Source organism: Acomys russatus, chromosome 3 (genome assembly GCF_903995435.1).
Source record: "Acomys russatus chromosome 3, mAcoRus1.1, whole genome shotgun sequence".
NCBI lineage: Eukaryota > Metazoa > Chordata > Mammalia > Rodentia > Muridae > Acomys > Acomys russatus.
Window position 1 is genome coordinate 24,392,545 of NC_067139.1, and position 66,318 is coordinate 24,458,862.

General features: G+C 44.9%; 1 protein-coding gene across 1 annotated transcript; it reads right to left on the bottom strand.

Moving 5' to 3' along the window:
- Positions 1–760: 760 nt before the first annotated feature.
- Positions 761–40,512, bottom strand: Elovl2 (ELOVL fatty acid elongase 2). Its single transcript, XM_051170353.1, has 8 exons — positions 40,427–40,512; positions 15,427–15,490; positions 11,360–11,547; positions 8,830–8,907; positions 6,612–6,783; positions 3,704–3,828; positions 3,138–3,272; positions 761–1,422 (listed from the first exon to the last, which is right to left on the bottom strand). Exons 1-8 carry the CDS (start codon positions 40,427–40,429, stop codon positions 1,297–1,299), a joined length of 891 nt encoding a protein of 296 aa, XP_051026310.1. The 5' UTR covers positions 40,430–40,512; the 3' UTR covers positions 761–1,296.
- Positions 40,513–66,318: the final 25,806 nt, after the last annotated feature.

Sequence of the window (66,318 nt, forward strand, 5' to 3'; positions counted from 1 at the left end):
TTTGCTAAAGTGGAGGGAAAACAGAATCAAAGTTAGTTTTATGTAAATTTTGGAAAATGTGCATTTTCATGTTTAATGGTGGTAGTCCAGCACCTCTGCGCCAGCTTCTCAGTGCAGAGCAGTTCTGAGCAGGCAGAGTGGGTACTGCTTGGGCCAGATGCATTGTCATTATGGCTTATTCCCACCCATGGGGCCTTTCCAAACACCTTCCTTTTCTCATTTCTGACATTTAAATTTAAGTTATGAAGATTGACAGCAACTACTTGGGACAGGATTCACAAGCAGGCTCCGAGGCAGCAGCTGACAGGTGAGGTTTGCTTTGCCCCGGGGGCTCTGTTGGCTATGATCTGTAAGTAGTCCAGCTGCATTTCTGTGCCAAGGAGAACTGCAACTGGACTCCAGCCTTTGCTCAGAAGAGGCATGGCAGGTATATGTAGCCACTGGCCTTTGAGATAGGCAGAGTGATGCGACAAATCCAGGCTGACAAGAGAGGTAGACAGGAATGCTTGAGTAAGGAAGTCAATTGAAACAGAGATAGCTCCTGTCCAAAGCCCCTGAGTTATTACAATTTGGCAAAAAATACGTTTTTTCCTGGTTGAGACGGGGTCTTGTGCCTGTGGACCCCAGGCTGCCTCAACATCCAAATGCTGGGGTCACAGATGTGTGCTGCCACACCCAACTCAAGAAGCTTGTTCCTTCATGGATCGACTAATCTTCGAACTATACCTTGAAGGTGAATGAACTGTTACTGTGCCCTTAACTTAAGTATCAGAGGTGGTTAAAAAATGTAGCCGACGAGCGAGGGAGGGTTCTGCTAGATTCTGTCTGGTTAAGGATCCCATTTAAGTGCTTCCTGGGGCTGACACCTTAAGGAACAGTGGGCTGAGCAACTTCTGCACTGACAGTTATTGCTTGACATAGACTAGAACAGACCCTGACATTCACAATATAATTAACATTTTTACACATTTAATCTAAAGAAAATTAACTCTGAAGACCTGCCAGGAAAAACAAAGCCCTTGTCTCCTGGTTTTCTGCGTGAATAAGGCATTACGAAGAGCTCAGGAGAGAGGGGCGGGTGCACCTGTTCTGAGGTTTGTGGAGGTCGGCATTGCTTCAGTTAGCAGAGTGACCTAATAGCAATATATTATAATACATTCTGGGTACAAATGATTTACAAACTCAAATGGAATTAGTTTATGCTAAAACATACAACTTTCAATTCAGTCTTTGCTTTAAAACAAGCTCATCTGTTAGGCTGCCGCAGTGTTTACGCGGTTTCCCCGTCACTTCATTTTACTGCGCCTTCTTGTTCGTCACGCCATTAGCCGCAATAAAGTGGGCTTTGGGGAAACCATTCTTCACTTCTTTCCCTGCGGGTTGCTCTCGTATCTCTCTCTTCACTGGCTTTTTTCGGTATGTCTGTCATAGTATAGATAGGAGGAAAAGCAGGGGAGACGTTTTAATAAGGCCTCATCTCTAACCTCTGACACAGCATGCAGTTAAAGCACTACATAATTTTCCTTGGTACTGGACCTTCCACTAGGAATTGATGTTTGAGCCAGGTGTGGTAGCGTACACCTTTAATCCCAGCACTCACGGAGGCAGAGGCAGGTGGATATCTTCTGGGTTTAAGGCCAGCCTGATCTACAGAGCAAGCTACTAAGAGAAACCCTGTTTCGAAAAACAAAACAAGTGTTTGTTTTTAAGCTTCTGGCTACAAAGTTCAAGTAAATCTAGGCTAATACACAAGAGTCAGCTAAGGCTATTTCACTTTTCTGTTACATTGTAATTTGCTTAGCAATCAAAGCAGCTTACATTAGTTGTTCACTGGAAAAATATAACTTCTTTTTAAAATCAAGATAAAAGGAGCTGCTGTTTTATTTATTTTGAGATTGCAATTTGGCTACATTTCCTGGTTCTGGCTTTGCACGGTCTCTTTAGTTCAACGACAGCAAGCAGGGTCTACTGTGTGCCTATCATGTTGCCTCTGTCATTCTGATGAAACACCTGACCTGTCTTCTCATTTACTTTTTTGAGACGAGGTCTCGTGCAGCCAGGCTGGTCTCCAGCTTGCTGTGTAACCCAGGATCACTCCAAACTCTTGCTCTTCCTGCCTCTACCTCTGCAGCACTGCGATAACAGCATTTTTACATTTTAAAAAGCAATGATGGTGTTAACAAGGGTCAAGACTGGAGTGATGTAAAGTCAACTAAGACTCAGTCTGACCAGTGTGTGGAGACAGTTTTTGTGACCACTGCCCACCACCACCGCGGGCCTAGTGGGTCCCTGCTGTTCCTTTCATGCTCTGGTGTGCAGGGGTGGGTCGGTTTGGTTCCACTGATGGTTCTTTCTTTAGACATCCTCAAAGGAAACTTATTTGTTACAAGATGCAAAGGCCAGCCAGTCCAGTTCAGAGGCACAAAGTCTGAAAAGCTCCCCAGGGTCCAGTCCCCACAGCTGTCCTTGACATAAAACCACCATGGAGCAAAAACTAAAACATAAGAGCAATTGTCCGGAGAAGGAAATATAGTCAATATCGAGTTTCAAAAGCACTGTTTGAATATAAGTTCTGCTTTTTGTTGGAAGCAGCCTTTCCATTTCTTTGGCCCAGCAATTTAAAATCCACAACCACCTGAGACCTTGGCTAGCACAGCCTGCACAGGCTCTTATACAACAGCCACTCGAAGGACTCTCTCATTTAAATTGTTAATTGAAAAGAAAATGTCACTTGACAAAGACAGAGCAAGCATGCCCTTTCCTTGCTGGTTTGCCTTAAAGGAATTTCCCCAAATAAACACTGCCTCCAAACCTCGGAGCAGCAGACAGAGGCTTCCTGAATTCCTGATTCCACACCTTTGTTCCCAAGCCTTCCTCCCTTCAAGCCTCCTGGCTCTGTGCCACTACACCTGCTGAGCCTTCAGATGTCAGGTTTGGTGGCCTGCTGCAAATGCACGTGTAGACAGGACACAACGCAGCCTTTGAGAACAAGTTCTCACTCAGCAAAGGCCAACTGGACTGTGAGCAGGAGCCTGTGGGAAAGGGTTAGGAGGCACTTCCTCCTCTCCAGGGCATTATCTTAACACTCCATGGCTGGGGCCGCTTTGTTACATTACCCCTAAGCAAATCTTGCATACCTGAATGTAGAAGTTTAAGAACAGGATGACCAGGGTCATCATATAGGAAGACTGGAAGATGAGACAGCCAAAGGGGAAGCCGCAGGGCTTCACTACGGCACTCAGCGTGTGCGTGATGGTGAGCACGAACTGCACCTGGAAGGCAGAGAGGGCTGCAGGTGAGAACAGGCCTTGTGGCGGGTGGGCGCTAGTGGTCTACGCACGGCTACCGTCACCTGTTATATTCTTTCTGCAGAAACAAATCAAGAAAAATGCCTCAACAGCCCACTACCCTGCCCAGAAAACTCATTTGAAATTATGTAAGTATATAAATATGCCTATTTTCCCATGGAAAAGTGGCAGTTCATTTTTTTGATAAAAAATTATCTAAGTTGTACGTTAGTTTAGAAGGTGGTCATATATATTTCAAACAAGAAAATTTCCATTAGAAGCTAACTGAATGCACAAAAGATACTATAGTGGCCGAAGCATGATTCCTCAAGGCCATGATAGAAATAGGCAGCCTCGTCAGAGAGAGACCTGAGCTGCCTGGGAGCCACATGGAGAGCGAAGGAAGGACAACATACCAGCTGAGCCTGTGTGAGGTACTTCTTCCACCAGAGGTACTTGTGCATGGACGGGAACACAGAGAGCCCGTAGTAGGAGTACATGAGAATGTGGATAAAGCTGTTCAGGGTTGGTCCAAAGAAGCCTGCGGCAGGGGAGAACATGAGTTAGTACTCCCAGAAAGGGAGGTGCTCACCCTTCCTCCTCATGTGATGTGCTCTGTATCCTGCCTGCAAAGTGCTAACAGGTCCAGACAGTCGTGCAACGGCATTCACACGAAGAGATCCCCAAGTGCTGCTATCCCTCCAGGCTTCAGTAAGCCCTCCCAGACAGAGGTGTGAACCGGCAGAGGTGTTCAGTAACCCCCACCCCCAGACAGAGGTGTGAACCTGCAGAGGTGTTCAGTAACCCCTACCCCCAGACAGAGGTGTGAACTGGCAGAGGTGTTCAGTAACCCCCACCCCCAGACAGAGGTGTGAACCGGCAGAGGTATTCGGTAACCCACCCTAGACAGGTGTGAACTGGCAGAGGTGTTCAGCCAACCAAACCAGCTGCTCCATATCTGCAAAGGGCTTACTGTTTCTACAGTGGTTACCAGCTAATCAGTGAGGCAGAAAAAGGTGAGCTCAAGCCTGGTTGCAGAATTGTGGCGACAGAGCCCATGTGGCTGGAGGAGTGGCCAATTATGTGCTTTTGTAAGCTATTTTCTCATGTTGAGACCACCCCAAAGCTGGGGCCCCCAAATGCTGTAGGAACTAAAGAGCACTGCTGACTGCTACTTAGGCAGTTTAAATTCTTTAGCCCCAATTTCTCACCCTGCGTTAGTAACCTAGATAACTGGAGAGCAGAAAGGAACATCGGATGCACAGAGTGAGTTCTCAGCAAATACTAGGCAGAATGCGCTATGACGCGTGCTTGGATGGCTACTAAGACAAACCCCTTGGGAGCACCCAGCAATGCAAGAGGAGGGATATTTATTTGCCCAGCTGGGTTCTCCTTTCTACTTGAAGTTTTTGTAATTATCTTGGAGATACTGTATACAGTATACAGCCACAGAAGGGCCTCTGTGCAGTGCACTGTGAATTTTAAATCCTCCTCAGCTGTGGCTACATTCTTTGTGGCGTTCCTTTGACGTTCATTAATCTTTCTTAGCACTTAAACTTCCACAGTAACTCTGCCACCTAAGTGTAAAGGCCATCTGTTTTCTGTGCAGGTTCATTCCTTGCACTGGAGTTTTCACTTGTACCTTGACATGCAGGGATAACATGCAGCTTAATGCCTCCTTAGTGATCTTTCAACTTAATGACAGGGTCAAAATTATGTGCATTCAGTAGGAACAATCATTTGAGCCTTAACTGTTGACCACCTTAGTAATAGTGGTCTACTCTTCTCTCTGGATGCCTGGGGATGGAAATGATGGAAATCACCCCATGCTTGTACCAGGAGATGAGCCCACTGATATGTAGCCGGGACTGTAGCTATGATGGTGCTCAGTGGGCTAAGCACATTACATGCAGTTTTCACTTGGGGTGCTTTCAATTCACAGTGGGTGTATTAGATTTAACTCTTTGGTAAGTCAAGGGGTATCTGTACCCCACAAATTCTTGGAAGTTTCTATCATTGATACAAGACCCCAAGTCCTAAGGAAAAATACAAGCATGTGCTATCATACCCATTTAAAAAATGTTAAAGCCATCACTCATAATTTGATTTTTTTGTGTGTGGTACTGGGGATGGAGTGAGTGTCCTTGTACACCCTAAGCAAATGCTCTCTTGGTGAGCCCTCTAAAATAATTTTTTCTTAAGTTTTGTCCTATCTAATTTTTCATAGAATAATTTCAAATTCATGAGGACATGATGATTGAAATGAAATGTATTGTTTTCTTTAGTTTGGTCATAAGAGAGCACCCCACCCCACTCTCTGTCAGCTGTAAAGCAGTGTAGGGAGACGCCATCAGCTGCCTACAGTGAAGTAATGTCAAACTAAAACAAGAGACCACAGCATGCCATGCAAGGCCAGGGTCAGCACCACCTCACGAAGTTTTTGCTTCATGCAAAATGTGTGATACTAATGAGCACACTAGTTTATTATAAAACGTGTGTGTGTGTATGTGAGGGGGGGCAGGCATGAACATGTGTTTTGAGAGAGGGGCTGCCATGTTCCTCTTAGGCCACTCTGTCAAGTGCTAGGCCTGTAAGTGTGCATCACCACATCTTAAAACCCATTTTTTATCGTAGCTCTCATTTTTTTTTTCCCAAGACAGGGTTTCTCTGTGTAGCCTTGGCTATTCTGGACTTGCTTTGTAGACCAGGCTGGCCTTGAACTTACAGAGATCCACCTGCCTCTGCCTCCCAAGTGCTGGGATTACAAGGGTGCGCCACCGCACCTGGCTCATCTTATTTTAAAGTTGAAAGCTAGTGCTTTGGTGGGTCACACAGATATGTCTTAATTTTTCAGAATGTGAAGTCAAGACTCCATAAGAGCTGAAATGTCCAATGTGTATCACAGTGAGGCGGTGGCTAGCTGTGGCAGGTGCTGCCTGAGGGGCGGGGCTGCCTTCCGTGTGCCTCTCTGCCTGAGGGGCAGGGCTGCCTTCCATGTGCTTCTCTGCCTGAGGGGCGGGGCTGCCTTCCATGTGCCTCTCTGCCTGAGGGGCGGGGCTGCCTTCCATGTGCCTCTCTGCCCGTGACAATTGGTAGATGGCAAACAAGCATTATTTTTTTTAAACTTAAGGTCCTGCTCTGATCTTGCCAACATAAGAATCCAGAGACCAAACAGCTACTGGCAAATGTGCTTCCTGCGGTGACAAGAACACGGCTTTTGGGATTGCTCTCTCTCCTAATCAGCACAGGCTGGTGGCCTACACGGTGCACTGCTGTTCTTGAGAGACTCATTCCATGGACCCAAGAGTTACCAAAATGACTTACTTTGCCCACAAGGTATCCAGTTCAAAACACACCACCAGATGTTAAACATGGAGGCGTGGTGATAGACGTGAAGGAAGGTGATCTGGCTCGTCTTCTTTCGAAGGACAAAGAAGATCGTGTCCAGGAACTCCACTAGTTTGGAGAAGTAGTACCACCATAAGACCTTGGCTACCTACAGCAGGTGCACAGAGGGGGAAAAGGTGACAGGGTGCCGCAGCAGCCCTGCCCGCCGCGCCCGGCACCCGGCCTCCCACCTGTCTTCCTTCAGGGCTTGGAGATGCTGTCTTTCCCTCCCGTTTATTCCTACTCCATCCCATCCACCTGTCTCTACCAAAGAATGGGGTCTTTCCCAAACAGCCATTACTTGTCCATGATTCCCCACCAAAGGACAGAATCCTCCACTACCCTCCACCAGCAGCCTGCAAGGCTTCCATGAGCCCTAAAAGTGGTCTCGTCAGCCTGTGCTGCCCTGAATCTCCCACCCTGCTGTGTCTAACACTCTTCTTGCCTCGAGTCTGGCACATTTTAGTCCCCCTTCACTAACCCTCCTCTTAGCAGCCACCTTCTCCCAAGAATGTTACCCAGCTGCCTCCTCTCTTTCTCTCAGAACCATTTACAGACCCAGGTTGCCTTAACTACCTGAAAGCACAGCGATGCTGTGAATCCACCAGCATGTTTCACATTGCCAGAGCTGCATGCTCTCTTGCTCAGGTAATGAACGTTTTTACAAAGGGATGCACTGCGTCTCTGGGAGATGCAAAGTGATGTTCTGATGCTACTGTGACTTACACATTCTGATCCTATGGGGAATTTTCCCTCCTTGGATATTTGGAAACTCACATATAAAGACAAGATGTTTAATTCTTTGCTGTATATTTTTCCTGCAATGATGTGGTGCTGTATCAGCTTTAAAAGGTGAGAGTGAGCAGTCTCTTTCTTTTCACCCTGTTAAAACCTGCACTCGGTATGGTTCAGCTCACCCCAGGCAGTGGTCTTTCTGATGCTTGCGCTGTCTTTGATAGCCAGTGAGAGGGGGTCTTGGAGAGACAGTTCTTGGAGCCATGCATGACCCCAATACTCATGCATATTCTTTGCTGGGTCACAGGATGTCCTAGAGTCATCTTAAATACACTTCCTGACACCAACCTGGAAGTGGCCATGCCCCTAAGAATCCACACCCCTTCTGGTAGACAGCCAACTCTGTAAAGTCAAGCTCAGTACCTTGGGCCGTCACAGACTGAAGAAGCCTTCCTGCAGATAAAGCTATGAAATATGGCCTCTTCCAGAGGTTAGTTATATTTCCAGTTTGCACCTGTAATTACTGGGTTTAGTTTTCACTACTTGAAAAATAGAAATCTTTTTTCAAGAAATAGCTACCAATGATGTTAGTTTATTATGTACTTTATCTTCAGTGTCCCACAGCTGGCTGAAAGCAGCAATGCATTTTTATTAATAAGCAATAGCAACAAGGAATTCTGAACTCTTGTTAAGATGTTGCAGTGATGGCACATACCTTTAATCCCAGCACTTGGGAGGCAGAGGCAGGTGGATCGCTGTGAGTTCTAGGCCAGCCTGGTCTACAAAATAAGTCCAGGACAGCCAAGGCTACACAGAGAAACCCTGTCTTGAAAAACTAAAAGAGAAAAAAAAAAAAAAGATGTTGCCCACTGTGGCTATCACCTTCCTGTGAGTGCGGGTACATTTGCCTCTAACATTTGGGGGAGGAAAATTGCCTTGTTTCCTTTTAATACTTGTGTTTACAATTTAGGAAAAAAGATGATTCCAAAATTAAGGACAGCACAAGGCCACTGAGGGCAGTGTGGCTCCATCTTATCCCCTCTTGCCTGCTATTTCCACAAAGGAGGCAGGCGGTTTAACTAGCCTCTGGTTTCTCCTGCCACCATTTCTCTTTTTAAAAGGAAAGTAAATACACTTTCTCACAAAAGGTGGTGGGTGAGTGGCTGGTTTTCACTTAAATGTTCCTGAGGCAGGTGGTGATGGTTCCCAGGGTGTTTGGGATCTATTTCGGCAGCTCTCTGCATCTGGGAGAGGCATCAGTTACAGGGATGTGCGTGGTTCAGTCAGCCCATCTCCTGGTCGTTTCTCTAAGTCTTTCCATCAGAGCCAAGTCTCTTGGCATAATCCCAGCTTCCTACCGAGGAGGGGGGGGGGAGGGGCAAGACTGCTCTTTTTCAATGGAAATGGTTGTCAGGCTCACCCGGATATCACCTTCCCCGGCACTGTCGAGATTCTGACACTGCAAGTTGTAGCCTCCTTCCCAGCTGGAGAGGATGAGCTGCCAAAACATCAAGAAGGGGAAAGAAATCAATACAAGACTGTGACAATACTGAATAACAACACGGTCCCGGTCCCCCCCCCCCACCCCCGCCCCGCAGATTAGAGCAGAAGCATCCCAGAATCCCACCCAGTTTTGCCCTCAAGCATTAACAAGGGGCTAACTCCTGCTGGGCAGAGCCTAGGGACTGCTTCCTTCCTTAATGTGTTTCACTTCTGACCATTCAGATCATCCAAAAGTAAGAAGCTCTATCACTTTAGTAAGATTTAGCTGCCTGTCTCTATAACGCTGAGTACAAACAAGTGTGAGGAAACTACACTAAAATACCTTCAGTTTCAGTGACTTTGTAAAATGTACATTATAATTTTACAAATATTAAAAGGGACCAGAAACTTGTAAAAACTTTCTAAACAGTATCACAGCAATACTTGATAATCAAATAATTTCCATGATTGGCCCTCCCCTCCCTGTTATTCTCTGATAAAAAGATGTTCTTTTTAAAAGCCCGTTGTCCAGTCATCTGAGTCCCGTTCTCGCAGATAGTGAGCACCCGTGATGAGTGCTCAGGGTTGCACGGCTAAGGAGTGGTACAAACGTGACACAACTCAGTTTCTAACTCATTCTTTCCTGTTCTCTATATGACATGAAAAACACATCTATTAAATTCACTGAAAAGTCTACAAAAGCAGCTCTCCCCCCTGCAATAATTTTAAATTCTAGAACATACGGTTTTCCCCGGAAGAGGCCTAGAGTTTTTTTCTGCTGTTAACGATACTGATGACCAAGTAAGTGACGTTTGGAACCCTGGTCTCTTCACAGTTCTGACACAACCACCTCCAGATGTTCTGAGGACAAATGAGTCCAGTGAAAGCACAAACACCTGGGATTTCCTAGTATGCTCCGTCACATCAGGTCCCCAGCAGCCTTCCCTATCCCCAGATGCCCACCTGTGGCAGGCTGGAGCCCTGGGATACCGTAAAGGATAAGCCCGTGTTTGTGTGTGTGTGTGTGTGTGTGTATGCATTTCAGATTAAGAAAGCTAGGTTGCATACAAATATTTGAAACCCATGAAGGATAAGGCTGGCAGACGTATTTTCTGTACTAAATGCAGCTGTGGGGTGACCCTTTAGTGTGAACAGGGGATATTCTGTTTGCCTTCCACATGTCCTGTTTTAGCCACATTTTTCAGGCTATCACCAATCCTGTTCTTATCTAACCAGTACAGAATTAAGCAGCAGGCCGCAGGAAGCTGCCTCCTGGGCTATTCATAATCCTCCATCTGGGTTGGGTACCAGAGCCATCTAATCTAACCTTTGTACTGAAGGAAATTAAATGATTAGCCTTAAGCTGACATGGACTCAGTAACTAGAGTCCACTGGCTCCAGCGCTTCCCTCCCAGCTTAGTCCAAGCTACTTGCAGATGCAGCCTGCAATGCTGTGTGCTCAATCCCTGACGGGACTCTGCTTCCAGGCTTGCTCCTGACCATGGGGGGAGGGGGTCTCTTTCCTTTCAGCCAAGTAAAGAAACTAGACTGGCCGGGCATGCTGACACACCCTTTATCCCAAGCATTTGGGAGGCAAGGGGTAGATGAATCTCTGAGTTCAATCTGGTTCACACAGTGAGGTCCAGGACAGCTAGAGCTACATAGAAAAAAAGCCTATGTTTACATGGCTTTCCTCACCCAAAATTCTACCCACCAGTGCTTCATTTTGGCCACTTATGGCAACAGCCAATGGCCATTATTAAAATGGTAATACATGAAATAATGTCACAGTGAGAGGCCTTCATTTTAATATAAGAATATACTGTCTTTTAAGTTTCATGGACAGTAGAAAAGTCCTATTTGCATCATTACTAGCCATCTACAGCCTTTATGGATGGATTTAGACTAATTTTTCTAAAAATGATAGTTTCTTTTCTCATTTTTTCTAAAACACGTTGAATACTTTTAAATTTCTCTTTGTATTATAACAAAAACTCCTGGTTGTATTAGGCAAAGCGGCCATTACTTCTACCTGTGGTTTGGCACTCTACAGGATGGTAGGCAGCTAAAGAACCAAGCCCTGGTAGTGTGAGCTCAGGCTTGCCAGCACATTCCAGACACTGGGCAGGGTTCTCCAAGGGGATGTCTGCACCTCTGTACATGGCCTGCATGTGGAGTTTGACTTTTAAAATAGAGTGACCCTTCTAAACCTTAGGATCATACAGCAATGAAGACAAGAATAAGGCATGGCCTTCCAAGCCCCTTCCAGCTAAACCAGGATTCTGGTTTTAACTTGGCTAAGGGACACAGGAACAGACTTCTGACACTTTGAACAGGCAGAGCATCAATGCATGAACCACTTTCTCAGGTTCTTACAGAGTGGTGCCATGCCAACTGCAACCTGGCACAGTCGGACCAGTTCTCAAACTCAGAGAGTTAGGCGAGCGAGAGTGCAGCCGCACGCTTACCTCCACCAGCATGTATGCAGAGAGCAGCGTGATGCCGAGGTTATACAAGGTGAGGATTCCCCTGAGCGAGAGAGCAGGCCTGTTCTTCATGTATTTGTTACCCAGCCATATCGACAGCAGATACACGATGGTAAGAAGGAAGGTCGGGAGGTAAGAGTCCAACAGGAACCACCCTCGAACTCGAGAATCTGGAAAGAAATGCTCGTGGTGAGGAGCCGAGGAGCGAGGCTCCCACACAGTTAGCAATGCTGACGACATACAGGTGCCCTCCTCCAAAGGGGACTGTCCAAGGTCCCCAGTGAACACCATGATCTCCCGTCCTTACTGGGCGCTTGATATTTGAGATGCACTCAAAAAACCAGCCCAAGTCTCTTCTCCCTGAACAAATTCAGACACCTAGTTTCCTAGACCTCAGCAAACTCAGCCTTGGAATTTTTCTGATTAAGTTGGGAACTTTTCTTTGTAGTAACCAAGTCACTAGTATCATTAAGTAAACAGGTGTTATTTTGATACAAGCCCTGTGCTGCTGTACAGTCTTGATAACCAAAAGGCTAGGGAAGAGCTAAGGGGTAGGTAGTACACAGAGCATGGATACACTGGACAAAAGGATGATTCAACTTCCAGAAAGGACATGGAGTTCAACATGCCACTCAAAACAGTATGTAGTTTAAACATGCAAATGGTCACTTCTGAAATTTTTCATTAAATTTTTGAGGGACTATAGTAGACTGTGGGTAACAAAAAACCAAAACTTCAGATAAGAGTACCTTACACATATACACACAGTGGGACAATGCGATGCTGAGTTAAGCCAGGCTGCAGAGTTAAGATTTCACTGGGCCTTATGAGAGGATTCAGCCGCTACCCAGCTTCAGAAGCATGGAGACCATGGGCGCCTGCACTCAAGCGTACACATTCATATACTCAAAAGTAATAAAAATAAATGCAAACGCTTCCCACGGGCAGGGAGTAGTGTGTACATCTTTAATCCCAGCACCTGGGAGGCAGGGGCAGGGAGGGCTCTGAATTCCAGACCAGCCTGGTCTACACAGTGAGATCCTGTCTCAAAATCAGGAACAGCAACAGGAAACCTGATATTTAAGGGCTGGACACATGCTCAGAGGTTAAGGGCTCTTGCAAAGTAGCCTGGTTCAGGGTCCGGCACCCACATGGCTACTCATAACCATTGGTGACTCCAGGTCCAGAGCATCTGATGCCTCTTCTGACCCTTGCAGGCTCCTATACATGTACAGTGCACATAAGCTCACACACATCTTTACATTCAAAGAGCTTTCGTGGATACTGAATGACAGAGGCGGAAGGAAGCTACTGAGTATTTCGCTTGCGTTACCTGCATTTATCCGTGCTAACAACACAGCTTACCTTCCCATTAAGATCAGCGGAAGGGGGCACACACTGACATTGCATCAGAATCCATAACACCCAGAATTTGCCTAGGATCACTGCAGTAAACTGGAGGGAGTTTACAGAGGGGGGCATTCCAGGACAAGAAGCATGTGGCACTGGTGGCCTCAGGAGAAAGCGGCCCAGCTCCGGAGCAGCTGGCTGAGAACAGCCTGACACAAAGCTGCAGACAGAATTGTTCTGGGACAACAAGTGTCAATCCAGGGTGAGAGCCAGGGTTAGCCAAGAGCCTTTCCTCCAGACAGTGAAGACGGGGTAGCTACACAAAGCCCATGAGCAAGCTATATACCACACCAGGTAACCCCTGGAAGTGACCTGCAGGCACAAATGACGTTTCTTCCTCAGTTTCCTGGCCTGGAGCCACAAATTTTGTATGCTGTTTGTAACCTACACAGAGAGCATACAAAACTGGTTCCACCTTTTCCTGACCTTGCTGTTTCCCCCCACAGCCTCAGTCTGCCTCCCTGGTGTGCCCCACACTGTCTACTCTGACCGTTTAATACACTTATAGCCATACTAATGAGGTAAAAGCCTTTGTGAGCACTGCCTAAAGCCTTGATATGTATTGGCAGATTTCTCAAAAGCAATCCTTCTAGATAAACAATATGGCCACCCCTGGGGTTCCTTTGAGAACTTGAGCCACACAGGGCAGGTCATAGCGGTCAGCTTCCCTACCTGTGTCACAGTGCTGCCACTGAACTGTGTCCCTCCAAGACATGCTCAAGTTCACAACCCCTGCTGCTATGCACATGGCCCCCCTTGGGAACAGTCCGTGCAGTTGCAATAATGTTAAGATGGCATCACACTGGGTTAGGGTGGGTGGGCCCTGCCACCCCTGCCCCAGTTAGCGGTGTCATTACAAGATAGGGACAAGAGAAGTAAGGAACACTATTTGAAGTCAGAGAAGCACTGCCAGCAACCCAAGACTGGGGGGAGAGCAGCACCAGACATCGAGGGGACAAAGTGAGCTTGACTTCAGAACTGCCAAAATGTGTTTCCATCTTCTTCAAAGCCACCCAGCCCTAGGGAATGCATGCTGTGGCCTGGTGTCTTGGCTGCATCCTGACTGGGCTAGGCTTCCTTCTGCAAACACTGCCTGTGCTCTATGAAGAAGAACCGAAGAGCTGGTCCCCTCTCTTGCCTCGCCTGTAACTTACAGCCTCAGGGGTAGGAGGAGACTCCTGTAAACTGCACCAGCTGGCAGCTGACCTTTCTATCTGTTTGCCATGCTGCTATCCCTGCACGCCTCAGTAGACCTCCTGCAACCAAAACAGGAGAGCAAATGTTTGTTCTCTTGTTTCTTTGGGAACTGAGTAGTGTTACTCTCCGTGTCTGGCATATCCCACAGTGTACCGATATGGCTGGCATGCACAAGATCAGAAAAGGCTAGGGATGCCACTGAAGTCACTAGGTGTGGCCATCACCTTCAGGAGGGACTAGGAGTCTTGGTGTGACTGTAGTAACTCAATTGAGTGATCAAACTGTAGATTGTGTAATCCCCTGCTATGACGCAGAGCAAACCACTGCAATCCTTTCCTCAGCTGACCCTGTTTACAGCAATCTTATGACAGCAAAGTTCAGTGTGAACCTAGTTCAGAGAGATCAATGCTCAACTCTCTGCTGAGAGAATCAAACAGAAAGCCATGGTTCCGGGAATCCACAGCTCCTGTGGCATCCTTTACAAGCGAGAGGCGACACCCTGCACTCCAGGCTGATTCCTCCCCCACCTCACCAGAGCCACAAGCAGGGGAAGCAGAGGTCCCAGACAGACAAGCTGGCCCTCAACAGATCCCCAGGGAAAACAAGGAAGAACCCTCTAAACTGCACAGTTTCTATTAAACAACTAAGCCACCACTCACTTAGAACAGGCTTCAGAGTCTCATTGGAAACTGGAGAAAGGTCAAAATAATCTCCACGTTTGTGCAAAGCTGTGAGGAGGAGGAAAACCTTGGGCTTCCCTCCTGTCTACACTGTCTTGAGGAACCAAGGATTTCCCACAGGCTTGTCAAACAACCAGGTGCAAGGGAAGCAAGACACCTGTCTAGACTTCATCTAGTCAGAAATATCAGCTCCTCTGTTCCCACCAAGACAATGGATACAGGCAAACAGAGTCAAGGTTCTCAAGAGATAAGCGGCCACCGGAAAGCCTGTGAGAGAGAGAAAGGAGACTAGAGTGATGAGATGCAGCAGAGAGGAAGCCATAAAAGAAAGGCAGCCACAGCTGGTGTCTGCAATAGAAGGAACTGACCAGATGGGAAAGAGGAAGACGTAGCAGGGAGAAATTGCAGGCATAGGGAAGCAGCAAATAAAACAAATATGCATATGTGAAGACTCAAAAGCTGTCTGAGGAGCTGAACCCATGTGAGGAAGGAAGGCAGGCTGTGACTAGAGGCTGATGGGTGAGAGAGCAGAGACCATCGGGTGTCATAGCTGAAGCCTACATTTCATCTGCTCCTCATCCCAGGAGACAGAGTGGGGCAGAAGAAACGGGGCTTCTGCTATCCTGGGAAGGACACACCTAGTATAGGGCAGTTTATGGTCCATAGGATAGATGCTGCACTGTTCTCAGAGCCCCAGCGACAACCATCCTTTCCTATAGGCAAATGGCATCCTCCCTGTGTGTTTCCAAGCAGCTCACTCACCTCGTGGTCCAAACATGTTGTCCAAGAAAGCATTGACTTCATCATCAAGTGCCTTCAGGTGCTCCTGAAAGAGAGACAAAATTAAGCGGTCTTTTTTTTTTTTTTTTTTTTTTAACTCTGAAGCCATCATCACCAACCTGCAGCTACAGAATCTATGAGGACCTCAGCGACAAGGAATGGGGCTGCAGACTTGAGAGTGGCCAGGAAGCGCAGCCATGCTGTAACCAGTTTGCAAAGACTGTGGTGGAAACAACCCCTCTTGTGTTTCCTCAGGTAAGAAGAGTCCCAAAATAGACTGTGGACTCAGACTCAGGGGGTCACTCACCTCAATTCCATTTCCCTCTAAAATGCTTAGAAGCAAAGCATTACATAAGCAGTTTCATGGCTGTAATGAGAGCTGCTGTAGGGTGTGTGTATGTTTGTGTGTGTGTGCGCGCGTGCGCACGTGTATGCATCAGAGCTGTTTTTTCTATAACCGTTATGTTTTCATATCAGTACTAATTAACATTAAAAGACATTTCCTGGGTGGTTTTTTTGGGTTTTTTTTTTTTTTTTTGGTTTTTTTTTTTTTTTTTTTTTTTTTGATTAATTCTTGTCATACAAACTCAGGTCAGAGCGCGACTATTGTTGCTAAGCACCTTAAGGTGAACACGTTGGATGACACCATCGTGACCTACTCTTGCTCTTGCTTGTCTTCTCAGAATGGATGCTCATATCTCCTGCCCCTACTAGAAAGGTCTGGGAACACTGCCCCGGCCTCAAGCAATGGGAGATGAAGACAGAGCCGGGTTCTGGGAAGGAATTTCAGATGACTTAGGTGACAGCTGGGCACGTCAGCCTCAAGACTGTCTCTCACAGAATGAGCTCCAGATTCAAAGTCGTGTGTAGTCATGGTCCCCAAGCACTCCATGCTCCATCACTCAGACAAACCAGCCTCAGAGAGGAGGACAGATACTCTGGCATCTGAGAAGCGGACCCGTACATTTGTAAGTGGGTCCAGCTGTTGAGACCTAGTCTTATTCAGTCTTTGATCCTGAAATCTCAAGGGAAAAACAAACAAACAAACAAACAAAAAAACCGGGTCTTCAGGACCTTGAGGAAGCTTGGGAGGGAGGCAGTGGAGCAGACAGGACCTAGTACAGCCAGCCAATGAGTTAGAAACTTCGTCTTTCTTCTTTCGTCACATCTCTGTAAAAAAGGCATTTTGGCTAAATCAAGCCTGAACCTTGTAAACAACTCTTTCATCTTTGGCCTCCATGTGGAGCATCTTAGTACTACAAATTAGAGAAGGGCAGTGACGTGGCATCTTGGTGGGAAAGAAAATCAATTGTATAGCTATTAATATGCATGTCCATGTCCGACCTCTCATTTTTAACAGATAAGGCCACTAACCTCACAGACAGACTGGGGACGGTTGCCACACCACAGAAAACTGTTTAAACTTTTTCAGTTTGTTTGCTGAGGTTCAAAATCCATTTTCTAAAATGTACAGAGCTAAGAAAGCTTCAATTAGTAGGATACAAACTCATGGTTGCTGTAAATTTGCAGAAATTTACTTACAAAGTGGAAACTAAACAGAAGAACATAGGAAGAGAGAAAAGGAAAGGAACAAAAGGGCATCTGGTCTCCCATTCTTTGCTACCCACTGACTAGTGCAAAGTCAGGGTACATGGTCCTCATCTTCTTGGCGTTCTCAGTCTAGAGAGTAATGCATAGCTCCTGGGTGAAAAATGTCACAAGGCTCTCAGAGCTGCAGTAGAGAAGGACAAAGGTTTAACCTGGACACCCTTGAGGAACACCCGGAAGAGACGAGCTCCTTCTGAATTCTGAACCTCTAGATGTTGTCTCAAGAAGGGAAGGCATTTGGGGAGTCGCAGGTGCAGGCACATCAAGGTACAGCTCATGTGGGAATCACTCATGATCAGGGTCTCTAGTGGCTCATGGTAGAAAAATACAACTATAGTGGCAGAAAGCAGACCAATGTTTGCTTGAGTCCCCGCCTCCCGTGGGGCACGGGATATCCTTCAATAAGGAGGATTAAATGTGGACACTGACACATACGGACAAGGGAGCGTGTAGCCATCAGGACTACATTTCAGCATATGCTGAAGATGTCTTCAAGTCAAAGAAAGACGATGCCATATGGAAGGTTGAGTTTGTTGTATCTAACTGGAGAGCCACACCCCAGCATACCCTAAGCAAGCTGGGCTCCCCACCTAATCATATCCACTATAACACAGCACCCCTTGTGCCACCTTAACAACCATGCTTGCCTCACCTTGACCAGCTAGAAGCAGCATTAGCTAAGATCTACTCCTGCTCATCCATCCAGCAGCTCCACCATACAGACTACATAAATATCGGCAGCTTTCTTGAAACATGCCCGTATCCTAGCCACTGCGAGCTTCTGTAAGCACTTGGGGACCCCAAGACCAGAAGGTGCAGACTGGATGCCCACCCATCCCTAAATGTACCCATTGGAGGGCAAGTCAAACCAGGATATTTCAAATGGGGCTCTTTTCTGGTCTGTTCCTGAAGTCTATGGTTTCTGGAAGAGTATCACGTGTGGAGCACCTCATTTGCCCTAGGTTACCTCAAGGAAGGCTTCATGGGGCCATTGCCATTATAATTAAGAGCCATTCTGTGGAAACAGAGGAGGGGGCTGGAGACACGCGGCCTGGGTGTCTTGCTGCTCTGAATACAGGACGGGACATCTTGTCTTGCCTTTCCTTCCTCTTCATTCCATTTCCCCTTCTTCCTCCTCTTTTACACTTTTATCTTTTGTTTTAAGCATTTTACAGGCATAAATACACACACACACACACACACACGCACATACACACATGCACGCATATATACATGCACATACACCTCACACACACATCACAGCATGCATGTGGAGGACAGAAGACAACGTGTGGTAGTCAGGTGGCTCTCTCCTCCCACTATGCAGGGCCCAGCTATCAAACTGAGGTTACTAGGCTTGGCTGCAAGCCTTTACCTGCTGAGCCATCTCACTGGTTCTATTTTGCAGATTTTAGATTTTTTTCCCCATAGAGTGGCATTATACTGTATTTTAAATGGTGATTCTGGATCTTGGTATTTCTTCTGTCTTATTAGCAGAATTTTGGAGAATGGTTTAAAGACAGAACAGTTTCACCAGAAGTTCACTGCTTTCCCAAACAAGCACATTAAGACCGTAAAACAGACAATTATGTTTTACTGTAAAAGTGTAAAAATCTTTACTTTTCTTTTTATGTGTTTCCAAATACAGTAATGCTGAAGAATTTGGTGACAGTGAGTGAGGGAATGTGGTGTGACTCCAATGCCAGAAACTTCTCCAGAGCCTCAAACCAGAACTGAGTTGCAGGGAACTCCAAGGAAATGTGTCCCCTCAGGGACAGGGGACTGCCCTACATGAGGTCTTTACCTTGTGCCCAGGGCTCAAAATGCCTGTCAAACACGCCTGTTGGCCGGCTCTTGGGGTTCTTCTTATCCTAGATCCATACCACTCAGTAAGGCAAACCAAGGGATAGCTTATGCAAACGACCCCAACTCCATGGCATCGCATTGGTCATTACAAGAAGAACTTGTTTTGGTGGTGTCCTGCTATGCAGTCCCCTCCCTTCAATGTCCTGAGAATAAGAATTACAGACATGCACTGCTGTCCTTGGCCCAGAAACTAGCATTCTTACTTGGCATAAAATCTGGAGAATTTTAGAAAATCACATAATTGTTATTAACTCCCTTGGCTGGCTGGGCCAGAGTTCAGCGACCTCTGTCTGTTTTCTCAACCACCCCTGCGTCCGCGCCACCATGTGCACTCTGCCCTAGGCATGCCTGATTAGGAGATCATTCCTACTGCATCGTAAGCCTCCTCTGCATCACCACATGGATTCTGCTTGCTGACACCTAGATGCCTCTTAAGTACAGGTTGTTTTCTCTGCATTTCCCTTCTCCCAAACCGCTCAAAAGCCTCTTTGTCTGGCACACATTAGGGGTTCCATAGTGCTTGTGAAATGCCTCTCTTTATGAATGAGTTCTCCAGTCACCCTAGGACTGGGGCCAGCAAACTTTGAGGCTCCACTTCTGACCTCTCCCCTTTGACAACACTCTTCTTGGCAGGCCTGACAGTATAAGGATTGGACATTAGGTATTTTGTCTTTGACAAGTGAAAAATAGATCAGAGAGGAGAGAGAAACACGAGAAAACCTTCAGCAAAGCATCAGAGTGATGCTGCACCAGTGGGCTGTGCTAAATGAGAGACACCATGTCTAACGGGACCTGCCAGCCAGGCAAGCTCTAAACAAATCAAATCTATTTCTAGTATGAGGAGCTGAACCCAAGTCTTCTAGATTCTTGGCAAGCTCCTTGATGCTGAACAAACGTCCACATCTCCCAGTCTTTTTTACTCCAGATTTTATAGCCATCAATGTTTAGCGTAATATCAACAACGGGCTTTAAAGAACAGTTTTCTGGAGAGTGACAGGGCATGTATTTATTCCTCCCTCTGCTCTATTTGCATGTGCTGGAGACAGGGATTGGCTCTTCCTCTGGCCTTCAGCATCCTCATGAGCTGGTGGGACCATCCACTCTGCACACTGGCCAGGGCAGCATGCAGCCAGCATCCAGATGGAGGAGACTGTTTGTGGACATGGTGCCCACCCATGTCTGCACAAGACAAGACAACCATCTGCACGGATGTCACAAAGCAACAGGCTTTCACGAGCCCTGGTGACCTCCTGAAAAGAACCAATCTGGTACGTGCCTCTGGCCATGGCGTACGGGAGGGAAAATGTCAAAGCTGGGCAAAACAAGAGGTGAAACAAACTACAGGGACACAAGGAGTCACAAATTTGCATCAAGTAGTATCTGTGGAGCACAGGATGGTGCTTGGATGTCAAAGACACGCTCAAATGTAGAACTTCCTAATGTATTTATTGCCACATTGGTAACTGAATTAAGGGCCTTATGCATCATGGGTAAGCACTCTACAACTGAGTAATCCCCCTAGGCAAAAGCAGATTTGAAAATATACTCATAGCCAGGCATGATGGCATACACCTTTAATGCCAACACTCAGGGAGGCAGAGGCAGGCAATCTCTGAGTTCAAGGACAGCCAAGGCTACACAAAGAAACCCTGTCTCGAAAAACGAGAGAGAGAGAGAGAGAGGAGAAAAAGAAAGAAAATACACTCATAAGGCTTAAATGATCTATGTATTAACTCAGTGGTTAAAGGTATTTTACTAAATATATTTCATTGGTATTATATTAAGTATATTTCATAAAACTAATATAATAATTATTTTCTTTCTAGTCAATTTAGAATCATAGTTCTTCACTGGTTATCAGAGAAATGCAAATTAAAACTATACTGAGACTCCATTTTGCTCAAATCAGAATGGTCTTTAAGAAAACAACACTGCTGATGGGAGGCTAAACTAGTGGGAGTCAGTATGGAGATTCCTCAACAACAACAAAAACAAAACCAGACCCCTCACCCGACACAGCTTCAAGACTTTGGGCCTTTCTGAAGGACGCCAAGTCAGCATATTGCAGTGATCCAAGCAGGATCAATGTTTGCCGCAGCACTACTCACCTGGCTGAGTTACAGAATCTGCCTCGGTGTCCAACAACAGAAGAGTGGACTTAAGAGCACACAGAACGTGTATAGGAGCAACTTCCGCAGAAATAATGAAGAGCAAAGTTGTTTGCAAGCAAATGGATCTAACTGGAGATAATCATATTAAGCAAACGAACCCAATCTTGGAAAAACAAATACTAACATTTTTCACCTTGTGGTTGGTAGATTTGACACAAATACGTAAAACTGTCCATACATCTATGATGAGAAAATAGAGGTGAAACTCGAGGAGAAGGAAGTCAACCAAAAGGAAGAGGAGGCGGGTGAGAAGGGAGAGTAGGCATGGAGGGGATGCGCTCGTGTATGAGGGATGCTTGTATCAAAGTTCCCTTGTATCACAGTACTGTGTGCAGGGAATATAAACCATGAAATCAATTTATTTTATTTTATTTTTTTTCATTCTTTTTTTTTATTAATTTATTCTTGTTACATCTCAATGGTTATCCCATCCCTTGTATCCTCCCATTCCTCCCCCCCCCCCATTTTCCCATTATTCCCCTCCCCTATGACTGTTCCTGAGGGGGATTACCTCCCCCTGTATATGCTCATAGGGTATCAAGTCTCTTCTTGGTAACCTGCTGTCCTTCCTCTGAGTGCCACCAGGTCTCCCCCTCCAGGGGACATGGTCAAATGTGAGGCACCAGAGTACGTGAGAAAGTCATATCCCACTCTCCACTCAACTGTGGAGAATATTCTGACCATTGGCTAGATCTGGGAAGGGGTTTAAAGTTTACCTCCTGTATTGTCCTTGGCTGGTGCCTTAGTTTGAGCGGGACCCCTGGGCCCAAATCTGCCTATCATAATGTTCTACTTGTAGATTTCTAGGACCCTCTGTATCCTTTTATTTTGCTATTCTCCCATGCGTCTCTCATTTAGAGTCCCAATAGGATGCCCTCCCCTCTGTCCCAGTTTCCTGGTAAGTGAAGGCTTTCATGGGACATGCTCCTTGGGCTAGTATGCAGATATAAGTGACTATATACCATTTGAGTCTTTCTGCTTCTGGGTTAACTCACTCATTATGATCATTTCTAGCTCAATCCATTTGTCAACAAATTTTGGGAATTCCTTGTTTTTAATAGCTGAGTAGTATTCCATAGTGTATATGTACCACAGTTTCTTTATCCACTCTTCTACTGAGGGACACTTAGGCTGTTTCCATGTTCTGGCTATTATGAATAAGGCTGCTATGAACATGGTTGAGCAAATTTTCTTGTTGTGTGCTGGAGCATCTTCTGGGTATATTACAAGGAGTGGAATAGCTGGGTCTTGAGGAAGCCCTATTCCCATGAAATCAATTTAAATAATTAAAAATGTAAGTAACTGAAAAAAGTTAGGACCTTCCCTCCTGAAAAATGGAAATAAAATGCAAATATTTTTCTGGTAACAGGTTGCTCTTATTAAAAGATACTAAATAACTTGCCTCAATGTTAACCAAGGAAAATGAAGTCCACTACACATTAAGCAAGGAGCCCCAGTTTCACAATGAAAACTCTACTAGGTCAAGATCTGTGTCACAGCCATTACAACCTCTGCTTCCCAGGAAGTGGTAAGATAATATAAGGCTCCTTGGAGATCCAACCAAAGCCAGATTTCTGTAGTCAGAATAGCCAGAACGGTGCCAGCTTCTGAACTTAGGGACACGGAAAGAATGGGGCTCTTTCACAAACAGCAGCAGCAATGAAAGGAAGTTGTGTTCGCGTGTGCTCTGCTTTTCAAGTGCTGAGCAGAGGGGAAGCAGATCCTGGCTTCTCATGGACAAGTGCTAGCCTTCGGGTACCAAACAAAGCAAGGCTTCTAAGGATTTCATGGGAAAATATGGGTCAGATTTTATTCCTATTTTTCCAAGGAAAGGTCATAACTGTATCGTTTCTAGGTAAAGCTATGTATTATAAAGATATCTATGGCATTTCAATATATTTTTGATATATTTGTATTTTTAAACGATGTAATTTTAGACTGCTCCATCTGACAAGGGAACCTGAGAGACATGTGGTTAGTCTAGTTTGTATTTTTCCTTAAGCAGTGAACGCAGCTCATTAAGGACTCTGTTGAGTAGTAGGCTCCAGCCCTGATGAGTCAGACTCTTAGGACACATTCTTCTGTTTGGCAGGGCATCACCACTATAGTGACAGCCGACCCTCACGACAGCCTTTCCTAGAAAGGGAAGGAACATTATACCTCTCCCTCAGCTTTTCCGTCTAGACAATGTCAAGTGAGCAACCTTAGTGGTTATCTCGAGGGCAGGGGATCCCCAAAAGGCAGAATGAAGCTTGCGCTGTGCGTGCAAAGACTGGGAAGTTCATTCTCCTTGGCCCTTGTGACAGAATACTGCAAGCTAGCTTTAGGTACTTAACTTTCACGCATTTAAGCATCATAAGGATGTTAATAGTCTGTTTCATCTGTTCATCACTAGTGAATCGCAAGGCATGTGACCTCTAGGGGAGGGAAGAAGGTGGTGACAAGTGTCTGTCTATAAATGATGGGAGCAGAAGGCAAAATTAATATGGGCCACACACTTGTCTTTGCCAACATATTGTCAAAATAATACAAATGCAAGTCTTCAGAAATCAGGACATCAGAAATCTCGGCTTGGTTTTTCTCTCTCAGCTACTGTTCTGATGCCTCTTCTATAGGAGTGTGTGAATGAGATGTCACTGCTCCTTTCTCACTATCAACATTTCTACTCCTCAGGCACACAAACTGATCCTATGAAACACAATCATTGTATGCCTGTTGTTCGGCCTCTGGGGGCTACTCTGTAAAATGACTGTACAAAGTCAGTCAGTGGTACAGTGTGTGCTCTCTGAGGCCCTCCCTCTGGCTCAGAGTTTTAAAGAGGCACACTGACCAGTGTCTGTCCTCCCACTCTTCTCTTCCCTCTTAGTCTCAAAGCTGGTAGGAAGAATGCCAGATTCATACAACAAGAACTGACCCTGGGATGTTGCTGACCAAGCATCATCAAGCAGTAAACACAAAATTATCATGGACTTTGAAACAAAAATACAAAACTCACAGAAGGAGCCTTGACTTAATGAATAGGCTACCCAGAGAGAGGTCAGTTAACATGAAATGCCTGATAAGTTTGTTCCTGAATCCCACGGGCACATGTTTCTGTTTCCCACCTAGGTATTCCAGAGAAACCAGCATTCAGTCTCTCTCCATATCTGTCATCGTGTCTTAGAAAATGAGAGGGCCCTCCCACCTCAGGAAGAGAAGACTTCTGCTGTGGTGTGTGCCACAACAGGGACAACAAAGGATGGTCTCACAAGGCCTTCAGCAGCTGTGTGATCCTACCTCCCCAGCACCCTTCAGAGGGGAAAGTTTCTATTCTAATTTTTTTTGAAAGTGCTAAGTAAAAAACCAGCTGCCAGCCCACCCTGTCCTATCTGAATGTTATAAATCCAACATAGAAATCGAAGAACAGCCTGGTTGCTCAGAGTCACATGGGTAGGAGAGTATAGCCAGATTCCTCTTTTAAAGTATGTGCCTCAATCTGTTCCCTAGAGCAGCCGCTAGAAACTGTCTGATTTCTACAAAATAAGCACAAAGTACAGAGGTTTTTAAAATATTTTCTAGACAGAATTCTTCATCTAATTTTTCAACTCCCAAAACTTACTTTTCTAAGAACTGTGTCATTTAGAGCATGGGGGCTACCGTGGCCAGTGCAGCTCTGAGGTCTTTGTGGTGTTTTTTTCTTCCACCTTGTAAAAGAGAAGACATAAATCCAGTAACATCCACAGGTGGTAGACTGGGGACAGGGGAGGGAAAACTGCAGAAATGTTTTCAGGACAGGTGCCTCCTTGGTGCTCTCTTAGCCCAATTGGTGTTCTAGTTGCTCCATCAGAGGCCAAAATTAGTCTTTGGAGAAGCAAGGACTTGAAGTTTCCATCTGATTGGTGAAGAAAATGTGTGTTGGGTTTAGGCATATTAGAAAAGTCAAGGAGACATGTTAGATGGGATATATTCTCGAATTATTGCTGGCATACAAAGAGAAAGTCTAAATCATTTGCATAGCTCCCATAGAACAGCCCAAGCATTGAAAATGTAGCTGGCTGTGGCAGCCAGCAGCAAGCCTGGCAGAAAGGTGAGGCTAGGCGGGTGGGCTGCCAAGGCAGGCGTCCTCTGTGACTCTCACAGGAAGCACAGTGTGACCCCATTTATAGGGACCCCATTGCTGGATAGGGCTGCAATACTCCGCCATGCATATCCGGACACTGATTTTAAGTAGAGAGCTTACTTTGCTGCAGCTGATAATCAGGCGCTGTGGGGAAGATGCAGCTGTGAAAAGGAACTTTATTCTTCTGGCTCAAATGTTGTCTGGGAGGCTAACTGCCTCCTTCTGCTAACCTAGGCCTAGTCCTGGAAGCTTCTAGCCTCCGTACAATCTAACCTAGGCCTAGAATGTTTTCAGCCTCTGAGACTTACTGCTTAATAAGCTCACCCTTACTTGCTCCTACTGAGCTCTGGGCTGTCCTGTTCAAGTCAGCTGTTCTGGCTCAAACTCTTCTCTCAGCTGATTTATTAAATTTGGCTTTTCTTGGCCTGGAATTGCTCTGCTTGGCCTCAGACTAACTCAGCAATCTGCTCTAATCTTCTGGCTTCTTCCCATTTTCTGACTTGTTCCATTTTCACATGAGTTCTCTCTCCGCAACCCATCTCTCTATTACTGTCCTGGTAAAAACTGTCTCCTCTCGCTGAAAAAATTTGTCTCTTAAACAACTTCCCTTTCCTCTCTTTCCTCGTGCGAGTTGGGCGTATCCTATTCTGCCGAATCTTCTCTGATTCGCCACCTTTTCTGCCATTCAGTGAAACATCCCTTTCAAACATGGGTGCTCCCTTCTACAAACTAACTTTACCTTTGTTTGGGATTATAGGCGTGTATCACCATGCCTGGACTCAGCTTTTCTTTACCTGATATATGCTCTATACCAGGCTGGCCTTGAACTCAGATCTGTTTGCCTCTGTCTCCTGGATTAAAAGCGTGTTTGCATTCCAACCTGATCACATAGACCAAGAAGGTCTTTGGATATGATTTCTTGCCAGAACAGCCATGTTCTGAATTAACATCCTTCAACACAGCTCTCTACTGCATTGTTTACAGACCTACCATATTTTCCTGGTACAGGGTCCTCTGTCTGCTAAGAGATGTAGGGAGAAAGCCTAGTGACAGCCACAGAGAGGGCCTTGCAGTGCTCGCTACACAATTGCTTTCCACCAAATTGTTCATCTTATTCTGCTTTTCTCTAGCCCTTAGACTCCTCTAATGGAGGAATCACTCAACTTCGAAGAAAGTCACGTAACCATGTCAACAATGCTTACTTCTCCCTAGGATAACATCATACAGAGTAAAGCTCATTTCTGTTAAACCCTGAAGACTCTCAGCTTGCACATTTAATGGGAAGTAAGGACCCAGCGGGTGAAATGTCTCATACATTAGACAAAGTCCCCCTTAATCACACAGCTTTTCCCAGTTCCACAGAAAGCTTACACTTGAATATTTCACAGTGACACTGATGCTCACTATGACAAGACAGGAAGCACCAGGACAGGAGCCAACAAACCCAGGTCCTTCTCTGGACTCTGAGGGAAAGCTGTGTGGCCTCGGACTGCAGTCCTCTCATCTCTACCTCCTTCCTGTGACAGCCAAAGCAGCTGCCGCTAAAACCTTTTTCACGTGGAACAAGGAGTGTTTCCAACCTTAGAGTCACTAAGGAAGTGTGCTTGCATGTTGTCACTCATGCATACTGCTAACACGCCCACCCCCCCACCCCCGGACTCAGGAAACGATCTCTACTGTCACAAGTGTCCAGCAATGAGAACTACAGTGACACAATTATCACCAGTCTGCAGACGGCAGTCTGACTCCAAGTGACTTTACATGTAGTATTACCACTATAGCTAGAGAGTAAACCAGCCTTACATTCAGATTTATATTTTATATTGATTTATAGTTGATAAATAAAAAATGTATGTTAACAGTGTATAATATGTTTTGAAATATAAATATTTTTGAAATGCCCATATCAAACCAACTTTAAGTTTCCTTACCACGTTTTTTTTTGTGGTGAAAATACCTAAAAATCTATATATTAGAAATTTCCAACTAATGATTATTAACTACAATAAACACACTGTATAGTAATCCCTTAAGTTTATTTCTACAGTCTGAATTAAATCTCTCATATTTTAACCAACAAAAAGATATTTGTCTGTAATAAGCTAGTATTAGGAAAATTTTGGTATGAATACTTATGTATTTCTTAAACTCGCCTTTCAAAAAAGGCAGCTTTAAAAAATATGAAAATGCCAAATTTTTATAAGACTTTCCATTTTGATACAAGTCTATAAACGCCTAAGAATTAGCTGTGAAACACACAGCTCTGCTATGAATAGGAATGAGTTTACAAAGGAGTGGCTCAGCAATCATTTTACACATTGACTTACGTAGTGTGCGTGTGTGGGTCAGAGGGCAACTTGCAGGGCCAGTGCTCTCCTCCCACCGCATGGGTTCAGGAACACTGCTCATCTTGCTGTTCTTGGCAGCGAGTGCCATTACCATCTCACAGGCCCTGAAGTGATTTTTTTAAAAAATCCCAGGTGAGGGGCTGAAGAGATGGCTCAGTAGTTAAGAGCATTGGCTGCTCTTCCAGAAGTCTTAAGTTGACTCCTGGTACCCACGTGGCAGCTCACAACTGTCTATAACTCCAGTTCCAGAGGATGCAACACCCTCTCACAGACATACATGCAAACAAAACACCAGTGCAAATAAAATAAATAAACTATATTAAAAATCCAAATGAAAATGGGAAGAGCATGTTGACAGTGACAATTTACAGATGTCTAATCCAATTCTCCTCCCAATGCTGGAAATAGCTTCTTCCCCTAACTCACTAGGAAATCCCCAGCTGCACACTCCATCTGCAGTGGTCCTTGTTCACGGAGAGCCTCTGTGCTCGCCTTTCCCCCTTCCAGCCATGCCTTATGCATCCCACTTCTCCCCCTGGAGTCATATAACTGGGACTTTTCTTCTACATCAAGGCTCTTGGGCTATTTGGAGAGGAGCCATTTAGCTTAGCCCCAGCCAATCAGCTCCAGCCCCCTCCACCTTGTCAGTGGTCTGACCCTGCTCTCCTTCCTCCCTCCCTTCCTTCCTCCACAGAGGTAGAGAGTTATTGAGCATGAGATTTCAGACACATGCCCACCTACACAGTGATCTCTAGTCTACCTCACTTCCTAGAGCAATGAATGGTTCTCAACCTGTGGGTCACGCCCTCTTTGTAGGAGTGCACAGCATAATATCCTGCATATCAGATGCTGACATTACAATTCACAACAGCAGCAAAATTACAAGTATGAAGTAACAACAAAACAATTTTATAGTTGGGTGTCACCACAGCATAAGAAATTGTGTTAAGGGGCTGCAGCTTTAGGAGGGTTGAGAACCACTGTTCTAGAGCGTTCTCCTCAGTTTTTTTTTGTTGTTTTGTTTTTTTGTTTTTTGAGACAGGGTCTCACTACGTAGTCCAGGCTGGCCTCAAACTCATGGAGATCGTCTTGCCTCCACCTACGGAATTCTGGGGGTTGTAAACAAGTGTCATGGCTTCATTCGAGCAATTCATTCAGTAATGTAGGCGAACTCTTTCAGAATGTGGTACAAGCAGCGCCCTCCTGTTCTGAACACCAGGTTTCTATTGATGGAACCGATTCCTTTGCCTGAGCCTAAAACTCTTCCCCTGTCATTCTTCCTTCAGATGGGCAGGGCGAGGACTAGGGGCGGGGCAGGGCCGATAGACATAGATGTTGCTCACAGCCACCAAGCAAACGGCAGCTAGAGAGCTCCTCTGTAGCCCTGCTGCTTCTCTTAGAGGATGTGTATGACGGAACCTGCACTTTAACACGGGAGCCTAATGCATCACTTATTTCTGATTTTCTGTTATTACAGGCATGCTGCTTTATATAAAATCTCCAGTACTCATAAGTAAGTTTCTCTGGGGGAAAATCTAGTTGTAAAATTGCTATGCTAGTCAGGAAATACATTAATTTTTTTTCTAGGAAAACTACCATATTGCTCTAAAATATTTATGAAATTTCCATCAGCTATTTAATCTTTGCCAAGTTCATGGATGTGACACGGTATAAGTTTGCATTTCCGCATTACTTCAGGACTTGTGTGCGTCTTCACATGTTAATTAGCGTGCTGTGAAAGCCTTCTCCTCAGTGAGCTGTTATTTCCATGCTGTCACTACCCATGTGTCTTGTGGGTTGCTTACATTCTTGCTTCAAAGTTACCATGTATCCTGCACGCTACCTTCCTGTCACTGTGACTGCACTTCCTTCTAGCCATCCCCAGTTTTTCTAAAGCTCAGCCTGTGGTATCTTTTCATCCATGCCAAGCACACTCTACCCGTCCCCTCCCCAGCTATAGTACCAACCTAAATGTCATATGTTATGGTTTGTGCCACGAAATTACCCATACTGTACTTTCTATTTTCTAACAGTTTTAAAGTTTTGTTTTTCTTTAGCCTTTTTAATGATCTAGAATTTACATACTGTCAGGCGGAGACCTAACTGTTTCAGCACATTTCCACACTCTTCTGTGACACCAGCCTTCCAGTCAGGGTTGACACCTGCACCACCCACTTCCTTCTGCTTGCCTCATCCGACTGTCTATTTAGAACTTTCCATGATGCTGCAAGAGCAAATCCAAGGATGCGCCTTCCTGTGACACCGTGGCCACAAGTCAGGTCCTGGTCTCTGGTCTCTGGTCTCTGGTCCCTGTGCCATCTTGCTAAAGATGTCCCCATTCCTGTGCTTCGGCTTGGCCATGGGGGCAGACGTGTCCATGTGTCCACCTGCTCCTTAGAGGAGGAGGTCTGAGCCATGAAGCACATGAGAGGCCATAAGAACAGCTTCTCACCAACCCACTGAAATCCCAGAACTTCGTCTCCCAAATGGCTACACAAAGTAATTTTCACATCTCTTCACAATTTGGACAAAAGTTGTTTCCAAAGTACTGAAAAGTGGGAGAGACTGTACAGTGGCTCCAAAATGTAGTATTAAACAGTTTTTTCTACAGTATATATCAAGTCTCAGGAATTTCAAATACCATGTATTTTCATCATTCATAGCAGCCCACAAATGATGACAAAGTCCATACTCCAAATAAATGTATTATAACATGTGCATATGTGTGTGCAACACTGCATTCCTCAAAGTAAATGTGTGTATTATTTTCTGTCACTAAAAACCGAGTCACTACAAAAAAAAAAAACCACCAAACAAAACCAAACAAAAACCTCTGTGAAGACCTCTACCAAATAAAAGGATAAAAAATTACTCAGGATTAAAATTTTGCTTTAAATACTTTTTTCTAGCGATTATATGGTTCAAAAACAGCCAGTTCTAAGTCACACTCTCACTCTTCCTCCATCCACAGCAAGCCTGGTGTCTCTCCTGCTCTACGGTTTTATCCATAACTCATCTACCTTCTAATACACTATTTAGTGTATTTTTTAGAGTCTTCATTTGTTGCCTGGTTCCCGTCTATTTATCACAAGCCTGAATCTCTGACATATCTACCATGGGAACAAATATGAAGCCAATAAGCATAAATATTTGTCACATAAATAAATTCCAAGGAGACAGTATCAAATGGAAAATAGTTTTAAAGTTGTTGAAGGAAAGACAGGATTTCTTTGGTGGGACACCTGACAGTGATCCTAGCACTTGGGAGGTGCTGGCAGGAGGGGCTGGTGTTGAAGGTCACCTCCCAGCTGCTTAAGTGAGTCTCAAAAATAAAATATGATGAATCCTCCCTTCCCTGCCTCCTTCCTTAAAAACACTGAATATTTTAGGGAAAACTCAGTTTGAGAACTTTTAATACAGTGTTTGTCAAACAAAAACTCCTCATCTGGGTTACAAGAAAAGTTGAGCTACACAGCACCACAAGCAATGGTCTGCAGAAGACAAGAAACACAGGTATAAAGTGAGTTTGAGTCCCCAGACCACCACTGGCTGGCTATAAATGACAAAATAAGGTTTTCGAGATACCTCTGCTGCTAGCAAGCTGGCTTTGTGTTTTGAATTTGTAACTAGATTCTGAATGAAATCATCTTAAGTCTCAGTATCCTACAAATCTGTCTATCAAACAAGTCTTCTCTGTGTGTCCCCTATGTGCAAGTTCCATTGGATCCGGAATCAGCGGTAAAGAGGGCACAGAGGAAATGCTCACCCTTATAGACTGGGTAGTAGAGATAAAATAAATAAATAAAGTAAGCAAGGGTATCAAACAAGCTACCACCTAAACAGACGATGCTGGCATGTGTTTCTGTATACTAACACACTGAAGAAATATGTGGTGTTATAATTTCACATCTTTAGGGTTGGGCAGTGTGTGTGTGTGTGTGTGTGTGTGTGTGTGTGTGTGTGTATGTGTGTGTTGATACATCTCACTTGAGAAGGAGTGGATGGACTCACGCCATGGCAGACTAAGTCACTCTACTAAGCAGTGAAGTGTTGCGCTGGAGGGTGGTACAGACTGTCCAGCAACCTAGCAGCTTCACGCTGCGTGCCTCAGAGTCCTCAGGAGCCTGTCTTACCCCCGTCCTTACACAGCAACTTCTCTCCAGCCAGGCTGCTCTGTTCTGGGTCCCAGTACTTGCAAAACACATTTCCAACAGTCCCTCCACAGTAAGTCTCTCATAGTCCACTTATTTTGTTCTCACTCATATTAAGTAGTAAATGTCTCACCAATTTTCATTACCTCTAAACTGATAGACAAGAGAAGTAATGCAACTCTTTCTCCACAACGCACACAAATCCCATCATTTGCTATGCTTAGATTTAGTAACAAAGGATGAGAGTACAGTGGGAAAGGCAGAGAATGGGAGAGAGATTTTCTAGTCGATGTTTGTAGGGGTTAAGGCCGTAGGCGAAACACTATTAAGAAGCTCAAGTCAGGCCATCTGATGTGGGTGGTTGAGCAAATAGCTGCAGCTTACGCTGATTACAGGAGACTCTCTGGATTGCCTAGAGCTGTTATTCAAATCCATGGTAGTTTTCAGAAAGCAGGCACTTTGCTATGACATGAACGCATCTACAGGGAGAAGCACTCCGTAAGAAAATGATTTTTGAAAAAGTGTATGCGAGCGAGATGTGTTCCAGCCTTTCCTTTTTCATCAATTACTTTAATACAATTCTCATAGCCTCAGGGATCTGAAGATGAGACTGCAATCTTCCCGCATTTTCACTCTTCCCAGGGAATTAAAAAAAAAAAAAAAATCCTGAAAGTTAAATTTAGCATCATCTTCATAGGGGTATAAGGTTTTTTAAATGTAAACTGTTTAATCAAGATAGCTGAAAACATCTTGGGTTCCTGCACACATGACGTCACAGTTGTAAAGATGGATATGCCTTAGGTGCAGCTGTCGCCTGCCCATCTGATCCAGGCTTTACTCTGCGTTACATTTCAGGGATGACAATGCTGAGCTTCACGTGATTAAACAACTTGGGAGACATGGAGGCCAAAGAATTGAACCTGAGTGTGTAAGTGAAAAGAGAATTCCTAAAAGCTGAACCATGAAAGCAAGCGAAGAGTCAGCACATTAGCTAGGCCCCCACATAGCCCCCTTCTCCAGATGCTCTCGGCCCCGGATGCTACAGTAACTAGGCTAACCTTCCTAAATGATGCCTCCTCCTCCAAAGTCTTAGAGGAACCCCTGACTCTCAAGGGCACGCTTGTCTGCATCTGGCCTGACTCAGCTTTCCCTGTCGCAGAGCCACAGCACCCACATTAAAGCACCTGCTGAAGTGTCCTAGCATGGGCTAGGCTCTGAGAAGATACAGCCTTGTCCACAAAGTGTCCCCAGGACAATGTTTCCCCGATCCGTTTGGGTCGTTTCCATCTGTGGCCTTAGCTGGTTATTTCTCCTCCCTGTGAGGTCCCTATCATGTCTACATTGCTGTCTTTTCCCGCAGACCAAAACAGGCACAGACATCATCCAAGATGGATCCCAATTCCTTGAAGTACATGGTGAACCTTTTTACAAGAAGCACCCTTTATTGTTTGAGCTCACGTGTGCCCTTGGATGCCTGGCATGCAGACCCCAATGCTCTTCCCTCGAGACAAGGTATTTGTATGTTCCTTTGAAAGTAGTTTTAAAGAGTAAGTTACTCAATTACATAGAGTGTATCCATTCCTTCAAAGGAAGAGCAAAAGTAAACTATTCATTCCAAAGTCTGCACGGAGGACTGGGGACCATTACAGTGTCTGTTCTGCCTATAGAGGGGCAAGTGCTGATAAGATTAGAGTTCTCCTGACACAGGGATGCTTCCCACTTTGTAAGTTGTAAGAGGAAAGCAGTTAACCTAATTTGCAAAGTGAGCTCGGCAGCAGCAGTGGTGGGACTGTCAAGTGGCTGGGGCCGTGGGCAATACTACTCTTGTTGTGTGCCTGCACATTTCAGACAGACCTCAGTTTGTAGATGGCAGAAGGACTTGTGATAAATACCATTTCGTTTTAGGAGTCAAACCCAAAAAAGGCCAGAAAGGGATCTGAGTGTCTTGAAAATAAAAAGGAATGGCAACTGCTCAGCCTCTGGAGCGGGATGTGAAAGAGCTCCAGGAACGACCCGAACAGGCATTTCTCCAGCCCTGAAGGGGCCCTCCTGCTCTTGCTAACTTTGCCACTGATTTTCTAAGGGCTAAGGGATTTGATTTCCAAGTCAAGAAAACTGTGGGTGTGGGAGTGTCTTCCCTGTGGCAGTTCAAGAAGTCCCCAAGAACAGGAGCAGAGGGGCTCGGGCACAGGCTGTTTCTTTCTCCAGACACAGAGAGGAAAGCCCGCTGAAGTGAACACTGAATATAGCTTGCCAGCCATGGTCTGCATGCCTGTCATCCCAGCACCGAGGAGGCTGAGATAGAGTGGCAAGTTCCAGGACAGCCTGGCTTAGAAAGGGAGACCCCATCTCAAGACAAAACAGAGCAAAAGACAACGCTTCTGCATTGTAGACACATTCATCTTCCTTAAAGGCATGTGCCAATTTATATCGAACTCTTTAGTGTGATGGCTAATAAATGCACTCAATCTATCAACTAAATAAGGCTTTCCAAGTAGTCCTAACACCTACGGAATTCAAAGGTCTCACTAAGTTCTGCTTAGCCACATGAAAAATCAACATATTTACATCTTTAAAGTATCAGAATTAAGAACAAATGATAAGGTCTTAAGACGTAAAACATGTGCAAAGCGATGTTATTTCTGCCATTCTAATTAAACCAGACACTACCTGACTTCTCTTAAAAGTCACTTGTCAACTATTATATGGCCACTCCTGTTACATAAGTAACACTTGCACGTTCCAGTTCTTGTATATAGAAAATGATAAAAGGAAACTTTAATGGCTACTTACACACACACACACACACACGCACACGCACATTCAGGTTGACTATCTAAAACATTTTTAGTGCTAACTTAATGCCACAGTAGAATACCCCACACTTGACCTCATGCCATAGTCAAAACATAAGTAAAATGACCTTCAGGCTGTGTACAAAGTATGTTATGAAAAATAAACAAATTCTGTGTTTAGAATTACCACCCTTGAAATATATCATCGTGTTAGGATATGTGTTTGCAAATACTTCAAAAACTCTGAAAACAAAACCAAACTATGCTAAATCCAAGGTACTTCTGTTATGAAGCATTTTTGAGAAAAGGAATGTGCAAACCTCACAGACATCCACTGTGTGTTCATATCTATTTGTCCATGTAACTCATGGGGTGAAAAGTAGCTCACTTTGCCATAAATGGTGACTTTTTATAAATGTGTGAGAAAGCACATCATACTGGCCAGTGGATAAAGCTCTATGGAGGAGTGAGAAAGCGGCTCTGGGACCAGAAAGTTTAGACGTCTATATGTGACCTTGAACAAATCATTTTTTTCTTTTGAAACTCAGTTTTCTTCTACAATGTAAGCTTAGCGCTGTAGATTTACTTTCCTGTGAGAGAAACATCAAAACAGTACGTATAGAAGTGCCCTGAATGGCACCTGACGTTGTAGAGGGGGCGGGCAGAGGCGCGTGCCAGAGGCCTTCCTAGATTGCTCCCTCCCAGGGATGGCCCCCACAGTACCGAGACTGCAGTGCTCAGTGCCGTGCCTAGCTTTTGGGTTGGTTGTTTTTATGCAGTGCCAGAAATCTGGACTCAGATGCTCATGCTTGCGCAGCAGCCCTTTACCGACCAGCCATCTCCCCAGCCTACAGTGTATTTGTTAAAATTAAATGGCCAACTGCCACAAGTATATGTAAAGTGAAAAGTCACCCAGAAAATCCATGGACATGGCTTTGTCCACTTTTAACTTCAGTAAGAAAGTAACACTACAAATATTATGGGTAAAAAAGAATTTCACCTGGCCTCTTCTACAAATCACATTATCAGATACAATTACAGAAATGCATGCTTCGGCTAAATTATAGATTTTTTTAAAGTAATGGCATGGCTAAATTATAGATTTTTTAAAAATAATAGCATGACCACAGATATGACTGTGAAATACAGACACAGCTTCAGGATGACACATGGGTTACTACGACACAGACACAGGCCGGCTACACTGAATGCTAAGACACTGGCTGCGGTTTTGCAAAGCAAGCAAGTATCCCTTAATAGTGCTTTCCAGATAAGTGGAGGAATAACGGTGGGAGTCAGGCGAGTCCTGACCTCACACTTTCAACACGCAGCAATTTTCTTTCCTTTTTTTTTTTTTTTTTTTTGAGACAGGGTTTCTCTGTGTAGCCTTGGCTGTCCTGGACTCGCTTTGTAGACCAGGCTGGCCTCGAACTCACAGCGATCCGCCTGCCTCTGCCTCCCGAGTGCTGGGATTAAAGGCGTGTGCCACCACGCCCGGCTTTTTTTTCAATACTTACACCGTGCAGGCCGGCATCACCTCTGATGCTCACCTAATAGTAAGCCACATGGCTGGATGGCTCAGACAAGGCCTGTCCCCGGGAAGTCTGTGTTCAGTAAGAGATGCGAAGACTAGTGAGTACAGGATCACAAGGGGCCAAGAGTACGTGAGTGGACTGTTAGGTAGTCACACTGAAGTGTGAGAGGGTCTGCTGTGTGTGGAGGAGGGAGGTGGGCCCCAGCTTTCGGTAGCCTGGTTACAGGAGGTCTAGCCACAGAGGCTGCAAGATGACAGATAATATGAATCTCCAGGGAAGAGCCCTGCAGAGGGAAGGGACAGCTCCAGGGCCGAGTCCCTCTGATGCTAACAAAATAATCTTCTGTGAAAGATTAACCCCACTTAGCAAATGGGTAAACAGTGTGTCAGAGTGACCTGACCAGGGGGGCAGAACTGGTGGGTCCTGCAGCTGTCGCTGAAAACTGGGTTCACTGACGACCTGCCAGGGATCTTCCTTTTTGTGCCTTTGTTCGAAGAGCAGAGGAGAGCACTCTGTTTCTCACGAAGTGTCAAACAGTGAGCGGTCACTGCTGTCATGGTCGCTGCTGTTATTAGTCAATGCCACGGATGTCTCTTGAAAGATTAAAGATATGCAGCTCAAGTTCAATGACAGCTATAAAAATGTGTTTTTAAAGTTCTAAGATCAATTTTACTTTTTTCCTCCCTGTGGCTTTTTTCCTTTCCTTTTCTTGTGTGGATCGTTTTTAATAGCAGGCTGTCACTTAAAAGTAATTATTATTGCTTGGGTATTAGAAATGAGCTATACAATAGAAGCCATTGTGACTTAACATGAGAAAGGACTGAGAGGAGAATAGGGAGCTGTGGAGCCCAGTGACTCAGAGAATGACATTTCTCAGCAGAGGCAAGAGGTTAAAAAAAAAAAAAAAAATCAAAGAGACCAAAAAAGTAGAGAGAGACTTGTAGACTTGTAGAAGGGGCAAACATGGCAAAAAAAAAAAAAAAAAAAGAAAAGAAAAGAAAAGAAAAGAAAAAAGAGAGAGAGAGAGCTGGAGTGAAGGTGAAGAAAGGCTAAAAGCCATGTCAGACAAAATCCTGAGGATACTGGACAAACAAAACACAACACAACATGAAAGAAAAAAAATGGACCAAGAATCGGATTTCTGACACAGTAACCTAGAGATCCGGTGGAATTACCAGCGGCCGGGGGTGGAGGCTGAAAGGTGAGCAGCTTTATTTGCCCCGTGCTAAGTCTAAGGTGGCAGCCAGCTTCTCATGAGTGGAAAGGGTCCCAGAGATAAGAGATAAATTTGGACATGTGTGCCACTGAGAGCTGTTTGTCCAATACGATGACCTCCAGAACATGTGCCTTCTGAGCTACCAAAAACCAGCCACCTGACCTGCCATATGCTATGACTATAAACACACTAGATTTTGGGGGGAAAAAACCTGGGGGGGTGTCTTTGTTTTAGATAGGATCTGCTTTTATAGCCCAGGGAAGCCTTGATCTCACAACCTTTCTACCTCGGTCTCCCAAGTGCTGGGATTACAAGCATGAACTACCATGCTCAGGGTATGATTTTGAACATTTTGTATGAAAAAGATGTGTAAAAATCCTTAACTTATTCAGGAGGCAAAGACAGGCGGATCACTGTGAGTTCGAGGCTACCCTGGTCCACAAAGTGAGTCCAGGACAGCCAAGGCTGTCTCAAAAAAAAAAAAAAAAAAATTTTTTTTCCTTAACTTTTTTGTATTGGTTACATGTTGGAATAACACTTGCCCAGAGTGGGTTAAATGTTAAAATGTACTTCAAGAGTCTCAACTTTTTCAAATGTGCCTACCAGAAAGTCGCATATATGCTTTGCATTATATTTCTATTAGATCTGATGAACTCATAAAGTATATGGTCTTACTTATTCATCCCCCAAACCTTATGATACTTCATCTTGAGACAGTGACTGTTGTCCTGGCTCCTCTTGAACTCCTGTGGATAACCCAGGCTGGTCTTGATCTCCAGACCCTCTTACATCAGTTCCCACACACTGGACTTTCGCGCATGCACTTCAGTGGCCTGCCACAGCACCACTTTTTACAGAAGAGAATCCTGGTCTATAATCACACAGCTCGATGTGGAGCGGAGATGCAAACTCAGGAATGACACCAGGTCACATTGACTTCAAAACAAGCCATCCTCTCCCAGTTACTAAGTGGTTACGTTTTTAAATGGTGGAAGTATCAATTCATTTGAAAGGTTCCTTGCCAGAGTTAGTAAGGGCCTAATCCTACTATTCACTAACTGAAAACAAAAACAAGTACATGTGTGACATCTGAGGTATCATGTCCACTCTTGGGATAACAAAGGCTCCATTGCACCTCCTCCTACCAATCCCACCTCTTCCCCAAGTCAAATGGCCAGTAGCTAGTTGTCCAGCAGAGAGAAACACCATTGACACAACCCAGAAGGGAAGAGCCCTGCTTTCTGAACATAACTGGATACATGACACAGACCGACTTAACACAGTTCCTGCAGGCTTTCACAGACCATGGCATCTGAACTTCCCCAACGAAAACACAGTTCACTGGGCCCTTCACTGAAGAATCAAAGCAGTGAGCTTACCCAAATGGCTAATTTAAGAGTGCACTGCGCCTGTGTGTTGGCTCCCTCCTGTAACCCCAGCACTCAGCAGAGGGAAGCAGGATTGAAAGCGTGATGCTAGCCTGAACTATGCGGTTCTGACTAAAAAAAAAAAAAAAAAATCAAGAAACAAAACCTTATTTTCTTACTTTTTGCTAGAATCCTAACAATAAAATCTCCTGCAAATGTGAACTGAATTTTTTTTTAAAGCACCATTAATTTATCTTTAGTTCATTGGTTTAAATTTCAAAAACAAAGCTTTAATTTCTAGCACCTAGCTGGACATAACTACCTGAGGACCACCGGGCTGTACAATCAATCCCAACTCTACCATTTTCAAATCTTCTCATGTAAATGCCACTAGGCCGTTTGTCTCTGATTATAATAAACATGTCCCTAGACTAATAACAAACTACTGGCATAAATTTACACTGTGCAAATGGGGAAAATGGAAACTTAAATAGTATTCTTTGCAATAAGCCTAGTTAGCAGAGACATCATGGCATGGGTGTAGAAGAGTCTGTCACCTGACCCACTGACTTATGACCCCAGACCCCTACCCTTTCTCCCTCTCTGCCCCATTTCTCAAAAGTGCTGTCGCTTGATTTGGACACAGACTTGACAACATTGAAAAGGAGCTCACTATGGTACAGGATAAAGACTGTAAGACTTGCCCTTGACTTTGACTTTCCAGTTAATGCCCACTGACTGTTTCACTGAGTTGAAGTCCTCTTGGAAGTTTTCCCTAAGTAAAATCTCTGTCTACTTTGGAACAAAGATTCAGATGAGAGAGGGGGCGGGGAGGAGGGACCTGTTAGTGCTAAAAATGCTGTTCACTCAGATGTCAGGAGACTCAAGTGGCAGAGGAAAGCAGGAGGCAGCCACCAACATTCTGATCAGTGTGTCCCTCCTCCCACACTTTAGATCTCTGATCACCCTTGTTAAGGGGACAGTTCTTGCAGTGGTTCACTTCAAGGAGACCGCTGTTTCCCACTCACATAAATTACTTTGCTGTTTTGTTGTTGTTGTTGTTTGTTGTTAAATAAATGAAGTGTGCCTGGCACTGTTAACAAAAACTGTTCACCCAAACTTGCATTTTGATAAGGGAGACATTCAAAACACTAAATAAACAGATTATAACATGCTTAAATGGAGAAAACGAAACGAAAGGGATAGTAAGAATAAGAAAGTGAGGGGTGGGCTAGGATTTTAGTGCTCAGACTTAATAGTCAACCAAATAGAAGAGGGTGAGCCTAAAACGGTGTGGCTGGCTCGGATAATCTTGAGCTGACTGGTGCCCGGTGGGACAAGGAAAAGGGCAGGCACTTCACATATTTAGCAAGCCCTGAAGTGGAGGCGAAAAGACAAAAGACCGGTGAAGACAAATACGGATTTGAAGACAAACGCTGGATCTGCCGGTTTTCTTTAGCGGGGAGGTGGTTTTTTGAGACAGGGGGGGGGGGGTCCTCACCGTGGCCCAGGTTGGCCTCGAACTCGCAGCAATCCTCCTGCCTCAGCTCCCCCAGGGCCCAGACCGCTGCCCGCCCGGGACCGGCTCCCTGCGAGCTCAGCAGCACACAGTCTCCGCCTTTGTGCCCAGGCGCCTGGTTTCGCGGGGGTCCCTCAGCGAGCGGCGCGGGGAGAGCGTTGGGCCCCCGGCTGCAGCGCGGGCACGCCCCCGCGCCCCGTTACCCGCCAGCGCCCCAGCCGAGTGCCCGCACGCCCCCGGTCGGTCCCAACGTCCGCTGCCCTCCCGGAGGAGGCGCGCGGCCCCATTCACTCACTCACTCACTCACCATGGCCGCGCGGCCGCGATGCGCTGTCCAGGGTAGCCGCCTTCCTCTGCGCCGCGCCGCGCGCGGGCCGCGCTAGTCACTCGCCCCCGCCCCCGCCCCCCCCCCCGCGCGCCGCCAGCCTCCCCGCCCCCTCGGGCGCGCGCCGCGCCCTGCCCGCTCCGGGCCGTTTCCCCAGCCTCGAGACCGTGGTCCTTGAGGCCTGCGCGCCCCCCCCCCCCCCCCGCTCCGCGCGCGTCCCCGATCGCGCCGGCGCGCCGCCCCCTGTCGGCCGGCCGGGGATTTGCAAGCCCGGCCGTTTGCAGGCGCCTAAGGCGCATCTATAACCAGACCCCCGGAGAGGCTACCTATAGCTCCTCCACTCCCCGATTCTCCCAACCCCGCACCCCGACATCTCAGTCCTGGGGAGGAGGGGGCCGGGGAGAGCGCCAGGTGATTTAGATTGGGCACAAAGGTTTGCCAGATGTAAGTGGTGTTGATATGAGGGAGGTGCTGGCCTTGGATCGCGCAAGCCTGTAATCTCAAAACTTGGGGAGCAGAGAAAAGAGGAATAATAGGTAAAGAGTTCAGGGTTAGCCTTGGCTTCTTAGTAAGTTCAACACCAGCTCGAGCTTCATGAGCCCATGCTTCAAATAAGTAAATATATAAACAATAAAATGTATCCCTCTCGGGTGCCATCGGGAACAGATTAGCACCAATATTCAGTCTAAGCTGATCTTACTTCCTGGGAGTGTCAGGGCCTCTCGTGGCTTATACAATGCTTCCTTATGGGTGAACAGAATCAGATGCTGGGTCTCTGTGAATCACACGACTGCTTTTCATTTTGCCTTCAGAAAGAGCACGTATTTTTCTTAGCCGGCTAATGTGGTAAACTTGAAACACATATGGACAAAGAAATAAAGTGATGGTAAAAATGCTAAGAACCTTAAACCTGAAAAGACAGACCTCTCTCTTTCCTTGCGTACCTTGCATTTCACACATGGGAAGTTGTTTTTGAGAGAAGTTAGGACTGAACCAACAGGTGACGGGACTAAAACACAACCCCCTGCAATCTAGAAGCAGCCTTCACTTTATCACCATGGCCACCTGGTACTCACCATCATCCACACCGTGAAGTATAGGTACTGGCTGTCCTTTTTGTGTGGTTCTCTTCTGAGGCTGTCTCTTCCTTTGTCACTTTCTGTGATGGTCCATTTTTTCCTGCCACCCTGACAGCTTTTACAATCACAGAGGAGACACACCTCTGGGTACGTCTGTGAAGATGTTTCCAGAGCGTTTCAAATGAGGCAGAAAGATAAACTCTGAATGTGGACAGAACCATCCCACTGATGAAAAGGAGGAAGTGATGTGGACACAGTGGGTTGTCCCTCCCTGCTTCCTGTGCACACAATGAGATCACCATCTTGCTACCAGGATTTTTCAGCCATGGTGGACCATACCCTGGATCCATGAGCCAAAATAAAACTTTGGTTCCTGTCTAAGGATTCCTATTGCTTCGATAAGATGCCGTGGCCATTATCAACATGGGGAGCAAAGGGTTTATTTCACTTACACTCCCATACCAAAGTCTATCATTGAAGGAAGTCAGGGCAGGAATCTGGAGTCAGGAACCAAAGCAGAAACCAGATAGGAGTGTTGCCTACTGGCTTGCTCCTCTTGTGTTTGCTCAGCCGGATTCCTTATAGCACTCAGTACCGCCAGCCAGGCATGGGGGGCACCCAAAGTGAGCCGAGTGTTCCTACGACAATCATCAATCAAGAAAATGCCCCCACAGGCTTGCCGGCAGTCTGATCCGTAGGTGTTTTTTTAAAAACTATTTTTTATTTTGGTTTCTTAAATCTCTTTATCCTTTCTCCACCCCAATCCCTTCCAACATCCCAACACCAGGTAGGAGAGGAAGAAGATCAGAGGGAGAAGGGGTGTGGCTTTTCTTAGCTACTCCCTGCTGTTTGGGGCTGCGGGTTCCGGGGGAGGGGCAAGTCCAACCTTCATTTCAGGCTGTCTCCAACTTCTCATCAAACTCCATCAACAGCCACCAGGAGCAGCAGGAGGGAAGCACCAGCAAGCAGCCTTCTTCTTTCTTGGAGCCCCCGCACCCCCAGGCTCTCTCTCTCTCTCTCTCTCTCTCTCTCCCAGTCTCTCATTCCCAGTCTCTTCCTCCTTCTCCCTCTCCACCACCCTCTCTCTGGGGCTGGCATTTATTCCCACTGGCCAAGACCACGCCCCTGCACGAAGCAGTTCACAGCTGACAAACATTACACACCTTCAGGCAGTTATCAGTTGTGGACAAACTGCAGCAGCCCCTTCATATCCCCACACCTGGGATTAAAACAAAAACATGCTCCCATAACATAACTGAGGGTTTTTTAAAGAACCCCCAAAACTTCCACAACAGCCACAGGTCAGTGTAATCAAGGTAGTTCTTCATCTGAGGTTCTATCTTCTCAAGCGAGCTGTGTCAGCCTACCAATAAGAACTAAGCAGTGCAGCTGGAGGAACTTCTTTTGGCAGAGACAATGGTTAATCCAGAGACTCCTAACTGCTTAAAATGCGGACAGCTGAGCACTGAGTATCAGCCTCACTCCTGCCCACAACCCCACCCAAGGCCCAGGGACCATCACAGAAGAGGGGGTCAGAAAGATTGTCCATGCCGGAGGATGGAGATAGGCACTGTGAACTGGAAACTTCTGGATGTGCCATGGCTGCTCATGGTTCATAAACTACAGCAGCTGGAGTTACCTGTCATGCAGTCACACAGGGGAGGTGGCGCCTGAAGCCCCAGCCCTAGCTGAAGAGTTGAAGAGCTGTTGGTAGTTAATGGCTGGTCAAGCAAGGGGCGCCATTTTTCTTCAGTAGTAAAGGAACCCACACTCAGGCTCATGGAGTCCCTAAAACTCAGAGAGTCACTAAGACCAAGATGTGGCCATGTTGGAAAGAAATCAACAGAGTGGGAAGGGGACAATGGAGGTTAGTGGGTAAGGGGACTATGATCAAGACGTGTCAAATTGTCAAAGTATATATATTTTTAAAAAGAGTGTGAGGAGCCTTTTCCTCAGTGTGTGGTTCAACCACTCACACTGCTACAACCTGGCAGACCTCATCATTGTCTGGGAAACAGGGAACACAGTGATCCAAAAGTTAACAAAAAATCATAGCAGAGAGCTCCACCATCATTCTTTCTGGTCGAATGTGGTATTTTCTGGTAACTATTGAGTATACACGTCCAAACTATCTAAGGAATTTACAGCAGTTCTGTAACACTAACCCCATTGTATGGATAAGGAAACTGAGGCTTGGGAAAGTCAGCTAATGTATAGTGGGTCACATAGGCAGTTGACTATTGAGGAATTAGGATTCAACCAGAAGCAGTTTGGGTCATCCTCAAATGCCATGCTATCTTGGGGCAATCTTATTTTTAAGAATCCTAGGGGCAGATTCACCCCAGACTCTGAGGAAGACAGATGCATGAAACTGAGAAGAGAAGAGGTAACCAGCCAGGTGGCACACATAGACTAGAAACAGCCAAATGGTTGGTGCTACATGTGGCCATGACGCCGCGCTGGCTGCCTCAGCTCAGTTCAAAAGCAATGCATGCATGAATCGTGGACTAGAACTGCTGAAATGGAGGCAAAATCCTCAACTGAGGACTGAGGGGATGAGAAGGAAGGCGAATGCATTGAACTCAAAGTTATCGGGCAGGATAGCAATGAGTTATATTCCAAAGCGAAAAGGATAATACATCTCAAGAAACTCAAAGAGTCCTACTGTCAAAGACGAGGAGTTCCAATGGATTCACTCGGGTTTCTCTTTGAAGGTCAGAGGATTACTGGTAGTCAATCATACTCCAAAAGAACTGGGATTGGAGGAAGAAGATATGATTGGAGTTTAGGGCTGGGCACGGGGGTGTGTGTCACTTGACAGTTTAGATAATTGTTTCTATTTTTTTTTTCCCTTTTCCTTCATTCCTTTTTTATTTTTAAAAATAGTTCTTTTGTCATGTGGTCTTCAAAATGAAATTTTGAATGCTGGCACTCCACCTCTTTAGAGCATCTGGTGATCCGAATTCTAGTGTTGAATATTCATTATTGGTTGTTTTTGTTGTGCTGATTTTGGGTGATCAGACCTCAGCTCCCTTAGTATTGCCCTTCTTCTTTTAAAGACTTTTATAGGTGCACAGAGAGGCCGCCCTTTTCAGGACTGTACATTTTCAGGTTTGTGATGCTAAAGACTGGCCAGTGCGAGCTTTCCTGTGACCTCCCAGTTGGCCCTGAAGTTCCAGCACGTGGTTGCTTCACTCCTGGACTGTGATTTTTCAGTGGGAGGTGGAAGTTTTTCAGAGATTGAACTCTGGAAAACAAAATGGCCTTTCCTCAGCTTGAAGCTACTCTTAAAATCTGAGGGTCTGGACCAAAAGAAGAACATCACATTTGTTGTCGGGATGACAGATACAGTGAGAGTGACAACTAGCTCCAAAGGTAGCGTCACTGGAGAGAAAGAAAGGGTCTAGAGTAAGGCAGTCTGGTCAGAAGATCCCAGGAAAGTTCTAATTTTCATCAGCAGTTGATAAAGTACGCAGAAGTGTACACAACAGACACTGCTCCTCCTGATGCTGTTTGTACTTTTTGGCCTGGAACATGGGGTTTCAAGGGACACTGTCTGGACCAGCTTCATTAAAATAGACAACATATGTAAAAAAAGAAAGAAAAGAAGAAGAAGAGGGCTTAAGCATTAATGTACTTACTATCCCCAGGACCCAAGTAAAAGTAGATGTGGCCATGTGCTTCCGTCACATCAGCACTCAGGGGTGGAAATAGAAATAGGATGATGCTGGGGGCTCACTGGTCAACTAGTGTAGCTGAAAAAGCATGCTTTGCGTTCAGTGAACAACGCCATCTTTAAATCAGATGGAGAAGTGACTAAGGGTGCCACACAATGTCTACCACTGGCCTACACACACACACACACACACACAGAGAGAGAGAGAGAGAGGAGAGATATTACTGATTTGGCAAATCTAATTATTTTCCAAAGATCATTTGCTCACTTACTGAGTGTCGGTTGCTTTTATGAGGCGATCCCCAGTGGCTCTAGGACAGTGTCACAGCCTGGGTTCAAGGAATTGTTTGCGGCAGAATGGACAGCTTACCTACATGGCTTAAAGATGACAGTGACAGAATTCCAAATCAATTTACTAAGTATAGGGAAGTGGAAAATTCTACAGTGATTGCCCAAGGTCCAAAGTGTAAGCTTTTATGTCCCTTGATGGCTTGGTTGGTAGAGGGGGACCGTAAAACTTCAGCTCCTGTCATTGTCCTGCTCCAGCAATGAATGCTGGAGGCTGGAAGAACAAAAGCAGTGTGTGTGGGACTGAAGAACAAGCAACGTGTGTGACTTTAATTGTGAAACTCCTTAGATGTAGTCAGGATACCCAGGCCTGAGGGCACGTACTTGTGATCTCAGCACACACAGGCTGGAGGATAGCAAGTTCCAGGCAAGCCTGAGCTGAAGAGTGAGACCCTGTTTCAAAATCACAACGAAAAGAAAAGAAAACCCAATGTGTGGGGAGGGGCTATTCAGACAGGCATAATGAATTCTGGGGCTTCATCTATCACTCGTCTTCAAAACTGGCAACTTGTGACCCGTGTTCTATCGGCACCTCCATCTACAAGCAAAATCCATGTATGACATCTTTTTTGTAAGTATTTCAGTGAGTCCTAAAAGACAGAATTTTTTTTTTACAAAACCACAGCTATAACACTATGTGACACCTTAAAAAATGGTTATAACTTCTTACCATTACTAAACACAGGCAAGGCATACACAGCTTTCCAACTATTTTATGTCCTTCTTTCTAAACACAGGCAAGGCATACACAGCTTTCCAACTATTTTATGTCCTTCTTCCTTCTGTGTCTCTTTCAACTTCACTTCTCATCCATCCTTTCATTTTCTTCTTAATGAATCCATTATTAATTTATTCATCTAGACTAAAGGATTTCCAGCAGTGTGGATTTCATTGCCGGCACCCCACTCATATGAGCTTCTGAGCGCTACGCTCTTGTGCACTGCTGTCCACAACTAAAGTTTGATCAGATTCGGGTTAGATTTTTTTGTTTGTTTGTTTGTTTGTTAGGAATACTTAATGGGGCAGTGCCCTATTCCCCAAAAATCAGAAGAGTAAAAGAAAAAAAAAAAAAAACCCAAACAGATTGTCACTCTTCTCATGGTACTTAGGTAGATACTTACACTCCCAGACTCATTGGTGCTACAAGCTCTTCAGGTGGCAGCTAGAATGCAGAGAAAAGAACATCCGCTCATCCACAAGTAGAACATTATGATAGGCAGATTTGGGCCCAGGGGTCCCGCTCAAACTAAGGCACCAGCCAAGGACAATACAGGTGGTAAACTTTAAACCCCTACCCAGATCTAGCCAATGGGCAGAACATTCTCCACAGTTGAGTGGAGAGTGGGGTATGACTTTCTCATGTATTCTGGTGCCTCACATTTGACCATGTCCTCTGGAGAGGGAGACCTGGTGGCACTCAGAGGAAGGACAGCAGGTTGCCAAGAAGAGACTTGATACCCTATGAGAATATACAGGGGGAGGTAATCCCCCTCAGGAACAGTCATAGGGGAGGGGAATAAGGGGAATATGGGAGGGAGGGAAGAATGGGAGGATACAAGGGATGGGATAACCATTGAGATGTAACAAGAATAAATTAATTTTAAAAAATTTAAAAATTAAAAAAAAAAAAAGAACATCCGCTCATATACTCTTCAGTTACCCGAGGATTAATACAATTTATGTAGGAAAATGAGATGATGAAAAGCAGATTCACTGAGTGCAAAAAAAAAAAAAAAAAAAAAAAAAATACAGATAGCAAGTTCAAAACTGAGCTATGAAGACAGGTCAAGGATAAAGAGTTTTTACCCTAGCTGGGCGTGGTGACACACACCTGTAATGCCAGCATTTGAGAGGCTAAGGCGAGAAGATCAGCAGTTTGAGGCCATCTGATGATCGCATAGCAAGACTGTCTCAAAAGAAAAAAAAAAAAAAGATAGAAAGAATAACTAGTATTTGGAAATGCTTGCCCGTATCAACAGTGCCACGTCAGCTGCTGTTGCTCAACTTGTTTTCACTTCTTTTCTGCTCATTCTGAAAACAGAGGGACTCTTTCAAAGAAAGCTTAAGGGAAAAAACAGACACACACAGAGAAGATTTTAATGTGATCGATGCTCTTACAGAGCATAGATCATAATGCAGGGGAATGAGTCATGAAGGATTTTATTTATTTTAGTTTTTAGTAAAATCTCTAAAGCATATAAATGATAGAACTCCTGGGGCAAAATATAGTCTCAGATCAGTGTAAAACTAGTTCTGCTAAAGGGAAATTTGTAACGCCTTCTACTACAAATGCTTCAGGTGAGTTTGGTTGGCTGAAAATGTGAAGTCCTAGCTCTCTCAGACATTATTTCAGAATGATCTCTTCATTGCTTGTCATCCATGGCTTCTGTGATAGTCTACGATTTGGGCTCAGAGATCTTCCAAAAGCATACTAATTTTGTTTGTTAATAGAAACACAGTTTCTAAATAAATGCTAACCTAATAAAGCCATCGCACAAATGATATGAAATAAACGTGGCTATTATTCCTTCAAGTTCTGCGAGATGCAGAACAGATATGTTTTCAGGAAAAAAGAAAGAAAGGAAGGAAGGAAAAAAGAAAGAAAGAAGGAAAGAAAGAAAGAAAGAAAGAAAGAAAGAAAGGACACATGGCTCCAGCTGTCATCGATGTAAGACACAAGACATGCAAAGTGAAACAAAAACCAGTTAAATCACACAAAAGTAAAAGTGACTGTCCCAGTTGTTAAACACATTTGAAGTTTGTGTTTTCTAGCCTTTGGCACTTTCTCAAATGTGAGGAAACCACGATGCCACCTGGTGCCTGGAGGGCCTGTCCCGGTCGAAGGACGGCTGCCATGCACTGGGCTGGGCACTCACTCCTAGGAATCAAGAGTGGGGCCAACTCATATATATTGTTCCTCGCCCATCGACGGACACAAACCTCATAGGCATCTGTCTCAATCACTGTCCCTGATGTGAAACTAGGTGATGTTCCCAGCTGAATTTGTGCACAACTACTGTTTTTAGGCTGATGCCTGCAGCTGCAAAGGCAGCACAGCATACAGACCCTCATTCCTAAGGAAATGGAGTCAGTAAACCCTGACCTTTGACCTACAGCAGTCTTTAGGGGCCCACTCTTTAGATAGCTGTCTCATATAACTTTGAACTCCCCAGTTGCCCTAATCTCATCTCACCTGTCTCCCTACCAAACATTGCACAGTCCTGGACTTTGCTAGGCGAACATCTGATGCTGGGCACAATTTTATCTCCTACCTTAAGCTGTACTTGGTAGCCAGACAATCTTTCAGATATGCTTTCCTACAACATTTCTCAGAATGTACAACATACTCATAAATGTTCATGTCTAACCATATTTTGAGTTTTTTATGCACACAATTAAACACTAACTTAAATCCTTCAAGGAACTGGTCAAGAGCTCTTACTCAAGTGAAGAGCCAAGGAGTGGGGAGCAAACCACCCATGTTTTATTTTTCATGCTTGTGTTTTGCTTTGTTTTGAGACAGTCTTGCTGTGTAGTGATGGGTGACCTGGCATTTGTTGTGTAGCCCTACCCGGCCTCAAGCTTGTAGCAATCCTTCTGCCTCGGCTTCCCAAATGCTGGGATTATAGGTGTGAGCCACTAGTCTGGCATCCACCTGTGCTTTTAATGAGGTCAGTTTAAAGCTTTATTTTTCCAAAAAGTAAGTTGCAAATTAAAAGTTTAAACATGAAACAATAGCCAGGTATGGTGGTACATGCTAATAATCTCAGCACTTGGGAGACAGTGGAGGCAAGGCCAGAAATTCAAGGCTACCCTCAGCTATATAACAAGTTCAATACTACCCTGGGGTATATATGACTCCATGTCTCTAAAAAAGTGGAAGAGAAGGCTGGCAAGATGGCTCAATGGATAGTGCTTGCTATGCCAGGTGTGAGGGTTCAAGTTTGGATGCCCAGGACTCACACAGAGCCGTAATCCCAGCACTCCCATGGTGTGATGGACAGAGAAGGCAGGAGAACCCTCATAAGCTCTAAGGCTAGTTAGCCTGGAATGTGAGCACTGAAACACACGAGCCCTTGTCCCAAACAAGGGAGAAGGCAAGAACCAGTGCCAAAGTTTGCTCTCTAACCTCCACACCCACACCTTGGCATGTGAGACCTTTAAGGTCTATCATAGTGAATGACCCATGTCATGAAAAATGAACACATATTTTTGCCATTGAGTTAGGTATTCGTTTTATCCACTTTAAGTTAAACCACTTTGTTCACAGCATTAGGTCTTCTGACTACTTGGAAGACGTCTTCTGTCAATTGGAGCAGTATGAGAGAACATGTCTCCCAAAACCAACCAAATAGCTAGCCGTGGAAATACCTGCCTGACACCCCAGCACATTGGAGGTAGAAGCCAGAGGAAAAGAGTTCAAAGCCAGCCTGGGTCACATGAGATCCTGCTTAAAACAAAACAAAACAAAAACAAATAAACAAAACAAAACAACAACAACCAACAAAAAAATCAACCAACTCGAGGACCAAACAAAAACCCTTTAAAACAGTATACTCCTACCACTGTATTTCTTTTTTTTCCCTCTCATTCATTGTTATTGGTGTGTATTTCAGTTTCATGTATTCTGTCATCCTATAAGCCATTGCTCTTATTTTTGCCTTAGATAATCAATAAACTTTTAGAACACTTAGAACTGCTAAGCTGAAAGTGTCTCTGACTTTGTACTTCCATGTTAACCAGTCAATTTTATTTATTTGCAGAGCTCCAATTTAGCCTACCATCACATTTTCCTGTGTGTAAAATTTCCTTGACCATTTCTTTTGGCACAAGTCTTCTGGTAGTGAATTCTGTAACTTGTTTGTCTCATATGCATATGAGATTTTTGAATATATTACTTGAGGAAAATAAGTCTCTAAAGATGCACGACAGCCAGGCATGGTAGCACATGCCTTTAATCCCAGCACTTGGGAGGCGGAGGCAAGTGGATCACTGTGAGTTCAAGGCCAGCCTGGTGTACAAAGCAAGTTTAGGACAGCCAGGGCTATACAGAGAAACCCTGTGTCGAAAAACAAAAAACAAACAAAGAACAAACAAACAAACAAAGACATATGGCATCAGTTTCTTTTCTTCCTAAAGCATGTCAGGAAGTAGACTCTGCTTCCTCTCCCCATAGGCCTGGTCTGACTTGTGTTTTTATATGACCCATAAACATGGCAGAGATCCTTGAGCACTCATCAAAGCTGTGTCTAGGATTCACGGTGTCCCAGAAGCTTCTGCTTTTGCATGAGGAAGTCAGACAGCTGGAGTTCAAGTAAACTTCATAATGAGACATAGTATGAGAAGAGAAAAGCCAGTGTGAGGGAGGCACAGGTGGAAGACATGAGCAAGACCTTCTTGGACCTTCCGTTCCAGCCATGTTCCTACTAAACTCAATTGGGGCAGTGACATTAGCTGATTACCTGAAGAGCAGAGGGATAGCCCAGGGGATCCCTGCCCAAATTCCTGATCTCCTCACAGAGAACAGGAAAAAATCAGTTAAAACATTTAATGTATTATAAGATACCTCCCAGACAATTACCCCTTGGCCGTGAGCCGGCTGAGCTGTGTTCCCCTCCAGTGACATGACAGTGGATAAGTGTGTGTGATGGTTGACTTTCATTGTCACCCTGAATGGATTTAGGGTCACTCAGGAGACTGGTGGGGCACACCTCTGGGTGTGTCTATAGGTGCATTTCCTAAGAGGATTGACTAAAGGACAGAGACTCCCCCTGAATGGCTGCATCTCGTGGCCTGGAGTCCTAGGCAATAAAGAGGACAGGGGGACAAACAACACAGTGACGATACTCCTGCTCTCTGCTTCCTGACCCCACAATGACTCTTCAGATCGCTGAGCTGAACACCCCAAAACCAAGAGCTAAAATAAACTTCTTCTATCAGGCATTTTCGTCATGACTATGAGAAAAAGTAGCCAATGCAGATTGAAAAGCTTAAAATTGTACAAGACTAGTCTTATTGTTTAACCTTAACTCATATCAATGTTATTCCATATCTAGGAGTTGAGTGGTGTAGACTAACAATAGTAATTTTTCAACGTGCATCTGATTTCATGAAATAACGTTGCTTCAGATACTCCTGCCAAGACTTCAGATACTCAGAATCTATAAGCATTTTTATTGAATAAAAAAAAAAATCACTTTTTTTTTCCATTCAAAATTTAAAAGGAATTTCATGGCTTGGAAAAAGGTGATGAATATTTTAGCCTCGGCTGGAAGTGAATCGCCACCTTTTGGCTGTAAGCCTTCCTCTGGTGATGCTCACAGATGGCTCCGAGCTCAACAAGCCAAGACTTTCTTGTGAGATGGAATTGGAAGCCTGCCAGTCAGACATAGGAGGAAACAAAATGGGATGGGATAATGTGTTAATTAACTTGGCTATTGAGGAATTTTGTGTCTTTATTTACTTCCTCTAGCTTCCTCTCAAAGACGGTTTAAAGAACAAATTACTCATTAACAAGCTTTGCTAATCAGTTTTTCTGTTGCTGTGGGAAAGCATCCGGGTTTCGGTCCACGCTGGGCGGGCTCTGTTGCTTTTGGATTCTTGGTGAGGGGCATCTCATCAGTGAGTGCGTGATGGAGCACAGCTGTTCACCTCCAGCCCAGAAGTGAGAGGAAGAGATCCAGGTCCCACAATTCCCTCAAGGTCAGGCTTCCAAAGACCTAAACCTCCCCTTAGGCTGCACCCTTTAAAGAGTCCACCACCTCTGCAGAGTGCCGGGCTGAAGTTATAGTCCCTAATACATGAGCCTTTGGGGGACATGCGAGATGCGAATCACAGCTCAATCTAAGGAAGCACATGGGCACACACAGGCCCTCACTGACAGCCATTTGTAGAATCTAAGAAATGCTTTCTTATAATACCAGTAATAACTGGTAGATTGACTAGCAAAGAAAAAGATGACTTCCTTAAATAGGTATTAAAAAAAAAAAAAAAGTAAAGTGCCGGCTGGGGCCGAGGCGATGACTCTGTCAGTAAAGTGCTGGCTTTACAAGCGACGTGAGTTCAGTCCCGTGAACCCAAGTGAAGACGCTTCCCATGGCGGTGTGTGCCTATAACCCCAGCGCTGGTGAGCTAGAGACACAAGAATCCCCAGAGGTCCATGGCTACTCATTTGAGCTTAGTTGGTTAGCTCCAGGCAGATGAAGAGAATTTGCTTTGCGAAAACAGAGTAGACAGCACTGAGGTTGATGCCTAGCCTCCATGCCCACATGCACACCAGCACAGACACAGACACACAAAGAGAGAAAAACGCTTACTTCAGGGCGTCCTCAGTAAAGATATCTAAAAATATGATTTCTTGCTGCTGAAGGATATTCATCACTATTCATCGTCACTTTACTTTCCTCATTTCTGTGAGTCTTGGCTTCAGAGCGCCAGGTGTGTTTGCCCTGGAGGGTTGCCCTAGGCCGAAGCAAGGCCTTGATCCAGACCTCACCGCTCCTTTGCCAACATTGTGCCCGCATGCTCTGGATGAAAGCAGAAAGAGCCAGCCAGCTCCCTGGCCATAGTTCTGATGGATCTTCAGGGGATCAGCTGGTTCCATTGTCCGGTGTTGTCCTCCCCTGTCCCTCTCCCTCCCCTATCCCATCCCTCCCCTGCCCCTCTCCCTCTCCCATCCCTCTCTCTGCCTTTTTCTCTCTCATATACACAGAGGGAGGGAAGGAGGATGGGAGAAAGAGAAATATGCTGTTCTTTATAGCATTTCTTTTTTATTTGCTTCACAAAACAAACAAACAAACAAACTTACCTTTAGTCTATCTGATTGGATATGCCCCTCCTAAGTCCATGAGTTAAAACTAAGCCACAAGGTGATGAGATTAAGTGGGCTCTTTGGAGATAAATGGGTGCTAAGTAGAGATGTGCTACTTAGTTTCCACTTTGCTATGACAAAATCCTCCAATGGAACCTACTTAATAAATAAAGGGTGGCTTGATTTTGGTCAACAGTTTGAAGGGTGGAGAAAGTGTAGCAGAGATAGTGCTTGTAGCTGCAGTAGCCAGAGCATCAGTCAACTGATCACACTACATCTACAGGCAGAAAGCAGGGAATGATGTGTGTTGGCTTCTTCCTTTTTCTCTTTTTACCCATACCTGGACCCAAACCTATGGGATAGAGCCATCTGCAGGCCGACGGGCCTTCCCCTGCTTGGAAGTTCTTGGAAACATCTGCGCAGACATGCCAGAGTATATCACCTAGGTGATTCCAAAGCCAGTCCAGCTGGCAGTGATAAGAAGCCACCACAAGAATTCTGTGTCATATTTGAGATCGTGTTCATATAAAACAGACCCCAGAGATCCCCCTGATCCTTGTCATGCAAACTAGACAAGCTGAGTCATCACAGCAAGCCACTCCAACTGTGAGGTAGCACAGTTGGACTGTTATTATTGGAGCATAAAGGGACTGGATATCAACTCAATGGATAGTCTTGGTCCATTTAAGCACCTCATCGTTTCCTCAAATTCTACATGCTATATATTTTAATCCATGAATGTATCAGGGTCTTTGTCCCCCTCGTCAATGCTTAATGGCTTTTTGAGGAAACAGATGTCAGGATTCACATAGAATCTGTTATATCACAAAGTGCTCTTGCTGCACAAGTTTGACAACCAGAATTTGACCCCTGGTTGCTTTTTAGATTTGTGTGTGTGTGTGTGTGTGTGTGTGTGTGCGTGTTTGTGTGCTCACGCCTGTGTCTGTGCATTCACATGCCTGCTTGAGTATATGTGTACCACACGCATGCAGGTACCCATGGAGAGTAGAAGAAGCTGTCAAAACTCCTGGAAATGGACTTACACATGTTGTAAGCCACCTGATGTGGGTGCTAGGAACTGAACTTTGGTCCTCTGCAAAAGCAGCAAGCACTGACCCATCTCTCTCTATGCTCTGGGATGTTTTTAATTAATTAGTTGATGAATCAATTAGCTACTTAGTGGTGCTGGGGATGAAACCTGGGGCTCTATGCATACTAGGCAAGTACTCACCCCAGACCCAAATTTCTTCTATAAAACCATGATTGCTATATAACTCTTACATTGTAAGTTGGCCATGGTTCCTTCTGCCATCAGGACCATACCTTAATTAGCTTGAATCAGGATCTAATAAAGTCCCATACACTGCAATGGGCTGGGATGTCTTTTCCTCCTCTTTTGACCTGTACTTTCTGTCTCTTTCTCCTTAATTAGACAGTTTTTATACAATATGTCTTTCAACTTAAATTATTATTGCCCTTTAGTCTCAGTCATATGAATTTAAATATGCTATAATAATGGCTGTTTTGAGGTATTTGTATGAGCCAGACATTTTTTGAAAATATTTTGCATATTATATCATCTTGATTATATCCCCCCCCATTCCCCGCCTCTGGGCTGGGGATTGAACCCAGGGCTTCCTGATTACGGATCATGCACCTCACCACTGAGCTACATCCTCAGCCTCTCCTGTGTCACTCAACCCTGACCACAATCCTGAGCTGGTTGTCAGTCTTATCTTAGACAGAAAGCCAAGGGTTAAAGAGGTGAAGTAGTTTTCCTGGGATCACATAGTTAATAAGAAACTGAGCAGAGACCAGAGACCACGTCATTCCTACCCCAAAGTCCAGGGCCTTAACCTTCAGCCTCTACATCTGTGTAAACGCAGCCTGAGACATTAATATGGTGCTACGTTATTTTCGGTACATTTTTGGAAATGTTTCTTATGTAAACAAAGGAAGCCGGATGTTGTCATAAAACAGCCACCTAGCCAAGCTAAGCCAACAGAGACGTATTGATCAACTGGACTATGGAGCTCTGGGTGGGAGCTGGGGAAAATCAGCAGGTAAGCCAGGGATGGTCACTGTCTCCCTCCCACTCACCACCCAGACTGTAGACAGACTGACAAGCTAGTTTAGTGAAAGGTAGGTAGTAGGGAGGGCTTCAGGGGGTCTGTGGGCAAGGTCGGGGCTGAAGGGAGGCAAGTCTGAAGAGAGGAGTTAGAACAGGCACCAGGCTCTTCTTCCATTGAGGCAGATGAATCCTTTGACACTCGCCCTAAACTTGACAAGCAAAGATGAAGCTCACTGGGGCTTCTGGTTCTTCCAGCACTCCTGTGAAATGCACTACACACTCACTGCAACCCAATGGCATGCTGTGTAGGCAGTTGGGAGCCCAGCGCTTACCATACCTGACAGGATGCTGGTAGGAAGCTCGTCACTCATCCATGGAAACTGCCAGCATGCCTTCTCCACTGCCTTTATTCAAAGCCCAGATTTTTTTTGAGTCAGTAGTAGATGATTGAATCAGATGGTCTCTTTGACTCCCGTTGCTGTCTGTGTCACTTACACGCTGATACATCTTTCAGCTTTGTTCTGGTCAGGCACTTGCCAGTTCTGTCTCCGTAGGAGAGCCTAGTTCCCAAGATGACCAGTTGGAGCCTCTCTGACCGCAGTCAGTCGCTCTGGTTGAGTGAGGAGCCTTATTACTGCAGGAGTCCACAGCCTGTGCTTAGCAGCAGACCTGCCTGGCTGTGATAGAGATCAGACTTTCTTTTCCAGAACTTGGGAGAAAGAACTACTGACTTTCACAGCTTCATCAGAGACCCTCGCTGCTCTGGCTTTATGTCGCTGAGCAAGACGTGTCTACTGAGCAATGATGTTTTCCTTCCTCCTTGGTGCCCTGTCTGCAGCAGAAACTTAGCCCCCAGGGTCGCTGGCACTTTGCCCTACACCTATTGCTCTTTTTGCTTCCTCACACACCAGCAATGTTCAAAGAGCTGATATGTTATCTCTGTGGAAGGGTCGTTCAACCTACCAAGGGGTCTCGGCCCACCTGTTGAGAACCACTGAATAAGAGGACTGCCTAAACTGAGAATTAGTTTACTACCCACCCCTCCAACCCATAAACTGTATGCAGAAACAGACTCAAAAGTCAAAAACAAGTTACGTTCATTATCCAAGTTAGCGGGTCCCATCACCAGGCAGCACTGTGGATTTAATAAGTGTAGCCCACAGGGGCTCGTTTTGAGGATACGAGGGTAACTTCAAAGCCAGTTTGGCTCTTCTGCATCTGGTGACATTTTGAAATTTTCATCACTGTTTCTCATGATCAGTGCATAGAATATGGAAATTGTGAGTGTGATCCTTCAGGTGCCTCTGGGTCTCCTCCCAGAAGCTCAGAAAGGCTGCAGTTCTGGAGCGCTAAAGAATGGATGGCTGTGTGGTTTGCTTGAAGACACCGGGGAACGGGGTATAACTCTGTAGGTAGAATGCTTGACTAGCATATGTGAGGCCCTGGGTTTGCCCTCCAATACCACATAAATCCGGCACGGCAGGGCATGGTTGTAACACCAGTGCATGGGATGAGGATTCAAAGTTTAAGATCATCCTCTGCTACATAGAAAGTTCCAGACTAGCCTGAGCTACATGAGGCCCTGTTTCCAAAAAGATGTGTGTGTGTGTGTGTGTGTGTGTGTGTGTGTGTGTGTATGTGTGGTGGGAGGGGGTGTTAGTGAACTGGGAGATGGTTCTGTGGATAAAGTGAGGATCTGAGTTGGTCCCTAGAACTCATAGGAAAGAGACAGACACATCTAAAAAACAAAACAAAACAGTCTAGCTCTATGACATCCTAGGTCACTGGCCACATAAATTTGCTTTAGGAACCTGACAAGGCCGAATTGACATCTCTAGTTTTCAGTGAAGGGAAGAGAGCTTTGCTGGACCGAAGCTATGTTTGAGCACCCTCTGCTGGAGGAATTGGGTATGTTTCAAGTAAATACAAGAGACTGCTGTCAGGATGGGATGATTTTTAGCGGGTAGGGTAGGGGGGGCTTGTACTGATGGTATTTGTCTTTTGCAGACCCGAAAGAAAAATGAAATGTAGGTGCAAACACAGTCATTAGCAAACACCTAGTTCACATAATTAAAAGTCTAAAATACAGTGGAAAACAAGAAGACCGTAATACGATCCCGTTCTCCCTCACACACCCCCATCCTACCTACACTCATGGGCAAACAATTATACTCAATCGTAGCACTGTGATCAGTCTATGTCTTCCCACTTGTCGGCCGAGCTTTGCTCAGTCTATACTCTGCCAGCCCTCCTCACACTCAGAAAGCCAGGCTGTAGACACAGTGTGAGTGATGGAAACCCGTTTGATCAGTGAAGGTATCCCTATCTTCAGGAAGCCTGCAGACTTCCAGGGAAGCTGGGAAGACATTGGGAAGGGTTGACTATGAGTTGTGAGAAGAAGGGACGCCATGTGAAGACGTGAAGGGGGAGAGCTAGTTAGGAAGGCGGTCAGAGAGCAGGACCGGCAAGCTTGGTGGTTTTGGACACCGCCAGCCCTTGGGTCACTGAGGAAAAGGAAGATACCAAGTCCAAGGTCCCCTTAGGATGTATAGCGAGTTGCCGGGTTACAGAAAAAAGATCCTGACTCAACAAGCAAAGAAGTGAAGGGAAGAGAAGACAAGCAGAGGAAAGGAAAGGGGGTGGGCGGGAAGAGGAATAGGGAAAGAAACATCCTAAAGGCCCCACAAGCTCTCAAAACACTGTCACCAACTGGGAACCAAGTGTTCCCAACAGATGAATGTGTGGAAAGGCTGTTAGGCAATTGTCCGCGGATTCCCAAGGATGACGGATTATTGCGACTTATTCCCCCTCCCCCCTTCTACTACTATTACGTTATGTTTCGGTATTCTGTCTGTCTGTGTGTCTGTAACTCCAGTCGCAGCACATATAATGCCTTCTCTGGCCTCCACAGGCTACTAGCACAGACATATGTGAGAGGCTGTGGCACCTTTATGAGGTAGAGCCTAAATGGAAAAACTGGGTTGTGTGGGGAGAATAGGCCTAAGGTTTACAACCCAGCCCCAAGGCCTGTCCCTTCTCGGCCTTCTCTTCTTCCAGAATGTGAGCAAGCAGCCCCACCCCCAGCCCCACTGCTATAGCTGCAAGCTGCTTCTACCGCCATTCCTGCCCAGACAGAACTCTCACACTGTGAACCAGAGTAAGTCCTCCTTCTCTTTGGTTGCTTAGTATCAGGTGATTGGTCCCAACAATGACAAAAGCAACTAAAACAATAGGTCAAAATCGATTAGAGACTGAGTGCCCCTAATCAGAAAACACAAAATCCTGGTGCTCCAAAAATCTAAATCTTTTGAGCGACTCAACAACATGACCAAACTCTACACCTGACCTCACATGAGAGTCCACAGACAAAACACAAACTCAGGTTTGCTAAAATGATGTATAAATTTACCTTCAGGCTATATGTATAATGCATGATGTATGAAATGTAAATTGATCTTTGTGTTTTGACTGGGGTCCCAGTCACGACCACCAATGTATCTTACCATGTGATTACAAATTGTCCCAAGTCCTAAAGACAAAACAGAACAAAACCCCAAGCCACAGTGGTCCTGAGCGTTTCAGCTAAGGGCTACTCAAGCTGTAGGCTGTTTACTACTACGGGGCAGCTGATGCTTGTTCAGAGCCTCCGAACAACTTGGCCAAAACGTTGTAATAACTGAAATTCAGGAACTTCACATGGGTTTCCATGAGGTCAAAATGGAAGTAGGGGACAGATTATTTGAAGTCATGCTATGTATCTAATTAAGGTCTGTGTTTGCTTTCCATCACTATGACAAAATACAAAAGATAGTCAATTGTTTAAAGGGACTTTCTTTGGCTCATAGTTTCACAGGAAAACAAACAGATATGATCTCCATGTTTTTTTGTTTGTTTGTTTGTTTGTTTGTTTGTTTTGGTTTTGGTTTTGGTTTTTCTGAGACAGGGTTTCTCTATGTAGCCTTGGCTATCCTAGACTCACTTTGTATACTAGGCTGGCCTCGAACTCATAGAGTGCTGGGATTAAAGGTGTGCAACCCCACGCCCAGCCCTCCATGTTAATATTTTTAATGGTTGCGGCCTCTTTTGCTCTGGGCAGGCAAAGGCAAGAGCTGGTGTCAGCTGTGTGGTGAGATGAGCGATGATTTTCCTTCTCCAGCTCAAACAGATGCAGAGACAAGTGGAAGGAGCATGGGTCCCAAGGCCATGTGCTGTCCTACCCAGCCAAACCCTAGTCTAGTGCTGTCCCACCCAGCCAAACCCTCTGCCTTCTGAATTCCGAGCAGGGCATGGCGGTTCTTTCCAGGAGTCCCCGCACTGGTAGACTAACACAGGAGAGTCACTGGGTTTGAGGTCAGTCTGGCCTACAGAATGAGAGTCTGCTTTTAAAAAAGAAAACATTATTTTCGCAATGCCGTATACTTAATTATATAAAGATTTTTGTTGCTATTATTGTTAAAATTCAGCAGGGAAGTTTTCCATCTGTCTGGTGTTAATTAGTGGGTTTTTAAAAACACTAATTGGGAAATGGTGTATTTTTATTGTTTTATAAATAGAGTAGAAACTCCCAGAAACTTGGGAAAATTTAAACAACCAGGCTGAGCATTAATGCACAGAGCTACCTCTGCCTCCTGAATGTGGGGATTAAGCATGCACACCCCACCAGGCCTGCTCACAGTACTCTCTCCAAGGGGAAAAGTTCTTTCTAAAGCAACTTCATTTATTGACATTGTTGCTCCCTGACCCTGGTGTGTATGAGTGTGTGTGTGTGTGTGTGTGTGTGTGTGTGTGTACATGTGTGTGTGTGTGCATATGTGTGTGTGTACACATGTGTGTATGCAAGTATTTAGACACCAATTGGTGCAGACCCCACATGTTAAAGGCTCCCTTCCATGAAAGTGTTTCCACTTCAGTGGCTAAGTCACAGGTCTGGGCCTCTTGTACTTGTAAACGACTGACTGTAAGCTGAGGATTCTCATGCTCACTTCAGCCTCGTTATTGATTATAGTGGTTCTTACCCACTGGTTAATTCGAACAGCTCACAGAACTCTGGGATGCTTTCTCCTTTCATCTACTGGTTTATTACAAAAGATGTAGATAGAGAGATGACAAGTAGATATTACAAAACAGCTGACAGGAACAAATTAAAGGAGGGGGGGTTTATTTCACCTCCCCACTTCAGAGGTTTCAGAACTGTTCAACTCACAACAGCCAGGAAGCAGAGCTAAGACAGAAAGAGGCAGGACAAGACAGATTCTTGGAGGACACACTCCAAGTGACCTACTTCCTCCAACCAGAACCCACATGACACCGTTTCCTACATCTCCATAATTTGAATTTGTGAAAGCATCAAAGCATTTATAAGACCAGAGGTCCCATGATCTCTCTAGAGATCTCTTAGAGAACACCCTCAGAAACACACACACACACACACACACACACACACACACACACACACACACACACACCAGAGGTGAGCGTTACTGATCAACCTGTTTCTCAATCCAGTCAATGGATAGTACAATTACCCACCACAGTTGGAGGAAGGCTACAAAGGGGGAACCAAGTAGAGGGCTACATAGGACATGGTCTAGGAGTGTCCCAAGCACAGGAACTTCTCTTGCCATGGGATTGGGTGTGCCACGTTCCTACCACACAGATGTGTTCAACAATCAGAATCCTAGAGGGTTTACAACACAGGTGTGTCTGGCCCTTTTCTCTTCCCCCTTGAGGGCAGGAACAGGCCTGAGTGTTCCAAACTTGTAACCAGGGTCTTTTTTGGGAGTCACCCCATCAAAGGCTCCAGCAAAAGTCACCCCATGAAAATGAAAACCGCATCTTCCACCATGGAGAGTCCAAGATATCGGAAGCTGTTTCTGAAACCAGAGTTAAAAAACAAAATATTTGAACAAAAGTTCTCCCCAGCATCCCGACTACTCCAAAACCGTCAAAGATTTTAGGAGCTCCAAGTTAGAAACTAGAAGCAGAGATAAATGCATATTTCTAATTATGTGGCAGATAATTTTAAGTACTATGATAAGCATTGAATGTTAAAGAGATGCTGAATTTGGACTGTTGGCTATGCTCTCATTACTTCCCAGCCAATGGTGAACTTGCTGTGAACTCAAATGCTAGCATCCAAACTCTCAGAGCAAGTGTCTTCAATGCTGAGCCATCTCTCCCATCCCAATAGTTTTCATTTTGAAAAGGAAAATAGGGCTGGAGAGATGGCTCAGTGGTTAAGAGCAGTGACTGCTCATCCAAAGGTCCTGAGTTCAATTCCCAGCCACCACATGGTGCCTCACAACCATCTATAATGTGATCTGATGCCCTCCTCTATCTGATGTTCTCTTCTGTCATGCAGGCATACATTCAATAGAGTGCTTATGTACATAAATAAATAAATCTTTAAAAAAAAAAAAAAAGGAAAATATACTGAATACAGATCACTGAACTGCCGAATCTCAGGCGTTAAGCATTTTTTATTTTGAAGAAAATGTTAAAGTAAGGAAGGCTATTTGGTGATCAAACTGTGTTGTATAAGAAGATATATTTTGTTCTGTACATTTAGAATTTGATTATTATGTGACACGGGTTGTTGTTGTTGTTGTTGTTTTAGTCCTATTTGACATTTGAAGACCTATAGCTGAGGTGCTATTGGTAATTGACAGCAGCTGGGAGAGGGAGATCTAGTTTTCTTTAAGGATGTGACCCCTGGTAGGTTGCCTGTGTCCCAGGATACCATCCCATTCTGGAGAGTATTTAGGCAACACAAACTGGACTCCATAATTCAGTGGCTAGAGGCACTAAAGGGAAAAAAAAAAAAAAAAAAAAAAAAGACACAAAGTTGGGTGGGTAAGGGGTGTGTGAATTTGAGCAAAATTTGAGTAAAAAAATGAATAAAAATTTCAAAGAATAAAAATATTATTTAAAAACCACTCTGCTACTTCCTGTGCTTTCAGAAGTTTATTTAGTGTTTCTTAAACTTCAGCATCCCATCTGTGAGTTCCAGGGTGGCTGTACCTCCCTCATGGTGTCAGTAAAATGATTCAGCGTTTCAGTACAGTATACATCTTTCAATAACTGCCAATATTGATTCTCAACTTTCTCTAAAGTCCCTGGCACATCTAGGGGTTTAACTTTTCTCTATAGTTGTTATATTTTAAGAAAGATATCTACGTCACCTAAATTTTCAAGTGTATTAGAGTGAGGTTGTATAAACATATTATAAAAATGTTTTTTTATTTTCAAGCTTTTAATAATAGTTTAGCTTTTTATTTTTTGAATAAGAGACATTTCTCATATCTTAAGATGATCTGATTTGGAAATAGGGCTACTGCAGATATCACTAGCTCAGTTGAGACGGAGCCTTAAGGAGGTGTTCTTGCTGCGTCTGTTATGCCTAGTACCATCTGGAGAGAAGACAAGGATGCCTGGGGAAGAGGAAGCAGAGACTGGTGTAGGTCAAAGACGCCAAGAAGCGTCTGCTGTTACAGAATGTGGGAGAGAGATTCCCTCAAGCCCTCAGAGGGAGGACCACCCTCGACGCACCTTGATTTTGAACTTTTAGCCTTCTGAGAAGCCACCTAGGTTACAGTATAGGACTTCATAGTTGGCCGTTCTGGCAAAGTAGCACGATAATAGTAAACATTCAACTTATTATTGAAAATGAATTCCCAAAAGTTAAGCATGCTATTTCATCTCATCCATTTGCCCATTTTTTTTTTTTTTTTATGTATCTCACAATGTAACGTAAAAAGTGCGATAGTTTATAAATAGACATTTCTATATAAATACATACAATTTTAAAAATCGAAATTAGGAAAAAGTATACTTGATGCTTATGATTGTTTGTTTGTTTGTTTGTTTGTTGGGACAGGGTCTCATGCAGCCCTTGCAAGCCTCAAACTCTGTTGCTGGTGACAGCCTTCAAATATTGGTCCTCCTGCCTCCACTTCCCATGTGCAGTATTACAGGCATGGACCACCATACCTAGCTGGTATACACACTATTTTTTTTTTTTTTCTAATGTTTGAAGCCGTATCTGGTGACATATGCTTATAATCCCAGTACTCAGTGTAAGTGAGGGTGCAGTGAAACCACCAAACTAGACCACTCCTTGGGCAAAAGGAAAGGTTTATTGGGGATCAAACTGCCAAAGCTATCTCTGAGGTTTCCGGGGGTGGGGGTTGGGACGGGGGCAGCAGAGAGAAACAAACTGATGGAAAGAAAGCAGACATAACAGTCATTGGGGCTGGGGGTGGGGGTTTTTGAGTGGGTACAGGCCGTTTGGCTCAACTTGGGAACTAGATGTCCTGCCTGAGGTAGTTGATTACAGGAGGTCTTGGGAAACAAATGCGTCTCAGGAGATTCCTGAGGAATGCTGAATTTAGACATCTGTTTACCCAATAAGAATTCTTCTTTTTACCAGGTCAGACTTCTTCTGTTTAGAACATTGTCACCAGCACTGCCATTTTGGGGGACCCACTTTCAACCTAATACTTAGGAGCAGTGTAGTAGAATCGTGAGTTCAAAGACAGCTTTTAAGCATGCTACATAAGATGCTGCCTTTAAACACACACACACACACACACACACACACACGCAGACAAACACACACACACGCAGACACACACATGCACAGAGACAGACCGAAAGACAGGCACACACGGACAGATAGACAGACAGACAGACACACACACACACAGACACACACATACACAGAGACAGACCGAAAGACAGGCACACACGGGCAGATAGACAGACAGACACACACACACACACACAGACATACATACATACACACACACACAGACACACATACATACACACACACACACACACACGCATGCACACAGACACAGACAGACAGACAGATAGACACACACCAAAGAGCCCAAGTTTGACTGTGTGCGGGAAATCATGTTGGAAGTTATTTCCAGAAGTAATTTGAGGCCTAGGGCAAATGCTTCTTGGTTTCTGTCTCCTAGGCCTTAGGCTATACTAATCCAGGATTTCCTTAATCCAGTTTCAGAATTTGAATGTTTCTAGGTCACAGGATCAGACAAAGCCAACCCAGGTTGCAGGTTTATTTTTGGTGCCTTTATTTCTGTGCAACGGCCCTTTGCTCCCTCAGGCCTATGTGCCTTCCAGTTTCCAGTGGTCTAGCCCGGGTGTCCACCTTGCCCACAACATGGAGGAGCTGTTAGTCACATTGTTCAGCACGCTTAGGTGCCCTCTCCACTCTCACCCCCGCCAGAGCATTTCTTCCATTTCTATTTGTAGCTTCTTCCCAGTCATGGCCCAGGTGTCCCTCCTTATCTTATTGGTTATTTGATATTGGCAGGGAGAAATGTTTTTAATTTTGATTTTTAAATTTTGTCTAACTAGAGGATGGCCTTTGTTTGTATAGTCTACCTTTACCAAAAGCACAGCCAGAATACAGTTAAAGGGAACTGATTTCCAGGTTCTTGGCCTTTGTGCAGAGAAATGAAAAATAAGGGCTCACACAGATGGCAAAATAGCAGAAAATAACTTTTTTTGAAGCAAAAAGTGATAAAATGTGTTGAAGAGGGATGCAAGTCAAGTTTGACAGAGGGCCATGTGATTGAGGGCACTTAGGCTTTGATTATTGTTTGAGGCTTTGTATAGGATTCAAGAGACATTTAGTTACTGAAGAGAGTAGTGAGGGTGGTTTTCTGTTTTGGTTGACAGATTATGTAACACTGCACCCTCCCCCCCCATACCGCCCCCGCACAGCCTTTCCCATAATGCATCTGATTGTAATTACATGCACACCTAATTAATTATACATAAGCACAAGATAGTATGTAGGAGAGTCTCCCTAAAAGTTCACTTGTTGAAACAGTTTTGCCTTACTGGGCATGCACCTGAAACCAGTCCAAACTGGATCAGCCTTTTCATTATTCCTACCATGACACATTAGGAATACCCACCGATAGAAACTCTTCAAATGTAATTGTTTTTAGGGGTGGAAAAGCTTGCTCTTATAGTGTGAGGCAGGTGGGGGTTTGAGGAAGTGGTGAGGTTGCTAGGTGCATTGTTTGGGGTTGGGTGCAGAATGTGCAGGTGATGACACTAGGCTGCCAACTTGTTCTGGTTGACTCATTTGTTTGCATTCCTCTGTCCCCAGTGGCATCAACCCCCATCTCTGGTAACATCTATTCATCTCCTAATTTCTATGCGATTAAACACTTTAGATTCCAAGTACAAGTGAGATCAAGCCTGCTGCTAAAATTCCCTCCCTGAGAGAGACACAAACACCATCTACTTACTCATCCTCCCAACATACCAGCAAGCCAACATTCTGAGGAACCAATCCATGGGCGTTTACTCTGGCAAGTGTGAGTCTATTAGGCTTGCTACTGAGCAATGGGTGAGGGTTTATGGACAGAAGTGTGGGTGGCCTTAAAACAGCCATACTAAAAAAGTCTGAACCTGGCAGGTGTGGTGACTCACCCATGGATGCATGGACAGAGTTCTTTCCTCTCCCTCCTCCTTCTCAGCCTACATATTTTTATGTATGTAGGGACCACAGGCTGCTCTCTGGAATTCTATGGGCTGAAGGTTTCTTGATGCTTTGGGCATGTTCTATGGCCCAGGTTTTGGGGTAGAGGGTTTCTTTTAGATTTTGTGTGTCCCAGCCTGTCCTTGAATTCCTAATCCCTCTATCACACTTTCCATGTGCTGGGATTACAAACATGAATCCCCACAGCTACGAAAATAGGGATTTAAAGTATCCTATAGCAAGAAATTGTGCCATCATTCACCAAGATGCTTGGGTTAGAACCGTGGAAGTTTTAAATGACAGATGGTACTGTATCATTTAATGTGTACATGATGTTTTAAATGGTTATATATGTGTGCATGTAT

Excerpts from the sequence above, each read along its gene's own strand:
- Elovl2 (XM_051170353.1), bottom strand. Across the intron at positions 3,273-3,703 it reads ACCTCACACAGGCTCAGCTG|GTGCAGTTCGTGCTCACCAT; the intron begins GTATGTTGTCCT and ends TCTGCCTTCCAG. Across the intron at positions 1,423-3,137 it reads TCTTAAACTTCTACATTCAG|ACATACCGAAAAAAGCCAGT; the intron begins GTATGCAAGATT and ends ATACTATGACAG.